Source organism: Chlorocebus sabaeus, chromosome 11 (assembly GCF_047675955.1).
Source record: "Chlorocebus sabaeus isolate Y175 chromosome 11, mChlSab1.0.hap1, whole genome shotgun sequence".
NCBI lineage: Eukaryota > Metazoa > Chordata > Mammalia > Primates > Cercopithecidae > Chlorocebus > Chlorocebus sabaeus.
In genome coordinates, this window is record NC_132914.1 from 47,683,773 (window position 1) to 47,755,154 (window position 71,382).

At 45.1% G+C, this 71,382-nt stretch overlaps 2 protein-coding genes across 6 annotated transcripts; one reads left to right on the top strand and one right to left on the bottom strand.

The window, feature by feature from the left end:
- Positions 1-601: 601 nt before the first annotated feature.
- Positions 602-4,849, top strand: AQP6 (aquaporin 6). The gene is made up of 4 exons (XM_008003191.3): positions 602-1,173; positions 1,979-2,137; positions 2,401-2,481; positions 3,176-4,849. Exons 1-4 carry the CDS (start codon positions 772-774, stop codon positions 3,386-3,388), a joined length of 855 nt encoding a protein of 284 aa, XP_008001382.3. The 5' UTR covers positions 602-771; the 3' UTR covers positions 3,389-4,849.
- Positions 4,850-16,809: 11,960 nt separating this feature from the next.
- Positions 16,810-52,424, bottom strand: RACGAP1 (Rac GTPase activating protein 1). Of its 5 annotated transcripts, none has more exons than XM_008003195.3 (17): positions 52,320-52,424; positions 43,888-43,972; positions 33,748-33,950; positions 32,575-32,711; positions 31,566-31,635; positions 29,885-29,938; positions 28,807-28,887; positions 27,236-27,353; positions 26,765-26,895; positions 24,648-24,812; positions 22,067-22,162; positions 21,784-21,982; positions 20,160-20,265; positions 19,855-19,987; positions 19,603-19,738; positions 18,321-18,429; positions 16,810-17,988 (listed from the first exon to the last, which is right to left on the bottom strand). In XM_008003195.3, the coding sequence occupies exons 2-17, from the start codon at positions 43,970-43,972 to the stop codon at positions 17,913-17,915; spliced, it is 1,899 nt and encodes a 632-aa protein (XP_008001386.2). In that variant the 5' UTR covers positions 52,320-52,424; the 3' UTR covers positions 16,810-17,912. The 5 variants fall into 5 exon arrangements, with proteins under 5 accessions (XP_008001386.2, XP_008001384.2, XP_008001388.2 ...); XM_008003193.3 differs by having other exon boundaries at positions 43,888-43,976; XM_008003197.3 differs by having other exon boundaries at positions 52,250-52,424.
- Between the last annotated feature and the right edge of the window lie 18,958 nt (positions 52,425-71,382).

The following is a 71,382-nucleotide window of genomic DNA, read 5'->3' on the forward strand; positions in this document are numbered from 1 at the left end:
ATGGCCTTGTGATCTGATGTGGTTTGAGTCGCTGTGGAATAAACCCCTTCTCCACCTGCCCCTCTGCAACCCCACAGGCCGCAGTGTCCACAGTGTCCTTGGTAAAGTGGACTCTATTCACATTTGCATTCTGTGAGTGCGGGTATAGGTGGGAGTGGGGGAGAGGATTTACTTTCTGGATTTACAGGCATGGTGTGGTGTCAGCCCATTTGGAAGCAAAGCCTAGATATGGAGGGGGCCAGACGAACAGGACCTGGGAATGCACAGGACCCCCTGAAGCAGGCTGGGGATCTGAGTGATCTTGCTGTATCTAAGCTGACGTTGGAACATAAACAGTCTGAAATCCCATGACCCCCACTGCCCTGAACCTGCGACCCTCAGGCCAGACCTTGGACTGTCTACAACACGAGTCAGGCCCAACCTGCCCTGGAAATTGTCCTAGGAGGTTCCAGCTCAGTGCCCAGAGACAGCCCCCACATCCCACCCCATCAGGTAAGCGCAGGCTAGAGCAGGCATATGAGCAACACCCCTCATTCCACCCCTCTACACACACATAACCCCATCCGCCTGCTCCCTGCCAGTCTGACCAGCCCATTCCTGGGGACAAGAGCGTGGTGGAGGAGCTGCAGGTGGGGGGCAGAGAAGCCTCCACAGAGAGCAAAAGCCAAGGTCAGCCAGAGACAGGAGACCAGAAGAGACAAAGGAGATCAGAGACCAGAGGAAGGACAAGAGGCCTCAGAGCAAAGCAAGGAACAGCCAAGGCACCAGGACATGGAGGCAGTGGATCCAGGGGGCTGTGGCTGGGCCAACGTGTTGGCATGCAGGCTTTGGAAAGCCATCAGCAGGGCGCTGTTTGCAGAGTTCCTGGCCACAGGGCTGTATGTGTTCTTTGGCGTGGGCTCCGTCATGCGCTGGCCCACAGCACTTCCCTCCGTGCTGCAGATTGCCATCGCCTTCAACCTGGTCACCGCCATGGCTGTGCAGGTCACCTGGAAGGCCAGCGGGGCCCACGCCAACCCCGCCGTGACGCTGGCCTTCCTCGTAGGCTCCCACATCTCTCTGCCCCGTGCTGTGGCCTATGTGGCTGCCCAGCTGGTGGGGGCCACGGTGGGAGCTGCTCTGCTTTATGGAGTCATGCCGGGAGACATCCGAGAGACCCTTGGGATCAACGTGGTAGGTGCAGGGAGGGGCACCTGGAGGGCCAGGAGGTGGGAATGTGCACAGGTGGTGCAGGCAGAGGCAGGACAGAGGCGAGGGAGCAGAGGAGGCAACAAGTCAGCTGCAGGCTCCACATCCCCCCAGCCTGGGCGCCAGGACCCAGAGGACTGAGACTTTGACCTCAGTCTAGGCAGAATAGAAATGGGATAGTGGCACGAAGAACAGGTGGAGAAGGAAGAAGCCACATTAAGGAGAAGGAATAGAAGGACCAGGCATTTAAGGGTAGACGCGGCCAAGGGAGTGTGGGGACTGTGGGCAGAAAGAAAGCCTGAGAGAAAGCAAAATAAGCTTTCTGCTTCTTCGCCTTGACTTTGGGGAGGACTTTCGAGGGGAGAGAGGACTTCATTTTTCTCCCAGACTCCACCCACGTCCTCTGCTCTCCGATTGCTCCCAAGTTCTTCCCTCCACCTCAAGGCCTGCCTCACTCCCCCCTTCCCCATTTCCTAACCATCTGTGTTCCACCTTCTTCCCTCAAATCTCCTTCCACACCTGCTGCCAGTCTGCTCTCAAGCAAGCCTCCTGAACCACTGGCCCCAACCAACCCACTGGTGGGGTGGGAGGAGTGCCACTCACTTCTACAGGGAGCAAGGGTCCACAGCAGATATGGACTCCTCTGCACAGACCTCCTGAAGTCCTGAAGCTGGGCGGCAGTGAAGTGTCACCCACTTCCAGCTGAGGAGACCAGGCCCAGTGGCAGGGGTTTCTCTGTCTGTCCGTGGGCAGAGCCCACGTCTAGTCCAGAGTAACTCCCTCTGCCCAGGTCCGGAACAGTGTCTCAACTGGCCAGGCGGTGGCAGTGGAGCTGCTTCTGACCCTGCAGCTGGTGCTCTGTGTCTTCGCTTCCACTGACAGCCGTCAGACATCGGGCTCCCCGGCCACCATGATTGGGATCTCCGTGGCACTGGGCCACCTCATTGGGGTAAGGAGCAGAGGGGACACTGTGCACATGCACACACCGGGTCCATCCCTGGGGAAACTGTGGAGCCCTGAAGGCTAGGCAGTGTCCCTCCCTGAGCCCCTTGTGCCTTGGAGCCAAAGTGGTACCCCCTGCACTCTAGGCCCAAGATGTGGCACTACAGAGGCTGTGGCTGCGGCTAAGGCTCTGAGCCAGGACTGAGAAATGGTCCCCTCTCAGGCCTGCCTTAAACCTTCTCCCACCCTGACCCTGTACTTGCTCCCCAGATCCACTTCACTGGCTGCTCCATGAACCCGGCCCGCTCCTTCGGCCCTGCCGTCATCATTGGGAAGTTCACAGTCCACTGGGTGAGCCCCTCTGCCAGCAGCCCTGGGGAAGGGAGAGAGCCTGAGCTGGCGATAGATGGTGGGTTTCACTTGCAGCAGGTCCACACAGACGGGGTGATGGGGGCCCCAGACCTTTCTGAGCCTGAAGTGCAGCCTTCCCTAAGCTCAGAAGGCCAGGGTGAGTGTCCTGGCTGGGACTTCCTTTCTTTTCAGCTTCAGTCGCCTGGGATACCCAGTAGACTGGCAAGAAATGGGCCAGGGCAGGAGCTGCAGCCTTGGCCCAGACTTTTAAGTCCTGGCTGTTTCCTTATTCACTTTCTCCAGCTGGACCAATTTTCAAACTTGGATAAAGATAAAGACAAACAGAAATAGACACACACCAGCAGAGACAGAAACAGCAATAGCCAGGACTCATGGCTAAAATGGGGGAAGCGAGAGGAAAGAGGCGGGGGCGGGTAAGGAGACTGGCCCCAGGCCCCAGCCATGGCTGCAGAGCCTGGGCTCAGCCCCAGGGAGGGCAGGGAGAGCAAGGGGCAAGGTCCCCTTACGTTGTGGGCTTGGGAAGCATGACTTGTGGTTCTCAAATTTAGCACCTTACAGACAGTTGAGGGAGACCTGGGAGATCAAGTTGGCACTAGGGAAGCAGGCAGCGGTCCCAGAGCCACCCTGTGGTCCTGATAGTTCCTGGGTGGGGTGACGACATCCTTCTCCTCAGGTCTTCTGGGTGGGGCCCCTGATGGGAGCCCTCCTGGCCTCACTAATCTACAACTTCATCCTGTTCCCCGACACCAAGACCCTGGCCCAGCGGCTGGCTATCCTCACAGGCACTGCAGAGGTGGGGACAGGGACAGGGACAGGGGCAGGGGCGGAACCCCCGAAGAAGGAATCCCAACCCGGTTCGGGAGCCGTGGAGATGGAGAGTGTGTGAAACAGCCAAGGCCTGGCTGCGCCCTTGGGCTTCCTGCCTTGCAGGGCCTGCATGGAGGTTCTCCCTGGGAGTGGTGGGAGGGGGAGGCTTGACCTCTTGTCCTGACCAGGTGGGCCGGAGGGGACAAGCCCTGTCCCTGGCATTACATTTCTAGGTAGAATCTGGGAGTGAATTTGTCCCATTCCCTCTCCATAGGGCTTCCGTGCCTCTCAGTGGGACAGAGCAGAGGAAGGCAGGGGACTTAGGACCGCCCTCCCCTCCTCTCACCCATTGGACCCTGTGGGAGTCCTGAACCCCCAGATGCTCGAGTCTTGGGGGAGAAAGGAATGGGAGCCCAGACAGCCACTCTGCTTAGACATTGGAGCTATAGGGACCTCAGGGAACCCCAACTTCGTACCCACCCAGGAAACCCTTGGTCCTGAGAGGACAGGCTCTTCTGGAGGAATCAGGCCCTGGGACAGCCTCTGAGCTTCTGGGGGGATTTCTCTGCCCTTGGGTGTGATTTTGAGGGCTATATTTCCTCCTTCACACTGGGGGCTTCCTGAGGACAGAGACTGCTCTACCAATAGATCTTTATTTGTTTTGAGACAGAATCTTGATCTGTCACCCAGGCTGGAGTACAGTGGTGTGATCTCGGCTCACTGCAACCTCTACCTCCCGGGTTCAAGGGATTCTCCTGCCTCAGCCTCCCAAGTAGCTGGGATTACAGGCGCCTGCCACCACGCCCAGCTAATTTTTTGTATTTTTAGTAGACATGGGGTTTCGCCATGTTGGCAGGCTGGTCTTGAACTCCTGACCTCAGGCGATCTGCCCACCTCAGCCTCCCGAAGTGCTGGGATTACAGGCGTGAGCCACCACGCCTGTCTTCTCCCAATAGGTGTTTATTCCTCACTCCTCCAAATGCTCTGGAGAGGGCCCCACCCTTGAGAACAGCTGACACAGAGAACATTTTCTCAGGCTGGTAGAGGGGTGGGATAGAGGAAGGGAGGTTTGAGCCAGGCAGGCCTTTCCCAGGGAAGCCTCCTCCCAGGTGCTTGCCCCAGCTCCCATCCCACAGCCCACTCTCAGGCAGGAACAATCCTTAGAGGGAAGTGCCCATCTAGCCATTGACTCATGACCTGGGTCAAAGAAGCCATCTCCAGCCTCTGTCAGCATTACAGGATCCCCAAAAAGCTGTTGAATAAGCCCTAAGGGTGGTAGGAATCCAGGAGGGACCCAGGAAACAGATTTGAGATTCAGTGCCTCTGAAAGACTACCAAAGTCTCAATTGGTTTAATATTTAAAGGCTGCTATAGATTTATTCTGCCCACAACTTGGGGGTCCTATCTGGATCTCGGCTTCTCCAGCTGTAAAGTGGACACAATCCTCCTCCAGGGACTGCTGTGAAATCAAGAAATTGGAAAATACTTTTTGGAAGTTAAAATGCTAGAAAAACAACCCCAATAAATGATGATGATTGTTACTGTTACTGTAATTATTGGGTTTGAAGACAATTGCTGTTGGTAATGAGAGGGAGGAGGGAAAAAGACAGTAAGATGACTGAGAGGGAAGGAAGAGAGACTGGGTTTTCTCTCACATCATTGGATCTACTTAACCAAGGACCTGTCTCCTCTTCTCTGGGTTTGCTGACCTTGGGTCTTTGTGGGTGTGAGGGGCTGTGGGAGGGCCCTGGAATGAAGAGGCGAGCCAATAAAATCAGTTCTTATCTCTATGACGCCCATCACCACGGTACCCTAAGATACAGCAGCCAAATTCATATAGAAGATGGGGGCCTGGCGGCCAGGCACGGTGGCTCACTCCTGTAATCCCAGCACTTTGGGAGGCTGGGGGGTGAGATCACGAGGTCAGGAGATTGAGACCATCCTGGCCAACATGGTGAAACCCTGTCCCTACTAAAATATAAAAAATTAGCCAGGCATGGTGGCACGTGACTGTAGTCCCAGCTACTTGGGAGGCTGAGACAGAGGAATCACTTGAACCTGGAAGGCAGAGGTTTCAGTGAGCCGAGATCATGCTGCTGCACTCCAGCCTGGTGACAGAACAAGACTCTGTCTCACAAAAAAAAAAAAGATGGGTCCTGGCCTGGTACAGTGGCTCCCACCTGTAATCCTAACACTTTGGGAGGCCAAAGTGGGAGGATCGCTTGAGGCCAGGAGTTCGAGACCCGCCTAGACAACATGGCAAAACCCTGCCTCTACAAAAAATTAAAAACAGCCAGGTGTGGCGGCTCACACCTGTAATCACCAACACGTTGGGTGGCCCAAGCAGGAGGATTGCTTAAAGCCAGGAGTTTGAGACCATCCTGGGCAGCATAGCGAAACTCCATCTCTATTATTTAAAATGAAAAATTAAACTATAATACAAACAAAAGATAGATCCTTTTTAATGATATCTCCTGAGGGTCTGGGGATGGGGAAAAGGCTGCCTAAGTCTTCCAAGGGCCCAGCCTGTGACCAGTGCGGTAGCTGAATCCCTGGTGCTCATGGCCCCCGTAGCTGTGCTCAGCATTCTGTAATATCAATGCAGATGCTACTCATATCTCTCCAAGCTGGGCCCCACTCATCCGTGTTCACAATCTCTCAGAGCCCAAGGCTGCCTATGTCCTTTTATGAGCGGGGAGAGCTGGGCGTCTGTATGTATGCATGTATGAGAGCGTATGTGTACACAGAGGACATGATTGACTTGCTCAAGGTCACCCGGTTCAGGAGCACAAACACTTAAGGTCTCCCCACTCCCAGTTTAGAATCTTCCAAAACAGAGCTCCTGGGGGGCTCATACAAGCTGCAGCCCCAGGAAGGAAGGAAACAGGAACTAGAGGGTTGAAGGGGATGGGGGTGTGGAGCTCCTACTGTAGGCTCTTAAGCTCCTTGACAAATGATCACTGCTTTTTGTCCCCAGAGCCAAGCACACACTGGGTGCTCAATATAAGTTTGATGAATGAATAAGGCTGGGCAGTTGGGGAGGAGGGGAGGCAGTAATAGATCAAGAGGAGAAAATTCCAGGAGTTACAGTTCCAGATAAGCCAGTATGACAGCAGCTGAGAAGCCTATGCTTCCAGGTTTGGGCTGGGGAGAGGGTGCATCGCCAGATATTTGCTGTTCCACCCACAATTTCAGAGCAGGCTTCACAACGTCTGTCCCAGGAACTTACAGGTCAAAATATGAGGGGTTGCCTGAAGAGAAAGTCGAGGGGCTATTTTCATTAACAGTTCTTCAAAGCAGTTCTCTGTCAGGACAGAGCAGGAGGAAACAAGGTTCCTGAGAAGTGGGGAATTAGGTTAGCCTCTGAAGAGCATCCAAGGTTAGATGTGGAAATAAGTAACCAAAGGTTCGCTTCCCCTTCTCTGGAGCCCTTTAATAGGACAGCAGGCCATCTGTTTGAATGAGGGAAGGGCTGGCCTTTGGAGAGCTGAATCACAGTGGCTCCAGCTGGGGGAAGCAGGCTTCATTGGCATAGCCCCTGGGCCTGGGTGGGGGCAGGGGACGTGGGGAGGACAGAGACCCAACCAGGCCAGCCCTTGGTTTGCATTCCCTTCCTCCTGTTTGTCACGGAAGTTTTTAATTAATGGTGTGTAATCTGATCTGACCCTTCTCCCTGCTGAGCACTGCCTTCAATCAGTGGAGCCATCTGCAATTGCAATTCATAATTCTCCCAAAAGGGAGGGGGACTCAGGCCGGGTGCCTTGGTGATTAATACAATTAGCCTTTTATGTTGATGATTGTCTTAGCAGGAGCAGATGATGCTGCGCTGGGAGTCTGGGCGGTCGCGTCCCGATTGGCTGGCGGGAAGCCCCTCTCCACTTCCCACCCCCACTGCTTATCTTCAACCTACTACCTCCAGATATAAAGAGGACAGGCCTCATCTGGGGCCATACTGTGCAAGGGGGAAAAGGCCAGGAACGGGTCAGGCTCTGAGTCACATTTGGTCTCCTAGGACTGAAGGAATAGCAGAGTCACACCATGATCTGGGCGCTTTTACATTCCAAAGAAAATAACTTTCACCTAAAGGATTGTGCAGACCAAAGTTAAAAAAAAAACAAAACTGCATAAACGTAGACTAGGGGTTAACAGAGTTTAAATATAGGCTCAGGTACTTAGCAGCTGTGTGAACTTGGGCAAGTTACTTAAGGATCCTGAGCCTCACTTTCCTCATCTGGAGGATGGAGTACAGTTAAAAGGGAGCTGGAAGAACTACATGAGATATGTGTGTGTTTCGCACCATGCCTGACGTGCAGTCAGATCTCAATCAGTGGTAGCTATTTTTACCACCATCATCATCGCGGTAGATTGCATTCTGTCTACCATAAGTTCAGCTACTTCCCCTGCAGTTTCTAATGAAGCCTGGGCTATTACTAAAGAAGGGATCACATCCTTCCCATAACCCAGGCTTAGCGTGAGCTGAGGGGGGACGAGAGGATAGAGTGTATGTGTGTATTTGGAGGAAAGGGGGAATGACAGAAGAGGGGTCAAGAATTAAAACATCAGAATTAAACACAAGAAAGAGGCCGGGCTCTGTGGTTCACAACTGTAATCCCAGCACTTTGGGAGGCCAAGGTGGGTGGATCACTTGAGGTCAGGAGTTTGAGACCAGCCTGACCAACAAGGTGAAACCCCATCTCTACTAAAAATACAAAAATTAACCGGGCGTGGTGGCGCATGCCTGTAATCCCAGCTACTTGGGAGGCTGAGGCAGGAGAATTGCCTGAACCTTGGAGGCAGAGGTTGCAGTGAGTTGAGATCATACCACTGCACTCCAGCCTGGGCGACAGAGCAAGACTCAGTCTCAAAAAAAAAAAAAAAAAAAGAGGAGAGTGAGAAATAAGGGCCTATCATAACGGAGAAGTGGAGCACTGAAGTGATCACACTGGGAGAGTTGGGAGACTCCGGGAATGGGGGTAAGAAGTCTGGGTCGAGTGGAAAAGAGGTGAAAAGAAGCAGAGCTTTGAAGATTTGGAATTTCACATGAAAGCTAAGTAAACAAAAAGGGAGCTGACATCAGAGTTGAGAGTTAAATGGGTAACACAGACCAAAATCACTGTGATCGATAATGAGGTCAAGTGATCTGAAACAAGCAGATCTGGGTTTTGATGGGAGACTCTACCGGGTCAGGGAAGGGGATCAACTCAGTCCCTCTGGCCCCACAGTGCTGTTTTCTGTGACCCGGAGCAACACCTGGGAGTGCAGGAAACAGACCCAAGGAGAAGAGAGCTCAGTGCTTATACTGAGAGGGATTTTAACCTACAGCTTAGTGCCAGGCCCTCTCAATGTCAGAGAGGAAGATGGGGAGGGAAGAAGGGAGGGAAGAAGTTAAGGGCTAATCAAGATGAAGCATCCGGCCAAGCTGTGACCTCTCTGGGCAGCTGTGGCAGGGGGTCAGCTCAGCCAAGATCTGTAATCACTTCTCAGGGAGAGGCAGCTACACTACAGCGCAGTCACGTATTTAGCAAAAGCTGGGGAGGCAAAGCATGGTTAGTGAATGGGGTTTATGGGAGTGGGGAGTCCAATAGCACTAATTAATAGGCTGCAGTTAATTAGCGGAAAAGGGGGAAGTGAAAAACAATGTTTCAGAGCTCTGATTAAAACCCATAAAGGGGCAGCTATTGCCAGAGCTGCAGGTGGAGGAGGCCAGAGACAGACGCAGGGACAAATAACTCCCGCTCCACCCCCATGGACAGATGAAACAAGCTCCAGCCAGGCCAGGGTGTGGCAGGCCAGGTCTCACTAACGCAGGCCTCCATAACAACTGTTTCGGTACTCACTGAGTGGTTAAATATTAAAAGCTAAGAGAGGCAGTGCCCTTATACAAAGGCTGGGATATAACAAAAGGCCGCCAAGAGTTTTGCCTAGGTTGCTGGGAGTGGTGGCTCACGCCTGTAATCCCAACACTTTGGGAGCCCGAGGTGGGCGGATCACGAGGTCAGGAGATCGAGACCATCCTGGCTAACATGGTGAAACCCCATCTCTACTAAAAATACAAAAAATTAGCCAGGCATGGTGACAAGCGCCTGTAATCCCAGTTACTTGGGAGGCTGAGGCAGGAGACTCGTTTGAACCCGGGAGGCAGAGGTTTCAGTTGGCTGAGATTGCACCACTGCACTCCAGGCTGGGCAACAAGAGCGAAACCCCGTCTCAAAAAGAAAAAAAAAAGAGTTTTGCCTAGGCCTTTCCTAGGCCTTAAAGCATGACAAAATAACAAAGGAATTCTTAACAGGACCTGTTTAGGATTAAACAAGTTCATTGGGGGTCTGAAGGAACTCCCCAAACCTCCATGATTTAGCAGGAAAGAAGGGTAATCACCCCATCACCTGGACCCATTTAGATTAAGTAAATTTACTGAGGTTCCGGAGGAAGGTCTTCAGGACTCAGATCCCAGTTGTAGATTAAAAGAAGTTATGTCTTTAGATGAACGCACACTTGCAGACAAACACCTAGCTTAGAAGGTATATAAGTTGTGGAAAATTTTGTAATTTTGAGTCGGTATGGTGACAATTTCCAGGTGACAATATTTCTCCCCGTAACCGGTTACAGAAAACTCCCTTCTCTCCCAGTTCACCTGTGTCTCATTATTGGGCCACGAAAATAAGCATCCCAACCCTGGGTTTGATCCGGGAACAAGGGCCCAGCCTGTAGTGAGGGAAGGGGCCAGGATGGCAGTTAGGGGCGTTTGGTTCTGAAGCAGCAGGCTGGAGGGGCTTTCTCTGTCTGGAAATACGCTCTGTCCCTCCCTAGCTGCCTGGCACAGCCCGAGTCCTAGCTCTCATGTCAGGACCTTAAAGCTATGTGAGCTCCCCCAGCACTCTGCACCACCTCTATCCCGGCACTGAACACTTGACTTCATAGTTATTCGAACATCTGCCTCTAACAGGAATATCTCATTAAACAAAATGATATGTTTAGTCTACTTCTAATTTCAGGGCAATATATTCCTTATCTTTACTAATCTGTCCTATGAGACAGGCTTCCTTTTTCCCCCAAATCATGGCCTTTCAGTTTCAAAAGAGGAAAGACCTTCCTCTGATATTCTAGACTTGATGAGTAAGATGGTCAAAGGATTGCAGCATACACTCCCCAAACCCAGCCAAAACAGAATGTCTAAAACCTGTCATCTCTCATGTGTTAAAGCAGCCTGGCATCCCCCAGGATGTACTGTTATTTTGGTCAGGTCATCACTGATTCACAGTGGCTTTCCCCTGATGGCTCTGGGGTCATGACTGGGTCCAATCTTGATGCTGCCCCACACATTGCTTGTCTGCTTCTTCATGCTATGTGTCTTGGATTGAGCCTTGGTTTCTCTGCTTTTCCTATACTGTAACTTCCTTTCAGACCAGGGGGAACTTCCTGTTTTAATCTCTCTTTGACCACAGCAAAGTTGCTGTTTTCTTGGCCTGCACAGCTAGTCCATCCAACAGTCTATCTCACGTGAATAGCTAACACTTGCAACCCAAATAACACTGATTACAAGATACACTACTATATCATGAGCTACTGAGAAACACTGCATTATATTAGTAAGATGCCATTGATTATAAGATGTCCCAATTCTCAGAGATATTAACAATATTTTCTAAACTGCATCTTTTCAATCAATGAAATGATCATTTCTTGGCTCTTTTTTTTGAGACAGCATTTCACTCTTGTTGCCGAGGCTGGAGTGCAATGGTGCAATCTTGGCTCACCGCAACCTCTGTCTCCCAGGTTCAAGTGATTCTCCTGCCTCAGCCTCCCAAGTATCTGGGATTACAAGCACATGCCACCACGCCCGGCTGATTTTGTATTTTTGATAGAGACGGGGTTTCTCCATGTTGGTCAGGCTGGTCTTGAACTCCCGATCTCAGGTGATTGGCCTGCCTTGGCCTCCCAAAATGCTGGGATTACAGGTGTGAGCCACTGTGCCCGGCCTAAATCTTGACTCTTTACATCGGGTTTTAATGAAAAGAGGAATGGAAGGCTGAAGTGAGGACCATCTTAGGTGTCTTCCTCCTCCCAGGGGAATGGATACATTGCCCCCATACGCTCTCAACTCTGCACATCTGTTGCTGTACCAGCTTTTAAATACCCAGGCCACCCCTCACAGTGAACGTCTCCTCTCCCTCAGTGCCAGGGAGTCCACTGAAGAGAAGCCAGCCCCCTTTTTTCACAGAGGCAAAACAAACACAAATCACACCAAGCTGGGACCACAGTTTTAAGGAGATAGAGCCTAGCACTCGAACACCATTTATCCAACCACTTCCCACCCCACTGGGTTATTTTCCCCCGAGCCTCCAGAGCAGTGTCATGAGAAGATGCAGAGATTAGTCATTTCCTCCTAATCGGGCTAAGACAGCTCCGCTAAGCTGCCGACTGCAGGCGATTCCCGTTAAAGCAAAGCAGCTGGAAAGGGCTTAGCCCTTTAATGCCAGCAGCTGTATCTTCACAGTGCGGCTGCTCAGCTGAGGGGCTGGACTCTGTCCAGAAGCACCAGGCATTTAGCCCCATTCAATGTATATTAACCTAGGAGGAGAGAGCCAGCTCCCTGGGAGGAAGGGAGGTGGTTCCTTTAAGCACCTCCACCCCCCGGCTTTGCTTTCTAATGAGAAAGAAAAATCCCAGCCCCTTTGAATCTCTCTCTACCAAAATCCGGACAAACTATCATCTCACTGGCAAAAAGAGCTTTCTCTGTGGTGGGAGCAACTCAATTTTAAAAGCTAACCCTAATAACAGATCCACTTGCTAGTTTTGACAACAAAAAGACTTTAGGTCACTAACCATGGAGACTCATTCTCCCTTGAGCTGGTTTTTTCCTTTGAGGTCTAAAGCAGTCTTCAGATCCCAGGTATGCATATGTGTGGACACAGCACACTGACCTCCCCTTCTTGGAGAGCACTGGGCCCTAGGGTTGATGAGGGAGAATGCTGCACAGCCCTCGGAAAGCCCTGGCGCAAAGCAGGCTGTGAAGAGAGATCACTCGAAGACTTCTTACTCAAAGCCAGATGGTGAGCATGAGACAGGGTGAGAGCTAATGCCACTCAGGGGGAAAGCTAGTAAGTTAATCCACTGACACGTTTCTAGAAGCAGGCTGATGGCTTTGGCTGAGACTTGCCTATCTTTGGCTTTGAGCATCAGAGCACACAGGATGCACAAGGGTGGCCTGGAAACAGACTGCCACCAGGAGCAACCTCAAGCACTCACACAGCTCATCTTGCTCCTTCCACACAGAAAACAGCCCTACATCACCAAGCCCAGGTCTTCCACTCTCCCAGACAACCATTAGGAAATTCTGCCCCACATGCCTTCTCCAGCAGTCTGGGCCTCCCTGCTCTTTCTGGGTCATCTGCTGAGAATGCATAATGAGAATGCATACTACATCCACATACATACAGTCCTCAGTGCAATCTGCGGCTCTAGGTTGGGTGTCACTTAAAAAGTTCTTAGGATAATAGGGAGAACTCCTGCAATGTAAATGATCATCTCTTTCTACAGCCTGCTCATTTTATAGTTGCTCATTTTGCAGGACAAGATCCTTCCTTGCATGGAATGTGAGTAACACTGGCTATAAGCAAAGGCCATTTACTAGTACTTAAGAACCTAATACTACACTTACAGGCCCCACAATGCTCTCTGAAGTCTGAAATAGCAAGCAGCAGGGCTAACCTTCAGACTAAGCTGTAACTCCTAGATTCTAACCCCAGGTAAGCTACACATTAGTTGGTAGGAGTTTGGGCCAAATCACCTCTCTGAATTTGTTAACTGGGATAGTATCACCTGTTCTGCCCCACCTCCCATTGAGTGAAGTGAGATTAAGTAAGATGATAAATGAAAGCGCTCTATATATGGTAAATCACCATATTAAATTCCCTAAAGACTTTATGGGGAATCAGTTCCTAATTCCATCTTCAGTGATGACCAGAGAAGATTTAACTGGTGCTTTATTATAAGTCTAAATATCCATTTACATGTGTTTGAGCCTAGCACACAGATGGTACCCAATTGTGTGAGATATGAGAGTAATGCTGCATAAAAACAATGCAGCTAAATGAAGCCTGGCAAGAGTTATAGAGGGAGAAAGGTAGACAAAAGGAAAAATTCCTGCTTCCAACTAGGAGTCCCTGAAAAGTAGCCTCCTTCCCCATCCCACGCAATTGCAGAGGACAAAACTCCCACATGCCACAAGGTTATTCCTGGTGGTGTCAAGCTGTCTTCCACCTGACTTTGTGAACACAAACCATCAACAAATACAGCTCTGAGAACCAGTGTGTAATAAATTACTCAAGTTAGGGACCTCCTGGCCTGGCGCCTTCACTTATTTACAAAATATCCCCACTACAGGGGGCATATAAAAAAATTACCAAGTTCTTAGGTTAAGTGGCCATTCTCCAAACCCTATTTACACTAAAAGCAGAATGGCTAACGTGCCCCAACTCTGCATGCTTGAAAGCGTTTTCCATCAGTGGCTGAAACCTGAGTCATCACCCAGACTATCGTCAAAGCACATTGATCAAGAACCTACTGTGTGAGCTGTGCCACCCTCACTTCTCACATCTGGGTATCCACACCAGCTCTTGCCCTGCCCATGCTGAAAGCCTAAGAAAAGGTGATGCACGATTGAACCCCTTGGCCTGCCAGGCATAGCAGTGGGGCCTCTAAATGCTTTTCCAACAGGAAATCATGTGTAGTGTACGTGCGTGTGTATGTATCTATGTATTATTCCGTTCTCACACTGCTAATAAATACATACCCAAGACTGGGTAATTTTTAAAGGAAAGAGGTTTAATTGACTTGCAGTTCAGCAGGGCTGGGGAGGCCTCAGGAAACTTACAATCATGGCAGAAGGGGAAGCAAACATGTCCTTCTTCAGATGGCAGCAGCAAGAAGTGCAGAGCAAAAGGGGGGAAAGCTCCTTATGAAACCATCAGATCTTGTGAGAACTTGCTATCAAGAGAACACCACGAGGGTAACTGTCCCCATGATTCAATTACCTCCCACTGGGTCCCTACCACGACATGTGAGGATTATGGGAACTACAATTCAAGATGAGATTTGGGTGGTGACACAAACCATATCAATCTATCTGAAGCTAAATAGGTGTGCAGGTAGACCCTACCATAACAAAACAAAAACAGCAAGCCTGATACCTTTGCTCCCTGTACTCACTCAGCTCTCTTTGTCATTTTGTGCTGCCTAATAATTTAAGCATGCAAGAACTGGCTGGGCACAGTGGCTCATGCCTGTAATCCCAGCACTTTTGTTGGGAGGCTGCAGCAGGAGGATCACTTAAGTCCAGGAATTTGAGACTAACCTGGGCAACATAGTGAGACCTCGTCTCTATAAAAAAATTAAAAATTAGCTGGGCATGGTGGGGCATGCCTGTTGTCCCAGCTACTTGGGAGGCATAAAATAAATAATAAAATAAAAAGAACACAAGACCACTTTCAATGCCACCGGTTCAGTTCATAACCAAAAATGACTACTTTTTTCCCCTAGTAAATCAATTGTGCACCCTAAACATCCTCTGAACAAAACTCACATTCCTTCTTCTATCTCTGCAAGCAATGAATTCACCTTCTTAAGGAAGGCTAAGTTGTTAAACACCCAGTAATAAACTCACATTGTTGCGGCTGAATCCAACCATGTAATGCTTGCCCAGTTAGATAAACATCAAATTCGGGAGTCTTGCATAGATCAGGGAGAATAGAGGTAAATGTCACAATTTAAAGATTCTGTTTATTAGCAAGTGTGACAGTAAAATTAAACTGCATTAAAAGAGAGGAACATCAGAAAGGGTTAGGAGTAAGAGATGGAGTGATGCCTACTCCAAAGCACTGGACCCCCTTCCACAGCCCTCACACTGAGGAGGTATAATTTAATTAAGAAGACCCTGGAAAGTCAGACTGTTCCACAGGAAGTACTGTTAAAGAAGTTGAAGGTGGGTATATATTTCCCTTTGCTATCATCAGAATTATTTTCATGGCTAAGGTCTCTTGGCCTAGCCCAAAAACTGAGCAAATGGTTGCCAACATTTGACACACAGGACCATTTCCTTTTTCGTTAATGGACCATTGGTTCCTGCATAGGGTAGCCTTGCCTTCACTAATGTTACACAATCCATTTACTTCCTCTACATTAGTGACTTGAAATGCACCTTGGGGAGATACTACAGAACAGCAAATATGGAACCAGGCCAACGCTAGGATTGCAAAGACACAAGAAAAGAGGTAGCATCTAGGGCAGAGTTTTAAAAAATAAGGCCTAGCCGGCATGTGTGAAAGGGGGTATGGGACCCATCCTCTGTCAATTTGCTGAGGCAGATGGGCCCTGCCGTGAAGCTGCCCCCTCCTGGGAAAAAAGCCAGTAGGTTGCCTCCTCTCTCCACAGTTACATATTAAGCCTGCAACTGTTTACGTTCAATCTCAGATACACTCTGTTCACCAGCTTCAGAGTTCCAAGTGCAGGTGCCCTCAGTTAATCATTCCAGCTCACTCCAGAGTCACTTCCAGCAGTGAAGGATGTTCTAGGCAGTCAGCCAGCCAGAGGCAATTTTTTTTTTATCTGCACCATTCTGGTCCCTAAAGACTTGTTTAAAAAGTTGTTGTTGTTATTTTTTAAGTACAGTCACACACTACGTTTTGATTAACAATGCATCCCACATACAACAGTGGTCACATAAGATTATAATAACCATAGTTTTACTGTACCCTTTCTGTTTAGATATATACTTACCATGTGTTACAACTGCCTACAGTGTTCAGAACAGTCACATGCTGTACAGGTTTGTAGCCTAGGAGCAACAGGCTCTACCATATAGCCTAGGTGTGTAGTAGGTCACACCATCCAGGTTTGTGTAAGGACACTCAGGTTCACACAACAATGAAATCACCTAATGAAGCACCTCTCAATGTATCCCCGTCATTATGCAACTCATGACTGTGGTTTCTTTAAACAACACAACAGGCACAGGACAACTCTACAACTCCAGTTTGGACAAAGAAAGACTGATGAGAAATGAAGAAACAAACTCCCGGTGGTGGTAAGACTGGGGTGGGTCCAGAGAGTGGGAAATGGGGATGAACAACAGAGTCAAGACACGTTGAAGGATGTAATTCTTTCTTTTTTTTTTGAGACAGGGTCTCACACTCTGTCACCCAGGCTGGAGTGCAGTGGCACGATCTCAGCTCACTGCAACCTCCGCCTCCCAGGCTCAATTTTCCTACATCAGCTTCCTGAGTAGCTGGGATCACAGGTGTGTGCCACCATGCCCGGCTAATTTTGTATTTTTTGTAGAGACAGGGTTTGGCCATATCTCAAACTCTTGACCTCAGGTGATCCAACCATCTTGGCCTCCCAAAGTGCTGGGATTATAGGCATGAGTCACCATGCCCAGCCCCAGAAATGATTTTCTAAAAGGCATTGAAAATTACCTTCCAAGACAAGAAAACCAGCCTCATGTTCATTTTGAAAAAGCTATTTACTTTTTTTCCAAATATCCGAAATAGGTGTTTTACAGGTAAAGGTCAATATGAAGTCAAACATTCTATAGAAAAAAATCATTTTTACAGACATTAAGAATAATTTTAACAGAAGAAAAAGCTCACACCTATCTAGATGTGGCTATGTTCCATGGGAAAATTTCAGCATCCAAAGTGCAAAGAAAAAAATGACTGTGGCTTTTCTTACCACATAAAATATTGACAATCTTCCCTTATAGCCTACTCTTTATTGTTAGTTGGGATGCCAAAGGACATATTGACCTTTAGAAGTTGGGCTCCACTGGACAAGGTTGGGGGTATGGGGGTCAAGCATCAGAATGAATTCAATTTTATAAGAAAAACTGGCTTTGACCCCAAATGAACTCAAAGTTCAGCCAGTGGCACATTAGAGATAAATACAAGTTGTACTTTCACATTTACAAGGTTGTGCCACTCAACACTATTAAAGATCTAATCATCCAAATTAAAGCTATGCATACTCCCATCACTCGTTCTGTCCTCAATGTATCCCATTTTTATGAAAGCTCCATATTATAGCTCAGTTCATAATGGGGAATGAGAACTTCCGGTTCTTAGGAGGCATCCTAAATCCTCTGGTCTAATCCTTTATTTGCCCCACCCTCCCACTTCCCACCCTGAGACAAGCCAATCTTATCAGATAAGTAAGGTTTCTGTCATTGTCTCATGGAAATCAGTTCTAAACAAAACTAGAGAAAGATCGTTCATTCTATGAGCAGCATTTGGCTTTAAGCCAAAGGAACAATAACCCCCTTCCCCAAAAAGAATCATAACCAATTCCATACTAACCCTTCTACCCCTGGAAAGATGTCTCATCTAAAAGCTCCCAACAACGACCAGCACAAAGTGCTGATATTATGTGACTTGAGGAGAAGGAAGGGAAGGTATACATAGTTTTAATAAAACGATCATGCACAATTAAACTTGAGTAAAAGCCTGGAGAATGCTAAAAGTAGTAATGAGTACAGGAGGCTGCAGAGCAGAGTACAGGTGTGTCCTTTCTTATAGTCAGTCAATGCTGGGAAGTAACAGGCAGATGTGACTTCACTTGAGCATTGGAGAAGCAAAAAAGTTGCCTTGTCGTCCTAGGTTAGTGGCAGACTTGCTTTTGCTCCCAAATCTACAATAAAAAGAGAATGAACTGGACAAGTATTCTATAAAAAATGGTTGAATAAACAACTATAATATTACTTGATATGACCCACTATAAGTAGGAAACCCTAGACAACTATTTTGCAAGGTACTCTTAGTCACCTACAATGAGGGCAGGGAAATAGTAAAGACTTTCAGAACCTTTTAAAAGAAGGAATCCTTATAGCTCCACGTTCCCTTTTATAAAGTCTAGTTGCTAGCTAAAATCTAATGCAATTTTTCTTTCAATAAGCTTCAATATAATAAGAAGTGTAGGAAAGCAATTGTTTTTTATTTCCTAGGAAGGCCAATTCTGCATACCTGGGAGTGTTCTTGGTGAGGGTGGAACGGACTCTCTGTGACAGGGAACTAGATGAAGGAGTCTTGAGAAGCTGATGTTCAGGAGTGGTCACAGGTCCCAGTAAACTCACTTCAAAGTTCAGATATATTTTTAAGAAAGATGGGAAAAAAGAAGGTATCTTTTTAGATGGCTAGTTTTAAGCTGATTACCCTCTGAAGCACTTAAGAGCAAAGGTTAGACATCTAGCAAAGTCCCAGAAATCATTTTTGTCATCATTCTGTAACACACTAGTGTATCTTTTGAACTCAATGAATAGCTGACACTTCCTGATTTAGGCCATTCTCTAACTCCACACTTCACAAATCTAACATCTAAACATCTGACTTTTAGCTATACTAGAAGAAACAATATGCTTCCTTAGAAGGAACTTGCAATAATGAAAGAATGGGTCTCCAATGACAGTGAGACTGGAGTGAAACCAGCCTATTCATATCAAATTGTTGGTTAGCAATAGAAATTGGAAAAGCCTATAAGAAATTTAAGAAATCAAGTTGGTAAAACATATCAAGATTCGTAAAAATGTTTAAGCCATTTAATTCAGTGATTCCCACTCTTGGGAATTTATCATTAGGGGAAAAGAGGATACATACATATAATATTGACTATAGCATTACTTGTAATTATGAAAAATTATAAAATAATGTTAATACCTACTAGAACATTTAAGCAAATAAGATTATATATGAGAAAAAGTTCTCACAACATGCTAAGTGAAATAAGAATGGATTATATTTAAACTATTATTGTATCTTTTTTTTTTGGAGACGGAGTCTCACTGTTACCAGGCTGGAGTGCAGTGGCGCGATCTGAGCTCACTGCAAATTCCACCTCCTGGGTTCCAGCGATTCTCGTGCCTCAGCAGCCCGGGTAGCTGGGATTACAGGCACGTGCCACCACACCCAGCTAATTTTTGTATTTTTAGTACAGATGGGGTTTCACCATGGCCAGGATGGTCTCAATCCCTTGACCTTGTGATCCGCCTGCCTCGGCTTCCCAAAGTGCTGGGACTACAGGTGTGAGTCACCACGCCCAGCCTATTATATCTATATTTAAAAAACATATATCCATATGGATAAAGAAAGGAGAACATGGAAAAGTGAAAAAAAATTACGATGGTAGAATTATACAAATTTTCCTTTAATGTTAGAATTTTCAAACAGCTCTAGCAAAGGCAGGAAGAGGGCACATGACTAAAACTAAAGAGGGAGCCAAGTCCCTGAAGAAGCACATCTTGGGCCTTACCTTTAATATCTGGTGTCTGTGGTGTTGAAAAGGCATTTGAGTTTTCAATGACATGTAGGGGGTCAATGTTCTCTTGCTCTACCATCATGAACTGACTCCAATACTCCAGGGGCAAGGAAAGCAGGCGCTCAACCACCTAAAAGCCAGCAAATCTGTTAGCAAACTTCCAAAGCCCAGGGCTTCTCGACTTACTTTTATGTTATCACATTACACAAGTTCACACACACACACACACACCCTGCACCTGCCTACCTTGGGTTGACGCTTGATGTCCTGTAACATTGTTACTGGGTCTGGATTGGGCACAGCATGGGCCACTATTGTAGGGCCAAAGACTTTAGCCAGATTGGCAACATCCATTTTAGTATGTGGACTCTGAGCCACTCTAAGCAAAAGAATATTAAATTAGAAGTCTTGCTCCTTGCTTAAATGCAGACCAAAATATAAATTCTGTAAGAAAACAATTCATCCCTTATACTCCCAAACACTCAACTCACATTATCTTCCCCTTGGAAAAAAATTCCCTAACTCCCAGAACAAGTTTCTGCGGTACTCACCTCTGCAAGTGAATCATGAGGAAAGCTAATGTGTCCCTGTTGGCCTGGGGCAGTTCACCAACAGCCTGGTACATGGCAGCTATGCTGTTGTCTTCATCTGTGATTTCTGTAATTGAAAAGAAAGCACCAAGAGGCCTAGACTTCTTTCCCTTGACAGCGGGCTTCCAAGTTATCGACCACAAAGTCTCATCTATACAGTAAGCTTCTGAAACTCCTGATTAGTTCATGACTACATCAGACTCTGGTTTCATTAACAAGCAGGATACTGGCCAACAGCTCAATATTAGAAGTCAGAACTTTAAAAAAATCGGCCTTTGAAGTTAGGGAAAGCAGTTGGCAACTGATGTGCTAGGAAGACAGGCATACAATTGCAGTGACTACAATTACCAAGAAAGTATTCATTCATAAAACATATTTAAGGGCCTACGATGTGCCAGGTACAAGTGCCGAGGATAAAGGAGAAGTAAATAAAGCCCTTACCTTATGTAACCTACATACTATTGGTGGAGTCAGTCAAAAAGCAAATACCTATCAGGTAGAGTGATACATAAATGAAGAAACAAGGCAGGCAAGAAGTTAGAAAGAAATGAGAGCCGTTAATCTAGATAAGGTTGTCAGAAAAGGTGTTTCTGGGGACAAGGTATATGAAGAGAAATATGAAAGAAATAAAGGAGCAAACCATAAAGTATCTAAGGTAAGAGCATTCAGGTTGAGACAACAAATGTGAAGGGCTTACAGTAGGGAGTAAGATTGGTATAGTCTAAGAACTGAAAAAGCTCCAGCCTAACTGGAGAGGAAGGAAAGAAAGGAAGAGCACTGTGCATAATAACGTAATGAGAAAGGAAGAGGACAGGCAAAGGTGACACGCATACAGTTACCCATCCATCAAACTACTTGAGCACCTACTATGTTTCAGGCACTGTACTAGGCAGGAGCTAATAAAAAGAGTAAGGTGGCCAGGAGTGCTGGCTCATGCCTGTAATCCCAGCACTTTGGGAGGCCAAGGTGGGTGGATCACCTGAGGTCAGGAGTTTGAAACCAGCCTGGCTAACATGGTGAAGTCCCGTTTCCACTAAAAATACAAAAAATTACCTGGGCGTGCCTGTAATCTCAGCTACTCAGGAGGTTGAGGCAGGAGAATCTCTTGAACCCAGGAGGCGGAGGTTACAGTGAGCTGAGATAGTACCACTGTACTCCAGCCAGGGCAGCAGAGACACCGTCTTAAACAAACAAACAAACAAACAAACAAAAAAGAGGCCCGGCACGGTAGCTCACGCCTGTAATCGCAGCACTTTGGGAAGCTGAGGCAGGCGAATCACAGGGTCAGGAGATCGAGACCATCCTGGCTAACAGGGTGAAACCCCGTCTCTACTAAAAATACAAAAAATTAGCCGGGCGGGATGTCACACGCCTGTAATCCCAGCTACTCAGGAGGCTGAGGCAGGAGAATCGCTTGAACCTGGGAGACAGAGGTTGCAGTGAGCCTAGATCACGCCACTGACTTCAGCCTGAGCGACAGAGTGAGACTCCGTCTAAAAAAATAAAAAATAAATAAAAAAATAAAAAGAGTAAGAAAACTACTGCCGTGGAGGAATTCATATTCAAATGTTACATCTGCCCTTACCTGCTGCTTCCATAAAGGCTTTGTTTAGGCGAAAGGTCAGAAGAGGTTCTTTGAGGTTTCGAAGAAAGTCTTTTAGAAGGCTACAGACAGCATGGATATCATCCACTTTGCTGAGGAGGGGTACAGTTTTCACTCTGAGGAATTTCTCTTTCAGCTCTTTTACTGTGCGGTCACAGCCGGAGATCCTATACAGGCCTGTCTATTATCAAAATGACATTTTTATTTAAAAACCTCCTAATTAACACAAATAACAAATTCACCATCTCCTACGGTTGACTCTTACCTCAGTCAGACCTCTTTGCTCAATCTCATTTACACAATGCACAACAATGGAGGGGATCATTGGAGAAGTCTGGGACACAAAGTCTACCAGCATTCCCTGGAAAAAAAAGAGTTTTAAATTATTATTTACACCATGTAGACCAACAGATGAAGACGACATGTGAAGAACCACCTCCAATCTTATTCTCTGACTGGGACATCATGTCTACTTTTAAATTCCTATTCCCAAAGCATATATTAAAACAGAGACTATCAAATATTTTTCCTACCTCCATGCCGGGACTGATTTATTATCATATATACCACACTTTTTTTTTTCTCTTTCATATATACCACACTCTTATGTGAACAAGGAATAAGACCACCAGCTATAACTACCTCCTTCTCATCCACTCAAGGACAGCAGAAAAAAGCAATAATGAAGTTACAGGTATAGCCTTTAATATAAAATAATTTATTACTCTAAACAGATTTTTTTTTTCTAACAGAAGAAATCTGGAATAAGAGAAAAATAATTTTTTATACTTTCATTATCCTCAGTAAAAAAAATTACTTAACACATCTTATCACAGTTGATCATGACACAAACCTACCTGTAGGGGAGAACTCCATGGTTCTATATTAGAGTACAGAACATGTGTAAAAAAAAAATGTACAGGTGGCCAGGTGCAGTAGCTCACAGTAGGAGGCCGAGGTGGGCAGATCACCTGAGGTCAGGAGTTCGAGACCAGCCTGACCAACATGGAGAAACCCTGTCTCTACTAAAAATACAAAATTAGCCAGGCGTGGTGGCACATGCCTGTAATCCCAGGGAGGCTGAGGCAGGAGAATCGCTTGAACTCAGGGGGTGGAGGTTGCGGTGAGCTGAGATTGCGCCATTGCACTCCAGCCTGGGCAACAAGAGCAAAACATCCTCTCAAAAAAAAAAAAAAAAAAAAGTACAGGCATGGTAAGAACTTATAGGATTAGGGGAAAATAACATTTGATTTGCTGAAGAGTAGGTAGGAAGGTAGTCATTTTGATTCTTGCTAATGTTGCTTACATAATAAAATTTTTTTTTTTTTCTGAGATAGGGTCTTGCTCTATTCCCCAGGCTGGAGTGCAGTGGTGTAATCATGGCTCACTGCAGTTTCAACCTCCCCACCTTAAGCAATAGTCCAACCTATCTTCCTGAGGAGCTATAAACACAGGCACACACCACTAATCTGGCTAACTTATTTATTTATTCTTTGTAGAGATGGAATCTTGCTTTGTTGTCCAGGCTGGTCTCAAACCCTTAGGTTCAAGTGATTTTCCTTCCTCAGCCTCCCAATGTGCTGAGATTACAGGCATGAGCTACCATGCTCAGCAATAAATAATTTCTTAATGGATTTAATCAGTTTGGATTAAACTGGTTAAATATTTGGAAATAAGCAACTTAATCTTGATACCCTATTATGAAGTATGTCTAACATAAAAGCAAGAATAAAAAGATAATTTTATCACAGATAAAATTATATTATAGCTGAGATTTGCTTCCAAGTAATTCATTGGACAGAGTTAGGAAGAGGCAACGACAGTATTGATAAATCAAGAACAGACATAAAGGCTGGGTGCCGTGGCTCACACCTAGAATCCCAACACTTTAGGAGGCCAAGGCAGGCGGATCACTTGAAGTCAGGAGTTCAAGACCAGCCTGGCCAACATGGCAAAACCCCATCTCTACTAAAAATACGAAAAAATTAGTTGAGCATGGTAGCACACGCCTGCAGTCCCAGCAACTTGGGGGGCTGAGGCATGAGAATCACTTGAGCCCAGGAGACAGAGGCTGCAGTGAGTCAAAGTTGCAATACCGCACTCCAGCCTGGGCAACATGGAAACTCTGTCTCAAAAAAAAGAAACACTAAAAAAAGAATGGACATGGCGGGGGCACGGTGGCTCATGCCTGTAGTCCCAGCACTTTGAGAGGCTGAGGTGGGCGGATCACTTGAAGTCAGGAGCTTGAGACCAGCCTGGCCAACATGGTGAAACCCCGTCTCTACTAAAAATACAACCAAAAAAAAATTAGCCGGGCACGGTGGTGGTACATGCCTGTAATTCCAGCTACTTGGGAGGCTGAGGCAAGAGAATCACTTGAGCCCAAGGGGGCAGAGGTTGCAGTGAGCTGAGATCGTGCCAGTGCACTCCAGCCTAGGCAGCAGAGGAAAAAAAAAAAAAAAAAAAAAAAGAGAATGCACACAAGTTAGTAGTCATGGAAGTTAAGTGATAAGAACCAGGGGTTAGTTACACCAATCTCTTTAGTTTGATATATGTCTGAAATTTTCCAAAATGGGATGAAGGGGAGGAAGGAAGGGAGAAGAGGAGGAAAGGAGAAGCAGGGAAGAGGAAAAAGGAAAAAGGGGAGGGCAAAGAAGTTTGGTTTAGAAAGGTATTAGACAGACAAACCCAAATAGGACTCTTCAAGTAAATATCTTACAATTCTATTCATTGTTTGTGGAAAGAAATATATTTGAGATCATTAATTTTAGAACAAAAACTGATACTAAGCCTTTGAAAGGTGAATAAAGAGGCCGTAAAACAATGATGGCTTGTATAAGTCATACCTCTCCAATCTTGACAGGTGTTCCTATCAGGGTAGGAATGCAGGGAAGGGGACAGCGGTCCCGACATTCTGGATGAGAGACCACACGACAGTCTCGGCACTTCAGAGATAATTTGCCAAATTTTATCCGCTTTCCACATGGAACACAGGATTCAGGTTTAATAACCTGGGATAAAACAGAGCAGAAGAAACAGAGTGATATGAATTAGAAAATTATCATCATAATCACCTTTTTTTTTTTTTTTTTTTTTTTTTTTGAGACTGAGTCTCACTCTGTCACCCGGGCTGGAGTGTAGTGGTGCAATCTCAGCTCACTGCAACCTCCGCCTCCCGGGTTCCAGTGATTCTCCTGCCTCAGCCATTCAAGTAACTGGGATTACAGGTGCCCACCACTACGCCCAGCTAATCTTTTGTATTTTTAGTAGAGATGGGGTTTCACCATGTTGGCCAGGCTGGTCTTGAACTCCTGACCTTGTGATTCACCCACCTTGGCCTCCCAAAGTGCTGGGATTACAGGCGTGAGCCACAGGGCCTGGCCTTTTTCTGTCTTTTTTTGAGACAGAGTTTCACTCTTGTTGCCCAGGCTGGAGTGCAATGGTGTGATGGAGGTTGGCTCACTGCAACCTCCACCTCCCGGGTTCAAGCGATTCTCCTGCCTCAGCCTCCCAAGCAGCTGGGATTACAGGCATGCGCCACCACGCCTGGTTAATTTTTATATTGTTAGTAGAGACAGGGTTTCTCCACGTTGGTCAGGCTGGTCTCGAACTCCTGACCTCAGGTGATCCACCGGCCTCAGTCTCCCTAAGTGCTGGGATTACAGACGTGAGCCACTGCTCCCAGCCATAATCAACTAACATTTATTGAGCGCTTAGTATGTGCCAAAAAATTTTCTAAGCCCTTTACACATATTTACATATATGTAATTCTCACAGTATTCCCATAAGATAGGTTTTGTTTTCTTCATTTTAAGATGAGGAAACAGAAGCAAAAAGAGTTTAAGTAACTCGTTTAAGGTCATCCAGCTGGAAGGCAGCAGTGTGAGGTAGTGGAAAGAACTTGCTTACAAAGAGCAGAAAACCTGGATGTTGGATGTTGGCAAGGCATGGTAGCTCATGCCTGTAATCCCAGCACTTTGGGAGGCTAAGGCAGGAGGATCACCTGAGGTCAGAAGTTCGAGACCAGCCTGGCCAACATGGTAAAATCCCATCTCTACTAAAAGTACAAAAATTTGGCCGGGCATGGTGGCGGGCGCCTGTAATCCCAGCTACTTGGGAGGCTGAGGCAGGAGGATCATTTTAACCCAGGAGGCAGAGGTTGCAGTGAGCCGAAATCACGCCACTGCACTCCAGCCTGGGCAACAGAGTGATACTCCATCTCAAATGAAAAAAAAGAAAAAAAGAAAACCTGGATGTTAAATGTGTCACTTACTATCATGTGGCTCAAAAATGTCAACTCCTCTGAGCCTCAGTTAATTTGCTTGGATTTTCATAAGGAAATCAAATGGTACAAAAGCAAAACATTTTGAAAATCTTAGGTGATATATTCAAGAAAAAATGTAAACATGTGTCACTAAAAAGTACTAACAATCGGCCAAGCACGGTAGCTCATGCCTGTAATCCCAGCACTTGGGGAGCTGAGGCAGGGGGAGCACTTGAGCCCAGGAGTTCGAGACCAGCCTGGGCAACATAGCAAGACCAGGTCTCTACAAAAAATTTAAAAATTAGCCGGGCATGGTGGCACACATCTGTAGCCCAACTACTCAGGAGGCTGAGGCGGGAGGATTGCTTGAGACTGGGAGGTTAAGGCTACAGTGAGCTATGATCACACCACTGCACTCCAGCCTGGGTGACAGACTAAGACTCTGTCTCAAAAAAAAAAAAAAAAAGCACTAACAATTGCTTCAGAAAAGGTTGGTCTCTTTAATTTAGTATTACTCACAGAATGGAAAGAAACTTACCTCTGTAACCAATAGTTACTTCTGGAGAGTAAAATTGGAATGAGGAAAGAAATTTGACATTTAACTTTATAACACTATTTAACTTTATTCCTGGTATTTATTACTTTCACAATTAAAAAATTAAAACATACCTAAAACAAAACGAACAATCACAGACTTACCGTCTTAGAAACAAAGTCATGCAGGCGCATCCCTCCATTACTCTGTGGCGTGCCCACACTGTCTGTCTCAGTTCTTGGCTCCAGCTGCCTGCTGTTCAGGGTGGAGTCACTGTTCCAAGGTTGTAAAGTACCTAGAAAACAAGCAACTTTTAAGCTTTGTTTCTTAAGTATTTTGCTGCTTCTAAATTTTAGCTCCAATTTTAATTGGGAGATAAACAGTAATCTGTCATCATAGCCAAAAGTGAGTACTAATGGCTATGTAAATAGTTTCAAGAAAAACTAAAGTTATGCAAATGGGCTAGCAATTCAAAGGTAAAACATGATACAAGCAGTTATCTGGTCCTCGGTATGCAGCAGTAAGAAACTACCCAATACATCCAATCCCTGCCTCAGGAGGGTTCTAAGAAACCAACTCTCCAAAATTTTCCTAGCTGTTTTACACAGGCCAGTTTAGTCACAAATTCAATGGACCTGTTTTCCTTCGGCTCCTGGTCCAATATGGCACAGTCTCAATAGTGGACACAGCTTCGATGGGCCCACCATCATTGGGAACAGTCACTGTAGTTTTTGCAACTATGGATTCATTCCCCTGCAACAAAAGTAGTAATGAGAGAAAGACAAACAAAGCATCTAATTCACCTTCTACTATAGGGTATTTTGGAGCAGGTTAAAAATTCCTTAAGTCTTAGTCAAGACTTAAGACCCCAGTCTGAAACTCTTTTTTTTTTTTTTAGACAGAGTTTTTCACTCTATCGCCCAGGCTGGTGCACAGTGGCACGATCTCGGCTCACTGCAACCTCCACCTCCCAGGTTCAAGGGATTCTCCTGCCTCAGCCTCCTGAGTAGCTGGGATTACAAGCATGTGCCACCACACCTGACTGATTTTTTTTTTTTTTTTTTTGAGATGGAGTCTCGCTCTATCACCCAGGCTGGAGAACAGTGGCCCAATATCAGCTCACTGCAAACTCCGCCTCCCAGGTTCATGCCATTCTTCTGCCTCAGCCTCCCGAGTAGTTGGGACTACAGGCATCTGCCACCACGCCCAGTTAATTTTTTGTAGTTTTAGTAGAGACAGGGTTTCACCGTGTTAGCCAGGATGGTCTCAATCTCCTGACCTCGTGATCCACCCGCCTCGGCCTCCTAAAGTGCTGGGATTACAGGCGTGAGCCACCGTGCCTGGCCGACTGATTTTTGTATTTTTAGTAGAGACGGGGTTTCGCCATGTTGACCAGGCTGGTCTCGAACTCCTGACCTCAGGTGATCATCCACCTGCCTAGGCCTCCCAAAGTGCACGGATTACAGGTGTGAGCCACCACGCCCGACCTGAAACATTCTTATGTTGAAATCTCATGTTTGGCTGGGTGCAGTGGCTCATGCCTGTAATCCCAGCATTTTGGGAGGCCGAGGTGGGGAACATCACGTGAGCCCAGCAGTTCGAGACCATCCTGGGCAGCAAGGAGAGACTCCCCCTCTACTTTAAAATGTAAAAATAAAGAAATCTCATACTTAAGAAGATAAACATAGGTGATGGGGGCATATATTCAAGCAACTAAGACTCACTCTGACAGTTGCTTACTTGATCAGAGTAATTCCATTCACATGGATAAGGATTCTACTGCATAGAAAAACTTTAACCAAAGCCAGGCGCGGAGGCTCACGCCTGTAATTCCAGCACTTTGGGAGGCTGAGGCGGGCGGATCACCTGAGGTCAGGAGCTCAAGCCCAGCCTGACCAATATGATGAAACCCCTTCTCTACTAAAAACACAAAAATTAGCCAGGCGTGGTGGCATGCGCTTGTTATCCCAGCTACCTGGGAGGCTGAGACAAGAGAATCACTTGAATCTGGGAGGCGGAGGTTACAGTGAGCCAAGATCACGCCATTGCACTCCAGCCTGGGCCACAAGAACAAAACTCTCTCAAAAAACAAACAAAAACTGTAACCAAACATCATCTCTCTCAAAACAATACTGCAATGCTGACTCAGAGGAGTTTTAATGCTTGGGGCCTGTAATCTCTGTTATCTTGGCCTGACTATTCTTACCTGGTCTACTGTGGAGCCAATGGAACGAGTTTTCTTTACAGGTCCAGGGGGACCATCAACAAACTGTCGGCTACTAGAGCGCTAAAAAGGAGACAAAGACCCGTAACTTTAGTGCCAAGCAGAACTGAAGCACAGAAGATAAAATTATTCTGTCAGACAACCTGGATACAGGTCCTAGGGATTAGGGCTACAGTAAATAACAAACAATGTGCTCTCTCTCTCAATCTCTCTCTCCGCCTATTTCCACATGAAGAATAAGCTGTTCCAAAAGAATATGTTGTACAAAAATGCTCTCAGTGCCCTAGAAAAAATGAGCAAGCTGTGGAGAAATTTAGATGACACTACCAGAAAAAGTACAGCTGTAATCCTAACTAAGGACATGAAGTCTTGGAAACACATTAAGTACCCTAAACAAGCATACACAGATAGATCTCTATATATCCCATTATACATGCATTTCATCTGAAGCTTATATTAGAGCACAAAAGTTCTGTGTAAAAATTCATATGACAATTCAAAACAAACTTAAGTTTATCCTTTTCCACTGTACGAATGAATTGAAATGCAGCCTAAACAGTGAAATGGACAGGATCCTGTCCTAAGTTACTACTTCAAAGAGTACCAATACTGGTTGGGAGCAGTGGCTCACGCCTGTAATCCCAGCACTTTGGGAGGTCAAGGCAGGTGGATCACCTGAGGTCAGGAGTTCGAGACCAGCCTGGCCAACACGGTGAAACCCCGTTTCTACTAAAAATACAAAAATTAGCTGGGCGTGGTGGTGGGCACCTGCAATCCTAGCTGCTTGGGAGGCCAAGGCAGGAGAATTGCTTGAACCCAGGAGGCGGAGGTTGCAGTCAGCCGAGATTGCGCCATTGCACTTCAGCCTGGGCAACAAGAGCAAAACTCCATCTCAAAAAAAAGAGAATATCAATACTGTCCCCACAGCAGGAATTCATTTGTACTATGTGCTTAACAATGGCTAGAGCAACAAGTCAGGAATGCAGTATTATGGCAAAATTTGCAAAAATAACTCTATTAATACTATGTTTACAAAAAAGACTAAACAAACCATACATACCCTCTTTTCTCTCTTCTTCAGTTTGAAAGTCTTCACCAAAGAAGAGTCCCAATCCTGTTGACAATTACACTGTATTAATTTCTTTTTTTGGTTAGGCCTTCCCTAAACCCTGTACAAATAAATTTACAGAGAACTTTAAAGGCTTCGTCAGTCAGGCTACCTAATGTACAATTCGGGGAGAGTTAAAGAAAGGAAGGTCTCAAGTGTTTGAGCTATAGAGCTATAGTAAGTTAATGTGCTTTCTTTCAAAAATTGAAGCTATTATTATAAAATCAGGAATCAATACCACAGAGGCAAGAAAAGGTTAAAGAATCAACTTCTGCCGTGATTATTTCCGGTGGCTGATCCTTTATTTCTGATTATTTTTGTAATTAGTTTTAAAACTTACAGAATGTTAGGCACTATACAGATCGTGTTAGATGTGATTCTTGCCCCCAAGGGACTGCCATTGTCTGATTAGATACTCTGCATAATGTGGCCACTTAAAAAGTTCTACAGTTTAGGAACTTGGGCCCGAAAACATGTTCACCACTAAAGAACTATTTGTCTTTTATTGTGGTCACATTTCAATTCACCTATTTTAACTATCTGCATTCATTTTAGTAGTTATCTGTGATTTCCTTACTCCTGATTATCCCTGAAAACATTATCTAGAAATAGTGGTATAGAGCAAATAATAGCTTAGCTAAATAAATTTAACTTCCCCAATTCATGGTCCAGTAATTTAGTTACTGGTTGTTTGATTCAGCTTCAGTTACAACAAATATCATATCATACGTAGGTCTAGCTCAAAAATCAACTGATAATATGATCTAGTTTTATCATATATTCGAGACCTCCACTATATCATTCCCTATTTGAAAAAGATGATGCCTAATATTTTTATCTATAAAATGGCCATATTTTCCCTGGTCAAATACTGAATTTGAACAGAAAACTCCTAGCCATGTAATAAGTAGTTGTCACTTGTTTTGCTATATCAGAAAACCAGTCACCAAAAACATCCTGATTTGTTTTGTTTGCTAGTTTTCAGCTAGCAACAGAAAAGATGCATAAATCAATGAACTATATCAAAGACTGTATCAGGAGATGACCTTTTATGCAGAAGCATCACTATAAGTAAAAAGAAGTGGCCGCCCCATAAAAGCAGGGCAACAAATAGTTTAACATGTTAACCATTGTTGATGAAAGCATTATACAGTGCCTAGAAACTCTAATCACACTTTTCTGGGTGAAATCCCAAAACCTTGGTTTCCTTCTAATTGTGAAGTACGACTATGCTTTCCCCAAGAACCAAACTAATTCAGAAATAAGGCACAAATCTATTTAAGAGCGGCAAATAAACGCTGCCGACATACAGTCTTGCTAATATCTTCATTACTAGCTGGGCTTTAATAAGTCAAAATATAATCAATTAGTACAAGTGGCACACAGAGATCTATTAAATGAACTCAACTCATGCCAAATTCTGAATTCTATATTCTCACTTCAGAAACTAATACAAAAGCCAGTCTCTTATAGCTCAAGTGGATTTACATTTTAAATTGCTAGCTCAGAATCTGTAACACATCAACTAATAAAATAGTAATATAAGATGTTCAGAAGAGAGAACAGGAGAGATATTTCTGGGGAAGCAGAGGTAAGAAAAGTAGGCAATTCTCAGAGATCAAATGTTTATTACCAGTGATTCATCAGTCTTGTCAAAGCTGATATCTGATAAAATGGAACCAGATTCATCAATGGTTGATAGTCTAGATCAGTGAAACAATACAATGTTAGACATAGTAGACTGTGGAATGTAAAATTCACCAACATTCAGAACAAGTCCTACTGGTCAGGTAATCAGTTAATTTCATAGCAAAATCTTCACTATAGAGACAACTACAATCTCAAACCCTGTGGTAGGCTACTTTGTATGGTTTCCACGGAGGAGTATGTGTGCATGAGTACAGGTGCAGCACAGTTGCTTTTTCAGCAAAGACCTTATAACAGCAGTTGAAAGTTAGTCAGGGTTATGGGTGCAATTCTCTATTGAGTTTGTATTACAGGTTACTCAAAATTCACAAAATCAAGGGAATGAAGTTTAATTAGATCCCAACTATGCTAGTTTCTACAAACGAGAGTATTACCCAGCACTGACTTTTTAAGAAATTAAGCCTGTACGTCTTCTTAGTTATAAAGATTCCCCATAAAACAACCAGGCAACAAAACAAATAGCTGACCTTTCCCTACGTATTGTACTGGGGATGTTAAATTCAAAGCCTGGTTGAGACTATTTTAAACAGTGGTGCAGTGGAACCAAAATTATTGTCTCATCTTGGCTCACAGAGGCCTTTCTAAACCAGAAGAGCTATAAGAGCTCTCTGGAGAGTAAACACTGAAAGTATTGCTGAACTGCCACTTTCACCTTTGGGTTTCTTAGCAATGCACAAGATTAGTTATTGATGCACAATTTAGCACCAATATCAAAATTTTATCCATGGCGAAACAACATCCTTAGGAAAGATTTAAAAATAAAATAAATAGGGACGTCCCTGTGCCTTTATTCCCCACCTACTCTTCCCCCCAAAATCTTTTTCTGCCTTTTTAAGCACACATTCTAGAAGCAGTATATTTAAGAATTCAGATAACAAGAATATCTGACAGCTGTGTTGCTTGTGATCGGATAACAACAGATGCAGTTCCTCCACCTTTTGTTCCCAGTATTGCTGCTGGATGGTTGGCCTCTGTTGAGAAAAGCCAGAGCTGATTTTTGCTCCTCGCTTAGTTGAATGCTGCCAGATGTGTCACACATGAGCATCTCTCGAATCAGCTGAATCTGTCGTTCCTACAGACCAAAGCAGAGTAAAGCATCATAACTAGCCAGGGGAGAAAGCTTCACCTCAAATTTATGGGACGGGCAGACCAGAAGACATTAAAATACAGCATTATGCAAATGGGCCTTTAGGAAGGCTGCTACACCAATAGCATATTAATTCACATCAAACCCAGATTGTGTCTCTGATTTCTGACTGGCAAAATGAACTACATCTAGAATAGCGAAGTTTCTGCTACAAGACTTTTGGATTAACCTGCTAATCCAAGAGAAGAATAATGCAAAATGAGAGTCCCAAAATAGATTTCACATAGCAAAAACACTTTAGTGTCATTTTATTAGAACAAATATTGGCTTCTACGGATCAAAGCAGCCACCCACCTCTCTAAGTAGTGGAGCAAAATGCATTAAAATGGATACAAAGTTATAAAGCACTGGAACCAGACAATTTGAGTTTACTGAGGCATCTAACACTGTATACCAAGATGGATTAGTCCCTCTCAGTAAAGGCTTTCTTTTGCACTATGACCCATCCTGACACATAAAAATGGTAGTGTTCTGTGTCAGTCACATTGCTCAACTGGTTGAATACATCTAACCTTTTACTCTGAATTAGAGAGCGGTGATGAAAAGAGTCACAGTTGTTTTGCCTGTATGAATGACAAAGTACCAGCTACTCATATAAGGATGGATATTCCGGGTAGCACTTAAAATAAACAATGAAGGATGGCTAATATCTTGTGACAGATCAAGTACGTTAGGATCTCCCTCCCTTTTCCTCTGATTCTTTAAGTTCTCATTTGAAATCTGTCTGTTAAGTAATAGTTTCAAGTCTAAATGACAAAAACATTTAAATTTCAAATTACGAAGAACAAGATTCCTAGTCTGCAATTTCAGCTCTAATCATGGGCAAGCTGTTAAAGAACAGGTCACTTTCAGTTCTTTAATGTGAAAGAAGAAACTAGGTATATTTGGCAAGTGGAAACTGTCAGACAATGCTTTCCCCATCCCGCATCATCACTGTTCTAGCATGGAAAACAATACACACCAGTTTTTCGCAGTCAGCCTCAGCTCTCTGTCTCCGTTTGATCTCTACATCCACCTGATTACGTGCATGCTTCAGCTTAACGTCCAGAGCACTTCGCTCAGTCTCTGCTTTCATCAAAAGATCCTTGTATTTCCCCAGCTCATGGTCAGTCCTCTGCCACTTTTTACGGAAATCCTCAAAGTCCTTCGCCAACTGGATAAATTCTGAGGAAACAGGGAATCTTTAATAATTCAAGCACCAAACAGTATAATTGCTCTAATAAATGAGTCCTACGGTTAGCTTTATTTGAAATTCATAATTAAGGAACTAGCTGAACTATGGGCAAATCCAGCTGAAAATAACCGGGTGCAGATCTTGGATATATTTATCACTCTGATGAGAACTTTGTGGGTAGCAATTCCTATTTCGATAGGCCACTTACTTTTGGCTTAGCCAGTGGCATCTGCTATGGAATATGTAACTCATTAGTCACCTGGCTCCAGATGTAACACTAACACTGAAAGCTCCTAAACAGAAGGCAATCAAAGGGGGATACCTTTGAGGCAGCTGTCACACACCAGGACAGTTATAGCTATAAAACAAAAACAGCTTCCTTTACAGTCACGCATTGCTGCACCAGAGAGATGTTAAACAGCAAATTCAAATGTAACTGCTGTAATATGCTCCAGTAGATGTAGATTAATATTACAGATGTCTAGACCTACAATTCTGTTTGGCTATATAATTATACAAATATTGATTTGAAAGTAAAAAGCCAATTTGCTTTTGCTGTTTAACACTGCCCTGAAGGGTATGTAAACATTCCAGTTGAAAAAAAAAAAAAGAGGAAGAGAAGATCATACTAGCTTTCAGAACATCCCTGATAGCACAATGTGAAGTCTCTTCAAATGTCTGCAAAGAGAGCATCACTTCCAAGGCAGCATCTCAAAGGAAGAAGATAACCCTGGTGGCATTCATTCTTATCTCCTGCTATTGGCAAAGCTGTTCTTCTGCAATGTATCTGCAAAAGTGCATTACCATTTTCTAGTTAACCTCCATCTATCTCTAAGGATCACTCTCCACCAACATCAAGGAAGAAGGTCTCAAGGTGTACATCTGCTGCTGGTCAAACTAACCCAGTTTACAGCTGAAACTAGGCCAAATTCACACACAGTTAGCAGATTCTTAGGTAGTAAGGGCACTTTTCCCATATGAATTTAACCTAAGAGCACAGAAACAATACATAGTCCTTTTTAAACGATTTTAATAATTTGACCAAATATCGAACTTACAAATTAGGATACCAATTTGTTCCAGAGAAACCAAGTCATTAAGGAAACTTTAGTTTTTAGCAAACAACAAATTTCAGCAAAATAGGTTATTATGACCTAATTATCTTAAACAATGCAAATATCAACAATAAAAAAAAAAGTATGGCTGGGCATGGTGACTCACACCTGTAATCCCAGCACTTTGGGAGGCTGAGGCGGACGGATCACGAGATCAGGAGATCAAGACCATCCTGGCTAACATGGTGAAACCCCGTCTCTACTAAAAATACAAAAAAATTAGCCGGGCATGGTGGCGGGCGCCTGTAGTCCCAGCTACTCGGGAAGCTGAGGCAGGAGAATGGCGTGAACCTGGGAGGCGGAGCTCGAAGAGAGCTGAGATCGTGCAACTGCACTCCAGCCTGGACAATAGAGACTCCGTCTCAAAAATAAATAAATAAAGTATTACAATTCAAATAGTTTTAAGAAATAATACGGGCTGGGCGCGGTGGCTCACGCCTGTAATCCCAGCACTTTGGGAGGCCGAGGCGGGTGGATCACAAGGTCAGGAGATCGAGACCATGGTGAAACCCCGTCTCTACTAAAAAATAGAAAAAAATTAGCCGGGCGCAGTGGCGGGTGCCTGTAGTCCCAGCTACTCGGGAGGCTGAGGTAGGAGAATGGCGTGAACCCGGGAGGTGGAGCTTGCAGTGAGCTGAGATTGCGCCACTGCACTCCAGCCTGGGCTACAGAGCGAGACTCTGTCTCAAAAAAAATAAAAAATAAAAATAAATAAATAAATAAATAAATAAAAGAAATAATATGTTGGGTTAGTCTGGAACATGCTACTTTTTTGTGGGTTTTTTTTTTTTTTAAAGAAAAAACCTATCTGTTTGCAAACTAAATACTGTATACATACACACTCAAAATATTTACCAAACTGAAAAACAATTTTGAAAATCAAAAGATTTTCATCTGACCTAATTTTGCTGGTTTGTTTGTTCTTTAGGATACTCCTTTTACTAAATTACTGCTTCAGTTTAGTTTAAGTCAGACCCAAAGCAGAACATTTACATACCTGATTAATATATTACTTTTTGTATGTGCAAGTGAGAAATGTGGGGGAAAAAAAAAAAAGAAGACATTACTTTTTTTTTTTTTTTTTTGAGACAGTTTCATTCTTGTTGCCCAGGCAGAAGTGCAATGGCACAATCTTGGATCACTGCAATCTCCGCCTCCTGGGTTCAAGCAATTCTCCTGCCTCAGCCTCATGAGTGACTGGGATTACAGGTGTGGGCCACTATGCCCAGCTGATTTTTGTATTTTTAGTAGAGACGGGGTTTCACTATGTTGGCCAGGCTGGTCTCAAACTCCTAACCTCAGGTGATCCACCGGCCTTGGCCTCCAAAAGTGCTAGGATTACAGGCGTGAGGCACTGTGCCCAGCATACTTTTTACTTGAGACAGTCTTCCTCTGTCACCCAGACTGGAGTGCAGTAGCACAATCTCAGCTCATTGCAACCTCCGCCTCCCAGGTTCAAGCAACTATCCTGCCTCAGCCTCTTGAGTAACTGGGACTACAGGCGTACGCCACCATGCCCGGCTAATTTTTGTATTTTAACTAGAGATGGGGTTTTACCATGTTGGCTAGGCTGGTCTCAAACTCCTGACCTCAAGTGATTCACCCGCCTCAGCCTCCCAAAGTGCTAGGATTATACGCATAAGCCACCACGCCCGGCCAAAAGACACTACTTTTATGTACAATTCTGCTATGAGCAAAGTTTGCTAGGATCGGGTCAGAAGGCATTTTGGACTATAGATCAGAAACAATTTTGATGTTGAAGACCAATAATCATGGCACTGTTTTTGGTCAGTTGGTGAATCACAATTCAGCTTGGTACCTGCCTTTCATAAAGTGCACATTAAAAGATTTATAAAATTCAGGTCGGGCATGGTGGCTCTCGCCTGTAATCCCAGCACTTTGGGAGGCTGAGGTGGGCAGATCACTTGAGGCCAGTAGTTTAAGACTAGTCTGGCCAACATGGTGAAACCCTGTCTCTACTTAAACACAAAAATTAGCTGGGCTTAGTGGTATGCGCCTATAATCCCAACTACTCCAGGAGGCAGAGGTCGCAGTGAGCTGAGATTGTGCCACTGCACTCCAGCCTGGGCAACATAGTGAGATGCTGTCTCAAAAAAAAAGACTTATAAAATTCAAATTACAGTACCTCCTTTAAAAAGTTATATATACCCTAAACTATGAAGTGCACCTATGAAAAAGGAGGAAAGAGAAGGGAAATTTCCAAATTGAGGGTTATCTTTGATTTATTTAAAATTTAAAAATCAGGATTTGGTTCATAGCTCAGCAAGCAGATTTAAGTGGGTCCAGAAATCTTGATTTTTTTTTCCGTTTACTCCCCGAGGCCTTTGAACAGGCTCTTCCATTTGTCTTCCCCACTACCCTCTCTAAGTTTCTTAAGGACAAAGACCCTATGTCTCCTTTGCTCTTTTATCTCCAGTGTTGTAACCTGCCTAACACACAGTAGACACTTGAAATATCTGTTGAACAAATGAATGAATGAAAAGCCGCTGTTCAAATTAAATTTACCAGCATCCAAGACCACCTTACCAGTTTAAACAAACTTACCTCCCACCACTATGCAATACCCACCTAGCTAAACCGGTCTGCCCCCGCCCACAGAACAGAGGCCTTCTCACTTGTGACCAAGCTATGTACTTCAAATGGAATGCCCTACCTACTCTTCTTAACATACCCATTTACCAAGTCCCATCTGGTCTGTGAATCTTTTCCTAATCAGTTTGCAACACATTAAATTTTTCTAGATTACCCAAAAGCATGTATTTTGATACTTGTACTATCTTCTGTTTCATGAGAAAAAAAATCCTGTCTCTGAAACTAAAATACCGTAATCTTCTTGAAGACAGGCAATATATCATATATACTTCAGTATTTGATACTGTGCATAGTGTAGTACAAACCTAGTATGTCACTGGCACACAATAAGCACCTGATAAATGTTAAATTATACTTATTCCTAATTTATACACAAATGATATTTTTTTAAAAAGCTCAGGCAGCTTATGACAAATTAAAAATAGAACATAAAAAACTGTGTGGACTGGAGAAAACAAGACAACAAAATATACTATTAAGTCATCTTTTTTAAAATATTAACTTTCATTCTGATCTTCCCGTAACTTGGACTTAGCTCTCTCTCTCTCTTTTTTTTTTTTTTTAAGAGACGGCATCTCACTCTGTTGCCCAGGCTGTAGTACAATGACATGATCTTGGCTGACTGCAACTTCCACCTCCCGGGTTCAAGTGATTCTCATCCCTCAGTCTCCCAAGTAACAGGGATTACAGGTAAACACTACCATGCCTGGCTAACTTTTTGTATTTTTAGTAGAGAAGGGGTTTCACCACGTTGGTCAGGCTGGTCTTGAACTCCTGACCAAGTGATCCGCCCGCCTTGGCCTCCCAAAGTGCTAGGATTACAGGTGTGAGCCGCTTTGCCCGGCTCAGACTTAAGCTTTTTAAAAAACGATACATGCCGAGCATGGTGGCTCACACTTGTAATCCCAGCACTTTGGGAGGCCAGGGCAGGTGGATCACCTGAGGTCGGGAGTTGGAGACCAGCCTGACCGACATGGAGAAACCCCATCTCTACTAAAAATACAAAATTAGCCAGGCGTGGTGGCACACGCCTGTAATTCAGCTACTCGGGAGGCTGAGGCAGGAGAATCACTTGAACCCAGGAGGCGGAGGTTGCGGTGAGCCGAGATTGCACCACTGCACTCCAGCCTGGGCAACAAAGAGTGAAAAACTCTGTCTCAAAAAAAAAAAAAAATCAATACAAAAAAGAGAAAGAGGAATGAAGTTAATGATGAAAGGCAAGAGTAAGGAGTCAAGGGATACTTAGGCATGCGGGGAATTCCTAATGACCTAAGAAGAGTATAGGCCGGGCACAGTGGCTCACGACTGTAATCCCAGCACTTTGCAGGGCCAAGGCAGGTGGATCACTTGAGGTCAGGAGTTCAAGACCAGCCTGGCCAACATGGTGAAACATTGCTACTAAAAATACAAAAACTAGCCAGGCTTGGTGGCATGCACCTATAATCCCAGCTACTTGGGAGGCTGAGGCAGGAGGATCACTTGAACCCAGGAGACGGAGGTTGTAGTGAGCTGAGATCGCACCACTGCACCCCAGCCTGGGCGACAGAATGAGACTGTCTCAAAAAAAAAAAAGAAAAAAAGAAAAAGAAAAAAAGGACAGACACTGGGGTGGATGCACGAAGTTGATTCTAGTGTCTAAAAAACACAGGGCTACTTTAGTTCCTCAAAAGCCAACATTTGCCAGGCGCACTGGCTCACACCTATAATCCCAGCACTTTGGGAGGCTAAGGTAGGAGGATCACCTGAGCCCAGGAGTTCAAGACCAGCCTGGAAAACATGGCAAGACCTTGTCTCTACAAAAAATAGAATTAAAACAAAAGTAGTGCTTACAGTAGTTTGGGAGAAAAAGTAAATAATAAAAATTCAAAATAAAATAATAAAAATAAATATAAAAATTAGCCTGTGTGGGCCAGGCATGGTGGCTCACGCCTGTAATCCTAGTACTTCGGGAGGACGAGGCAGGCAGATCATGAGGTCAGGAGATCGAGACCATCCTGGTTAATACGGTGAAACCCCATCTCTACTAAAAATACAAAAAATTAGCCGGGTGTGGTGGCAGGCGCCTATAGTCCCAGTCACGCAGGAGAATGGCGTGAACCCGTGAGGCGGAGCTTGCAGTGAGCCAAGATTGTGCCACTGCACTCCAGCCTGGACAACAGAGTGAGTTTCCATCTCAAAAAAAAAAAAAAAAAAAAAATAGCCGGTGTGGTAGCACAAACCTATAGTCCCAGCTACTCAGGAGGCTGAGGTAGGAGGATTGCTTGAGCCCAGGAGTTCAATGCTGCAGTAAGCTATGATTGCACCACTGTACTCCAGCCTGGGCAACAGAGCAAGACCTTGTCTCCAAAAAACAAAAACTAGGCCAGGCACGGTGGTTCACGCCTGTAATTCCAGCACTTTGGGAGCCAAGGTGGGTGGATCACCTGAGGTCAGGAGTTCAATACCAGCCTGGCCAACGTGATGAAACCCTTTCTCTACTAAAAATACAAAAATTAGCCAGGTATGGTGGCAGACACCTGTAATCCCAGCTACTCAGGAGGCTGAAGCAGGAAAATTGCTTGAACCTGGGAGGCAGAAGTTGTAGTGAGCCGACATCCTGCCACTGCACTCCAACCTGGGCAACAGAGTGAGACACTGTTTCAAAAATAAATAAATAAATGAGGGCCGGGCGTGGTGGCTCATGCCTGTAATCCCAGCACTTTGGGAGGCCAAGGCAGACGGATCATCTGAGGTCGGCAGTTCGAGACCAGCCTGACCAACATGGAGAAACCCCGTCTCTACCAAAAATACAAAATTAGCCAGGCGTGGTGGCGCATGCCTGTAATCCCAGCTACTTGGGAGACTGAGGCAGGAGAATCTTTTGAACCCAGGAGGCGGAGGTTGCGGTGAGCCGAGATCGTACCATTGCACTCCAGCCTGGGCAATAAGAGTGAAAATCTTGTTTCAAAAAATAAAAATAAAAAATAAAAAAAGCCAACATTCCAAATTAGAGATTTGGAGAAGGAGGTAAAATGTACCTCTATTTTATAAGAGAAATAAATGGGAAGGTAAAAATTTGCTTATATAATAAAATCAGGATTTCTGTAAAAATAAATATATTGGGGGGAGATTTCTGGCATAATCATTTCCCAAAGTATTTTCACAACATCTCAACTTATGCTCAAATCCTCATAGCACCCTCACAAAGAAAATAGAGATGTTTAAATTCCTATTTTATAGGTGGAGAAACAGACACAGAAATAACAGGTAAAAGCCAACACTAGTTATCAACACTCTAAACCACAGTCTTCCCTCTGCCCCCATATTTTATCAGTTGCCTCCTTCTATAGGTCTTATTATCACAATCTCTTCTACCCATTTCTCCCTGCTTCCATCTTCACAACCACCATTCCAGTTAGGGCTGTTATTGCCTCTTTCCTGAGCTATGACAACCATGTCATTCCTAGTCAGTCTCCCAGCATCCACCTGTAATGCAGCCTACACCTCTGCCAGGGTAATCTTCCCAAAGCACAGTTCTGATTATGTCACTCCCCCTTACTCCTATTTCCCTCAAGTCCCACACCTTCTGGCCTCCGCTCAGGCTGTCGCCTGATCTAAAATACCCCCTTTCATCTCTGCCTGTTGGGATTCTACCTTACAGCTAAAGCTCAGCTCAAACCCTTTCCCCCATAACACCATTTAGTCATCCCTTTCCCTCAATTCAAAAATGCTAAGCGCCCTGATAGGTTCTCACAAAATATTTGCTGAATGAACCTGAGTATTAAGATCTCTTATTCCACACTCTAGTCCCCACCACACTCTAAAGTAATCCATCTTCTGAGATGATGTGACCTCAAAGAAAAGCCTAATTAGTATGCCATTGTGGTTACTGAGCTGGTACCAGATGATAGGGTCATGCAGCAGCTATTAGAGACAGAAAATAGAATATTGTTTTGAAAGGCCTGTAAGTGGATAAGAGCTATTAAAAACATCAATCAATTCAAAGAAAATATTGAATGGCATAAGCAAGATACCACAGTAAGTACTATAGAAATAAAAAGTTCAAGACACAGTTCTTACATTACTTTAACACCAGTAAGGCTGACTCGAGAACAACATTTACTAAATTAGGTATTAATGAAAGTCTGAAATAGGAGAGGATGGTAATACAAAGAGAAGCTGGTATAGAATAATTCCCTTAGATCACGTCAGTACCATCAGCCCCATTTTTCTTTCTTGCTAATTTATTTCCCAGACGGTTCCTCTATTAGCACCTCCTTTTTCTCCCCAGTTCGCCACCCCATCTCAATCCTTTATTCTTTCCCCCGGGGAGATGGAGTCTCACTCTGTCACCCAGGCTGGAGTGCAGTGGCACAATCATAGTTCACTGTAGCCTCAAACTCCTGGGCTCAAGCGATCCTTCAGCCTCCTGAGTATCTGGGACCATAGGCGTGTGTCACCACACCCAGCTAATTCTTTTGTTTTGAAATAGGGTCTCACTCTGTCCTAGGTTGGAGTACACGAGTGTGATCTCAGCTCACTGCAACCTCCGCCTTCCCAGCAATCCTCCCACCTCAGCCTCCGAGGTAGCTGGGAGCACAGGAGCATGCCACCACACCAGCTTTTTCATTTTCATTTTCTTTTTTTTTTCTGTAGAGATGGGGTTTTTGTGATCAGGCGCTCAAACCTGTAATCCCAGCACTTTGGGAGGAGGCTGTGGTGGGTGGATCATTTGAGGTCAGGAGTTCAAGACCAGCCCGGCCAACATGACAAAACCCCATCTCTACTAAAAATATAAAAATTAGCTGAGTGTGGTGGCGGACGCTTATAATCCCAGCTACCTGGGAGGCTGAGGCAGGAAAATTGCTTGAGCCCAGAAGGTGGAGGTTGCAGTGAGCCAAGATCACGCCACTGCACTCCAACCTGGGTGACAGAGTGATATTCCATCTCAAAAAAAAATAAAACCAGAGATGGGGTTTTGCCATGTTGCCCAGGCTAGTCTCAAACTCCTGGACTCAATCGATCCACTCATCTCAGCCCTACAAAGTGCTAAGATTATAGGCATGAGCCACTATGCCCGACCGCTAATGTTTTCAGAAACAGTCTTGCTATGTTGCCCAAGCTGGTCTCAAACTCCTGGCATCAAGTGATTCTCCTGCCTCAGCCTCCTGAGTAGCTGGGATTACAGGTGCAAGCTACCAAACTTGGCTCTCAATCATTAATTACTCAGCATCAAATATATGAATTAGGTGAAAGCAGATGCCTAGTATCTCCTTCAAAAAGAAATTGTGGACTGGGCCTGGTGGCTCATGCCTATAATCCCAGCACTTTGGGAGGCAAAAGTGAGAGGATTGCTTGAGGCCAAGAGGTGGACACCAGCCTGGGTGAAATAGGGAGACCTTATCTCTATAAAAAATTTTGAAAAAGTAGCAGGGCATGGTGGTGCAACCTGGGAGACAGAATGACATTCTTTAAAAAAAAAAAAAAAAAAGAAAAAAGAAAGAAGAAATTATGACTTTTTCCCACTTCAACTGAAAATGCTTTTATAGAACACAAAGAAAATCCAGGATAAAATGTATAGCCAACTACCACTCTAAAGAAAAAAGCAATATCCTAGTAAATTTTTCCCAGTTCATGGCACAGAAAATAGTGCCAACTATTCAGCAGAAAAAGAATCTTGATAATAAAAAAGCAGCCGGGCACAGTGGCTGATGCCTGTAATCCCAGCACTTTGGGAGGCCGAGGCAGGCGGATCACCTGAGGTGAGGAGTTTGAGAATAGCCTGGTTAACATGCAAAACCCTGTCTCTACTAAAAATACAAAAAATTAGCCGGGCTTGGTAGCATGTGCCTGTAATCCCCGCTACTCGAGAGGCTGAGACAGGGAATTGCTTGAACCTGGGGAGCAGAGGTTGCAGTGAGCCGCGATGTCGCCACTGCGCTCCAGCCTGGGTGACAGAGAGAGACTCCATCTCAAAAAAATAAATAAAGATAATAAAAAAGCCTGGCTAAAACCTATTAAGAGCAGCTATAGAAAAGAATTTTAGTGACCATTTAGAATGAGTGCCTGTTAGGCTTTGACCACGTAAGTGACCACTGCTTTATTTTTAGGTAACCCAAATGAAAAACAACTTTAAGACTGGAAAATACTTCAGCTTTGTAAAAATCCCAAATTTGAAATCTGTTTTTCCTTTTGGACAGGCCAGCTCAGAATGACTTACGGAGTTCATTTCCTTCACTGAGAATCTCTGCCCGGCGCACAAGCTGCTCAAACAGATTCCGCATATTCAGCATCATAGTATCCATCTTTCTGCCAAGAAATCAAATATACATTAGGGGTCCTGCCTTCTCACCCACGACAGAAGATTCTATAGCAATCCAGCCATCAGTGACCAACATCTGGACTCTTCCATTTATAACTACCATTATAAGAATCTCAAGCTAACAACAGATGTTTTGTGTGATTCTTATTATAAAAACAAACTTGGAATATTTAAGACTCATCTTAAAATTAGAAAACCATTTCAGACCTTTGAATATAACAGCCCCTCCAATCACTTTGTAGCAGAAAACAAATAGGAAAAAGCATGTCAGTTGATTACTAAGTGACTGACCAACAACAAAATGTGGTTCTTCAAGTCAAACCTATTGATTAATATAATACTTTTGCCAGTTTATTCCTTGTGGGCCTTGAAGACCTACAATGTAACTTAAAATATCTATTTTTAATTTCATTTTTAGCTAATGCCCCTGTTGCAACTGCCTTTTAAAATGCAGGACATGGTCAGCACATTTCCTACCAACAGCACAGATGACGTCACACGAATGATTAAGTGGGAAAATCGCCAGCTCAGCAGCACAAGAATTATTTCTGTAATGCAGGGCTCTCTGCTGGGCTGCGTGGAGGAACGACGTCTAACAAATTTATACTAAGTAGAGGCAAAGCATTATGTTGTACCACATTCTGGCATCAGAGAGACAATACACCACCTTCACAGTTCGAAGGGCAAAGCAAAAATCATTTGCTACTGTGTTCTGTATAGTGAATTTCAGGCTTCGTATTTCCCCCCAAAGGCCTGCTGATACTATAGAAAAAACAGTGTCATTACAGGCAGTTATATTCCAAATAGACTTTAACTGGGAACACTTTGAGGAAATAAGATCTTCACTTAACAGTCAAGAAAGAAACACATTAACTGGATGTTATGAAAACTATCAAGGAAATGAAATAAAAAGTCAAATTTCATTAGAAATGTAATGTCCTCAGAAATACCATTAAAGGATTCTTATGTTTCTCTTAACCAATGCTTCAACATTCTAGTCCAGGTCCTTATTTCCTAAATAAAATTTTAAGAACTCTTATGAAGGGTTAGTGATTTTGCAATGTTTATAAGATTGTACCACAAGCTATGAGAGCAAGAAAAAATATATTAAAAAGCACAAAGGACAAAGAATATATGAACATAGGCTGGGCACGGTGGCTCACACCTATAATCCCAGCACTTTGGGAGGCCAAGGTGGGTGGATCACTTGAGGTCAGGAGTTCGAGACCAGCCTGGGCCAACATGGCGAAACCCTGTCTCTAGTAAAAACACAAAAATTAGCTGGGCACAGTGATGTGTGCCTGTAATCCCAGCTACTTGGGAGGCTGAGGCAGGAGGATTGCTTGAACCTGGGAGGCAGAGGTTGCAATGAGCTGAGATGGTGCCACTGCACTCCAGTCTGGGTGCCAGAGCAAAAGAAAAAAAAAAGAATATATAAACGTAAGATATTTTCTATTAAGTGCTGCAGAATTATTCATTTATATTCATATGATAATTGCTATAATAGAAAAAAAGTTTTCAGTTCCAAGCCTGGATGCAATATATACCTGAATCAGGGCCGGAAACCAAGATTTTCAAATGGCAAGTATCTGTTCCAAGCTACATAATCACAGCAAGCTGCTAAGCAACCAGACCAACAAATGTATTACAAAGATCTTTCTGTAAACTAAGAACAAAACTAAAAGGATAGCATTAAAACCGGCAGGAAGAGCTGTGGAATTCATGGAGACTCCATGGATTTAACAATATAACGAAATAAGCAACATACCCTAAGTGCTACAGGACAGAAACGGGCAGGACATTGGGTAGGCAATTCAAATGTTGATTTCCTTTGGCTCTCATGAGGTAAAAATGGAAGACTCTAATCAGTAGTTTTAATATAAGGTATTGCTTTCTATCATCTCGGCACTCACTCACATATTGTGAGACTATAAGACAGTGAGCTCAGTACCACAGCAAAACTTCTAATCTGTCCAAGAATTCAAAAAGGAAAATTTCATGGTGCTAGGATGTTGAAAACTGGTTGTTTAAAAAAAAGCTTTTTTTTTTGGAGGGGGGCGGTTAAGTCTTAAATTACAATATAACCTGTTCTTTTGTTCTTTTTTTTTAAATTTTTTGAGACAGTCTTGCTCTGTCCTCCAGGCCAGAGTACACTGGCGCCACCTCAGCTCACTGCAACCTCTGCCTCCAGGGTTCAAGTGATTCTCTGGCCTCAGCCTCCTTACATTGTTCTACCCTTCCTGTTTATGTACATCAACTATCCTACTCACTGACCTACCCTATCCCACACCCTACTGACTTCCAATTTTGATTTCCCTATTTTTATCATTCTCTCAGTCGCTCAGTTCCAAACTTCAGAATCACCTCTGGTTCCTCCCTTTCCCACAGCATAATCACTAAACCTTGTGTACTCTTCTCTCATGTATCTACCATACCCACCCCCTCATCACTTGCAGGTTGTCACCACTCACTTCAATTGTGCTCCCTGCCTCCAGTCTTTCCCTCACTGCTTCAGGCAGTTGCCACTCAGATACAAACTCTTGGCACTTGAATTAAACTTTACCATATGATTCTGTCCTGTGTCCCAAGTAGACTGTAAATTTGAGGGGAAAACCCTTACATGTGGCACTTCTATATTACACACACAAGCATGTAGTATTTAATACAATGTTCACAAAAAAAAATTGATATATGTTAATTCAGAGAGGAAACACACACAGATATCTGTGATGCTATGGTCAAAAGAATTTCCATTCTTCCTCAACATCAACGTGTAATATAGCTTAAAGCAAAAAGAAGAGTTAAAACGGGGAGAGGGAGCAGAAGTCCTGGGACAAGCTGGGTGTGGTGGTGCGTGCCTGTAGTCCCAGCTACTCAGGAGGCTGAGGCAGGAGGATCACTTGAGTCTAGGAGTTTGAAACCACCCTGATCATCACAAGACTCCCTTCTCTTAAAATAAATAAATAAATAAATAAATAAATAAATAAATAAAGTCCTGGGACAAACCTTTATCTCTTCTATCTACCAGTAGTATAATCTTCAGTAAATCACTTAAATTCCAAGACTCATCTATGAAGTGAAAACAATAACACTTGCTCTATTTACCTCACAGAATACTATATAAGTTGAGAATCTTACTACCAAAATATAAGGTATCTTTTAGTTGGTTTGAAGTGAGTTTCTTTTGTTTAGGTTTGGTTTTGGTCTGATAGTTGTTACTTCCATCCTAAAACAGTGATTCTCAAATCTAGGTGTTTTTTCCCCCTAGGCTGTCTCCAAATAAGGATATCACTAAATTCAGAATTTTAGACCACTTTTTAAAATAGTGCTATACAATTAGAAAGAAAAGTATCCAGTATTTACTAGGTGCTTTGAAATGATTCAGGCACTAAACTAGACACTTCACATATACTTTTTCTTTAAGTGAATTTGACTTCTTTTTGAGATGGAGTCATGCTCCGTCACCCAGGCTGGACTGCAATGGTGCCACCTTGGTTCACTGCAACTTCCGTTTTCAGGGTTCAAGCGATTCTCCTGCCTCAGCCTCCTGAGTAGCTGGGATTAGAGGTGCCTACCACCATGCCCTGCTAATTTTTTTTGTATTTTTAGTAGAGACTGAGTTTCACCATGTTGGCCAGGCTGGTCTCGAACTCCTGACCTCTAGCAATCTGCTTGCCTCTGCCTCCCAAAGTGCTGGGATTACAGGCGTGAGCCACCATGCCTGGCCTCACTAACTTAATTATCTCCATTTTACAGACAATGGGCAACTAAGGCCAGAGACCTTAAATTGACTAATAAATGTCGAGCTCTTATTGAAACCCAGGTCTGAGTCCAAAATCCATATTCTCTCCAACCCAACATATGGAAGAAATGATATGTTACAAAAATATCAATTAGACCATATATGTTGCAGACCTACTCAGAGACCTCCCCCAAGTCATGTCATACAAACAGCAACACATATAAAACATAAATTATAGCTGGAATCCAGACCAAGAAGAATCAAGGAAACAGCAAAATTCGACCAGGTCTGGGCTTTTAAACAAGCTATTCTAGATGAGGTTTGCTGTTTCTGAAGAGTTATTTTTTCCTCTAACATAGATTTACTTAGGGTAATCCAAAAATTGCACTAGCAGAATATAATCCTCTTCTCTTTATATGCTAGGGGACCATATATTTTTATTAACATTCTACAGAAGTGACTCTCAGGAATTATTTATAGATGACAAAAATATCTTTCTATATCAGTACTAACTCTGATATCTCAGCCAAATTGTAACTCAAAAAGCTAAAATTTACTCACCCTATTCAACGTCAATTGAAAATAGTTGTAATTTTCCTGCTGGGTCACATTTTCACCCTCATGAATATTTGTTTATTTCCCCCCATGTATTATTTAGTCCATAGCTAGGAGATACACTAATGTGAAAGGAAACAAAAACAAAGTCATATTGTAGTACATTGCTTTTGCAGCTGTAAAACAGCTGTCACTTTCCACAACAGAGACTGCTGCCTTTCGGGAAAGCTGAAACTATCCCTATGTGCAGCAAGAAAATCAGTTTGTGGAGCACTTTAAACCAAAAGGTGTTAGAGAATCTCAGTTGTTATTGATGGGGAGCCCCAGAGGTGGAGAAGTCACTATGTTACAGATTCCCAATCTGTGAGTATCCCTAAGGGGGCAATTTGGCAACACCATCAAAGAGTCTCAGCTGGATGTGATTGCTTTGAGCCCCCAATTTAATTTCAATCACCCAGCCAAGAGACAGATATCGTCCTTCAGAATAACAGACTATTACAGATCTTACTGCAGGGTATCCTGGGAAAAGTCTCTATCCTCTTCTTCCTCCTCCTTCAAACAACATTATTAAGAGACCTATATATCAGGTTTTTTAGATGCATCAAGGGTGTTAAATATTTTAAGACAAAGCAATGAAAGGCTGTTGGAGTTTTTCAGGAAAGTGTTTTAATGAAAAACTTTCCCACAAACATTGCTAAATCTGGAGATTTCCAAGAAATCAACAATATAGATTCCTTGCTGTCAAGGAAAACCATTCTCAAAGATAATCTCAGTACTTTAAGATCCTGTCACAGGAACATATTTGAGGACAATGTGAAGACAATTCTTTTCCTGAAATGTCCAGCTTCTGCTTCACTGTATCAAAAGTCTCTAATACAACTGGCGGGCAGAAGGATTATCTTGAAACCAAATGTTCTTTATAAGCAAATCACTTGCAGAGAGTTAAACAAAATGTTCTCAATCCAGCATGAATGAAGACTAAGGGAAGATTTGAATTGTGATTTTTCAGAAAATTACTATCAGTTCAGCATACTAAATACCTCTTTTTTTCTCTGTGAATTCTTCCTATTCTGGTCTTCCATCCTTCAAGGTCTAGAATAAGTCTCACCAATTCACTGAAGCCTTCCCTAACCATTTCAGTCCAAAATGATTTCCTTTATTATCTATAACATTCATTTAGCAGATACAAAAATACTGTTTATTATTAATCTTCTATGTTCAAAAAAATTAACAGTAAAACAGGCCAGGTGCAATAACTCACACTTGTAATCGCAGCACTTTGGGAGGCCAAGGCAGGTGGTTCACCTGAGGTTGGGAGTTCGAGACCAGCCTGACCAACATGGAGAAACCCCATCTCTACTAAAAATACAAAATTAGCCGGCTATGGTGGTGCATGCCTGTAATCCCAGCTACTCGGGAGGCTGAGGCAGGAGAATCGCTTGAACCCAGGAGGTGGAGGTTGCGGTGACCCAAGATTACTTCATTGCACTCCAGCCTGGGCAACAAGAGTGAAACTCTGTCTACCAAAAAAAAAAAAAAATTAATAGCAAAACAAAAATCTCACTACCCTAAACAACTATATGTACCACCTGATTTAATCTTTGTCCATTATATACTCATATTTCATGGTGTTACAGTCATACATTACATATAATTTTGTGTTTTGCTTCTTTTTATCATGTTTCCATTAAGTTCTAAAGAGTTGATGAACAACTGTTTAACTATTCTCTTCTTTGGACGTTTAGGTCATTTCCAGTTTTTCACTTACCTCTGCCTGGAATCTCTTGCATGGTCATTCTCTCACCTCAAATATCTTTACTCAAATGCCACTTTCTCAGTGAGGTCTTTCCAATCATCCTATTGTAAATGGCAGCCTTTCTCTAACATTACCCTGCTTTACTTTGTTCCAAAGTACTTCTCTCCATCTAACATATTTACATATTTATTCAGTTTATTGTCTGTTTCCCCTCTAGCTTAAGTTCCAAGAAAGCAGAGATTTGTGTGTTTTCTTCCCTGATGCCTAGAACAGTACCCGACATTTGGTAAATGACTAATAAATATTTGGGGAATAAATGAATTGAGCATTCCTATGGACAATATTTTTCTTCAGGTGACTGTGTTCCTTAGAATAGATTTCCAAGACTAGGATTGCTATATTAGGGTGTAAAAACCATTATATGGCTCCTAATAGTGCCAAAATGTTTTCTAAAAGGGATGTACTAATGTACAGTACTCTCAACAGTGTATATATAGGCTTACTAGACTCACTAGTTATCTAAAGTTCTATTACCCCAAATTAACTGCACATTCTTTAAGACCAAATAAGACTGTCTTCTACTTACACTTTGCACTTAAGAAATACCTATTGAATGAAAGTAAGCAGACCGGGTACGGTGGCTGACACCTCTAATCCCAGCACTTTGGCAGGCCAAGGCAGGCTGATCACATGAGGCCAGGAGTTCAAGACCAGCCTGGCCAACATGGTGAAACCGTATCTCTATTAGAAACAAAAAATTAGCCAGGCATGGTGGTGCACACCTGCAATTCCAGCTACTCCGGAGGCTGAGGCAGGAGAATCACTTGAACCCGGGAGGCAGAGTTTGCAGTAAGCCGAGATCGCACCACTGCACTTCAGCCTGGGCCACAGAGCAAGACTCAGTCTCAAAAAAGAAAAAAGAAAGTAAGCTAGTACAACTTTTATGGAAAACAGTATGGAGATTTCTCAAAGAACTAAAAATAGAACTACCATTGGATCCAGCAATCCCACTAATGGGTATAAGGGTAAGAAATCAGTATATCAAAAAGACCCCTGCACTCATATGTTTATCACAGCAGAATTTACAACAGCAAAGACACAGTATCAACCTAAGTGTTCATCAACGGAGGACTGGATAAAGAAAATGTGATATATAAATAGACAGACATACACCACAGAATACTACTCAGCCATAAAAAAGAATGAAATCACATCTTTTGCAGCAACATGGATAGAACTGGAGGCCATTATCCTCAGTGAAATAACTCAGAATGTCAAATACCGCATGTTCTCACTTATAAGTGGAAGCTAATCAATGGGTACACAGATATAGAGTGGAATAATACACACTGGAGACTACAAAAGATGGGAAGGTGGAAGCGGGAGCTGAGGGTTGAAAAACTACGTATTGGGTACAATGTTCACTATTTGAGTGATGGGGACCCTAAGAACCCAGACCTCACCACGACGCAATATATGCATGTAAGAAATCTGCACCTGTACCCCCTAAATATACAAAAAAAAATTTTTAAATCCCCTCCAAAAAATAAATACCTATTGAATGATTAAGCTACAGGAAAGGCGCCTTCTCTAAACACCTACAATAACTCGGAAAGCTTATTTACCCGACACATTCGAGAGAAAGATAATGCTTAAAAAAAAAAAAAAAAGAAAGAAAGAAAAGAAAAAGGCTTATCTCCCCACCTACCCCCACTTTTCCTACACACACCTTTCGGCCTACGAATGAAATCCTGTGAAGAGAAATATACGTGAAAGTGCACAAGTAAGGCCTCGTTGTCACTGAGGCTAAGAATTAGGATGAGAAGGACAAGATGTCATTGCCTCGGCCTGCATCCCTAGACACACGCGACCCACTGAGGAGAGGGGCTCCACTGCAGGCCACCCGGGTCTCTCAAACACCAGGGCGCTCCCCTTCGAAAAAGATGGGGTGTCATTCCAACCACTCTTAAACTCGTATTTGACTGAGAAACTCTTCTGCGGGATGGCTCCTGCCCCGCTCCAGCCATCACCTCAAAAAGACGCCTCCGGCTTTCCACAAAACCCGGCGCCAAGACAGAAGCCCCCTACCCTCCCAGGCTGCGTCCATTCGGCCTGCCCCGACCCCCGCCCCAGAAAAGCCCGAGTGGACAGGCTGTGGCTGCCGGCCTGTTCCGCTGTCCCGGACCCCCGCGGCGTCCACGGCTCACCACACGAACGCTCTGCTTCCTACCACAATCCAGCGCCAGACGAACTTGGTCTGGCACCCCGACTACTCACTTCAGTCAGCCTGGCCCCACCTGGGCCGCCCTTCACTTCGCTCCGCGCCTCACCCAACGGCAGAGCAGAGCAGAGCAGCGACGCGCCGCCAGCTCCCGTTTGAAATCCTTCACCAACCAATCACAGAGAAATTTATTCCTCCCGCGCCGTCCCTCTACGGTGTGACGTACGCGTCAGGGACACGCAGAGGTGTCGGGAACGGGAATGGGCATGCGCATTCTGAGAAAGCGAAGCCAAAGATGGCCATTTTGACTAATGTCAACGGTTTGGTTTTTTTTTTGCGGTGCCCTTTCCTGAAGTCATTCAGGATGCCATATTGCCTAAGGGCAAGTGGTACTTCTTAAGTGCAAATTATTCTTGGTCTCACTGTCTGCGGGATTAGGGCCCTTGGAAACGATTAATTGAACAATGTTAAGTCTCAGTAGAATCGGAAGAATACCAGGAGTTAGAACAGCAGTTATTTTCAAGCACATTCACTGAGATATATTATCCCTTCCACTGATGTATCCATTCAGACTTTTATTTGACACATATTAAGTGAGCCCACATCATCACAGGCACTCCACTGGGAATCGGAAAAATAAAGATGGTATGGTCTCTGCTGTCCAGTAGCTACGAATGGAGGCGATAGCTCGAGGAAACAAAAATAAATACAAAATGAAAATAAAATACTATAATTCCATTTAATAAACGTTATTTAGAACTTGGCATTGTGCTAGCACAGGAGCTTTCATGCTTTTTTAAAAATCTGGACCCACAGTGAGAAATACATTTTACATTACAACCGGGTAATGAAAACTCTGCTCATCCTTACTATATGCAACGTACTCAGAACTTACTACTTAACAACGTATGGCTCCCCTCAATTTGGAAAAATACTGGCTGGAGCATACAAGAAGCGCTGTGGTTTAAAGGAAAGAGCACTTACTGTCACATTGGTCCTTAAGCTAAAAAAAAAAAAAAAAGAAAGAAAGATCACAGATTTGGAGGAGGGAGATTAGGGAGATATTGGTCAAGAGATATAAAATTTCGGTTAGAGGAAAATTTAGATCTATTGTACAACATGGTGACTGTAGTTAATAACAATGTATAATACATTTGAAAAATTGCTAAGAGTAGATCTTAAATGCTCTAACCACACACCCCAAAAAAGTATGTGAGGTAATGGGTATGTTAATTTGCTTGATTTAGTCATTCCACAGTGTATACATATATCAAAACATCATCATAAATATATAAAATTGTATTTTATCAAAAAACACATCACAAATTTTGTAACCTGAAAACTTGACTCCACTTTTATTTTAGAGACACGGTCTGTCTTACTCTGTCACCCAGGCTGGAGTGCAGTGGCACAATCATAGCTCACTGCAAATACGAACTCCTAGGCTCAAGGGATCCTCCCTCATACCTAGGACTACAGGCACATGCTCAAGGTAATTCTGTTTGCTTGTTTATCTTTTGTAGAGAAGGATCTCACTATATTGTCTAGACTAGTCTTGAGCTCCTGGCCTTAGGTGATCCTTCCACCTGAGCCTCCCAAAGCACTGGGATTACAGGCACTAGCACTCTACCTGGCCTTGAACAATAGCAGGCATTCCACTGACCCACCCATATTATCACTTTTTAATGCTTCTGTACTTCACTACCTTCAAGTATAAAATAGAAATAATAATCCCATCTCTATCTCACAGGTTTATTCCCAGATCAACTGAAACACAGTGTGGTACATTATCGAAGTTTATACTTGGTAAATTGTAATACAGGTTATTATTAATATTATTATGAAAGGGATGAAGAAAGAAAATATGAACTGTAATTTGTTATCCCATTTAATCCTCCTAACAACCTTTCAAGGTCAGGAGCATTCATTGATTGCATTAGCCTGTGCCTCCTTAGATACCTATAATACAATGAAATAAGTACTAGGACAAAGACATGTATAAAGTGCTTTAGGAACACAGACAAGGAAGCAATTAATCCTATCTAGGGAGTGGGAGTGTTAAAAAAGCCTACGGAGACTTGATATCTGAGCTGGGTCTTGAAGTGTGAATAGGAATTTACAGGAGAGAAGGGAGTGGGAAATTACTAGCAATAGGAAGATCACGTGACCTCTGAAGAATGAGGCAAGCATATATTTAATAAATACACAAGGCCAGGCGCGGTGGCTCATGCCTGTAATCCTGGCACTTTGGGAGGCTGAGGCCAGTGGATCACGAGGTCAGGAGTTTGAGACCAGCCTGGCCAACATAGTGAAACCCCATCTCTACTAAAAATACAAAAATTAGCCAGGTGTGGTGGCAGATGCCTGTAATCCCAGCTACTTGGGAGGCTGAGGCAGGAAAATCGTTTGAACCCGGGAGGCAGAGGTTGCAGTGAGCCGAGATTGTGCCATTGCACTTCAGCCAGGGCAACAGGGTGTGACTCTGTCTCAAATCAATCAATCAATCAATCAATCAATACACAAGAAAGCATTTATGAAGGTTTAGGCTGCGAAGGAACATTTACTTCAACTTTCAGGTGATGTTGGGGGTTCAGTGAGTATGATGCTTCTTGAGTAGCTTTGGCCTGATAATGAAAAGGAGAGACTGGCAAAGTAGGATGAGACCACACTAGGAAGGGATTGGACTTGATCCTGTAATAGACACAGTGACAAGACAATGGGACTTAGACTGACTTGACTGATTTGTCTTTGGATAGAACGTACACTAAAATGGCAAGCAGGATTGTCTGGAAAGGGAAAAATGTAAAGGTAGACTATTTAGGCCAGTGGCAGTGGGGATGACAAGGAGGGGACAGGTGGGAAAGATATTTATTAAATCAATCAATGAAATGAAATGGATGTATTAAATGATCGGACCTCAGGGGTGAGAGAGAGAAGCATGGGAGTGTAGAATGCCTCAGCTTTCCCTCTTTCCCTTACACCTCAATTACTGAGTGAAACTCCTAAGTACTGATCTCTTGTGTGTGCCCACTTTTCTCCTTCCCCCTGTCACCACCCTTGCCCAATTTGGTAGTCCAACCCCAATGAAACTGTTCGCCCTCCCTTGCATTTTTTACTCTTCAAGTGATCTTTTAAAAATGCAATTGTGGGCCGGGCGCAGTGGCTCACTCCTGTAATCCCAGCACTTTGGGAGGCCGAGGCGGGCAGATCACGAGGTCAGGAGATCGAGACCATCCTGGCTAACATGGTGAAACCCCGTCTCTACTAAAACTTCAAAAAATGAGCCGGGAGTGGTGGCGGGTGCCTGTAGTCCCAGCTACTAGGGAGGCTGAGGCAGGAGAATGGTGTGAATCCAGGAGGCGGAGCTTACAGTGAGCAGAGATTGCACCACTGCACTCCAGCCTGGGCGACAGAGAGAGACTCTGACTCAAAAAAAAAAAAAAAAAAAAAAAATGCAATTTTGGCGGGGCGAGGTGGCTCACGCCTATAATCCCAGCACTTTGGGAGGCCGAGGCCTGCGGATCTCCTGTGGTCAGGAGTTTGAGACCAGCCTGGCCAACATGGTGAAAACCCATCTCTACTAAAAATACAAAAAAATTAGCCGGGCGTGCTGGCGGGCGCCTGTAATTCCAGCTACTTGGGAGGCTGAGGCAGGAGAATTGGTTGCACCTGGGAGGCAGAGGTCGCAGTGAGCTGAGATCGTGCCATTGCACCCCAGCCTGGGTGACAGAGCAAGACTCTGTCTCAAAAAATAAAAATTAAAATGCAATTATGGCTGGGCACAGTGGCTCACACTTGTAATCTCAGCACTTTGGGAGGCCAGGGCAGGCAGATCACCTGAGGTCAGGAGTTCAAGACCAGCCTGGCCAACATGGCAAAACCCTGTCTCTACTAACAACACAAAAGTTAGGCCGGACACGGTGGCTCATGCTTGTATTCCCAGCAGTTTGGGAGGCCAAGGTGGGTGGATCACGAGGTCAAGAGATTGAGACCATCCTGGCCAACATGGTAAAACCCTGTCTGTACTAAAATACAAAAAATTATCCAGGCATGGCGGCGTGCGCCTGTAGTCCCAGCTACTCGCGAGGCTGAGGCAGAAGAATTGCTTGAACCCGGGTGGCAAAGGTTGCAGTAACCCGAGATCGTGCCACTGCACTCCAGCCTGGGCAACAGAGTGAGACTTCATCTCAAAAAAAAAAAAAAAATTAAAAATTAAAGTGCAATTCTACCACAGAAATGATAATTATGTGAAGTAATGCATAGCTTAATTAATGAGCTAGATTTGGCCAGACATGCTGTGGCTCACGCCTGTAATCCCAGTGCTTTGGGAGGCTGAGATGACAGGATCACTAGAGGCCAGGAGTTCAAGACCATCCTGGGCAATATATTGAGACCTCCTCACTACAAAAAACTGAAAAATTAGGCTCCTGTGCCTATGGAGTAGCCATTCATTTATTCCTTTACTTTCTTAATAAACTCGCTTTCATTTAAAACAAACAAACTAGCTGAATGTAGTGGGCTTGCCTATAGTCCAGCTACTTGGAAGCCTGAGGCAGGAAGATCATTTGAGTCCAGGGGTTCAAGGCTGCAGTGAGCTATGATTATACCACTGCACTTCAGCCTGAGTGACATAGCAAGATCTTGTCTCAAAAAAAAAAAAAAAAAAAAAAAAAAGAAAGAAAGAAAGAAAGAAAGAAAAGGAAAAGAAAAAGAAGCTATATTTAATCATTCCATAATATATATACAGGCCGGGCACACACGGTAGCTCATGCCTGTAATCACTCTGGGAGGTTGAGGAGGGTGGATCACTTAAGGCCAGGAGTTTGAGAACAGCCTGGCCAATATGGTGAAGCCCTGTCTCTACTAAAAATACAAAAATTAGTCAGGCGTGGTGGCACATGCCTATAATCCCAGCTACTCGGGAGGCTGAGGCAGGAGAATTGCTTGAACTCGGAAGGCAGAGGTTGCAGTAACCCGCGATCGCGCCATTGCACTCCAGACTGGGCGACAGAGTGAGACTCTGTCTCAGAAACAAAACAAAACAAAAACCATAATATATACACATTATACTTCAAAACATCATGTTGTACATGATAAATACATACAATTTTATGTCATTTTTTTTTTTTTTTTGAGATGGAGTTTTGCTCTTTCGCCCAGGCTGGAGTGCAATGGCGCGATCTCGGCTCACTGCAACCTCCGCCTCCCAGGTTCAAGAGATTCTCCTGCCTCAGCCTCCAGAGTAGCTGGGATTTCAGGCACCCGCCACCATGCCTGGCTACTTTTTCTATTTTTAGTAGAGACGGGCTTTCGCCACATTGGCCAGGCTGGTCTCAAACTTGGTGACCTCAGGTGATCCATCTGCCTTGGCCTTCCAAAGTGCTAAGATTACAGACGACACTGTGTCCAGCCAATTTTTAAAAATAAACTTGAAAAAAAATGTTTAAAGTAAAAATGTTATTCTAATCATATATCTCCCTTACTTAAAATCCTTAATGACTTCAACTTGCCTTCTAATAAAGACCAAAATTCTGCTGTGCTCAGTGGCTCACGCCTGTGATCCCAACACTTTGGGAGGCTGAGGCGGGCGGATCACTTGAGGTCAGGAGTTCAAGACCAGCCTGGTCAACATGGCGAAACCCCGTCTCTACTAAAACTACAAAAAAATTAACCGGGCATTGTGGTGTGTGCCCATAATCCCAGCTACTCAGGAGGCTGAGGCAGGAGAATTGCTTGAACCTGGGAGGTGGAGGTTGCAGTGAGCCAAGATTGTGCCACCGCACTCCAGCCTGGGCAACAGAGCAAGACTCCATCTCAAAAAAAAAAAAAAAAAAAAATCCTTCACAAGGCCCTCCTGGGCTGCTTTTGCTCGCCCCTCTAGCTGCACTGCCCAACTCTCGTTTGCAGTTCCTCTGCGCACCTGGCTACCATTTCCACCTGGGGCCTTTACCCTTCCCTGTGCCCCAGCACTCTCCCAAACTTCCAGTGCCTCTTCACCAGGATAAATTCTACTCACCCTTTAGACAGCTTAAACTTAAACGCTGATGCCTGGGTCCGTGCCTTTACTATAAACTCCCGCAGCACTGTGTTCTCTCCCTTTCATACTCCTGATTCGTTTAGTCTTCCTGGTTCTTCCAGTCACTGTTACATGGCCTTTTACAAGTCAGCTGTGGCTTGACTCGCTCATCTATAAATGGAAATAATAATAATAATACCGCACTTTGGGAGGCCAAGGAGGGTGAATCAGAAGGTCAAGAGTTCAAGACCAGCCTGGCCAACATGATGAAATCCTATCTCTACTAAAAATACAAAAATTAGCTGGGTGTGGTGGCACGTGACTGTAGTCCCAGCTACTTGGGAGGCTGAGGCAGGACAATTGCTTAACCTGGGAGGCAGAGGTTGCAGTGAGCCAAGATCGTGTCACGGCACTCCAGCCTGGGTGACAGAGCGAGACTCTGTCTCAAAAATAAATAATAACAATAATAATACCTATTTCCTGGGGTTGTCAAGAGAAATAAATGAGTTATCCTTATAAAACATTTAGCACAGTTCCCGGCCCACCCTAAGCACTCTGCAGTGCCTATTTTTCCTACTAGACTATGAACTTCCAGAGAAGAAGGGATGGTACTCCTTCCATGTACTAGTCTTGCTTTTGCAGCTCCAATAAATAGCTGTGTAATGGAGGTGAGTTAAGTTCAGTAGGACGGTGTCCCAAATAATGGATGGGGGTTGGAGACGTTGTCTCTCTTACAGCTCCCTCTCCCCCAAATACCACCCACCCTTCCAATTCCTCTCAATCTCCTTCCCTGCTGCACTTGCCCCAGCGAGAAGGCAGCAAAGGAAAAGGTGAGTGTGTGTGGCATCTGGGGGCGGGGTCGCGGGTTCCTAACTCCCTTTCTTCCCAAACTGTAGCTCCCAGGGTAGGGAGGGATCCTGGGGCTGCACTTGTAACGGAAGAAGCTTGAGAGCTTTGAGAGCTGGTGCCAGAAAGCTTGGGTTCGACTCCCGGCTCTGCCACTTAGGAGAGGTGCACTCTCAGGTTATTTAATCTCTCGCGTCTGGCGAGACCGGCGCTCTGGGTGCTTCCGAGGTGCGGGAGAGGTCAGGCTGGAACGCGCCTGTTATCCCGCGCGGGGACAGCAAGCGGGGGCGCCCCCCTCCCACCTGCTCCCCGGCGCCCTGGCACCAATGATGGGGTTGGTGCTAATAGGTGTTTGCAGGTGACCTCCCGAGGGCGCCAGTGCCCCACCGGCCCCCACCTCCCCAGGGGCGGCCGCCTGATCCGATGTCCTGACTGTCATCGTTGATCCCTGGACGCGGGCGTCCCGGGGCAGGGAGGCTCGGTTTGGTCCCTGGCTGCCACCCGTCTGGCCACAGCCCGATGCGTGTCTTCATTCTCTCGCCTTCGCTGGGTTCCGCCTCCCATGGCCTTCTCACTTGCCTTCTGGAGGTCTGGCTCCCTACCTCCGATCCGGGATTATCGTTCCCCTGTGAATTACACCAAGAAGCTTTGAGCCCTTCTGCTTTCCAGGCTGTGCGCTAAGCCCAGGGGCGGGGATGGGGCGACGGGGAGTGCAAGGCCAGGGCCTGCAGCGCAGAGTGCGGAAGTTGGGACTATGTTCTGGAGGTCCAGGGAGGGCGGGTCCACCTCTGGCTGGGACTCAAGACTGCCAAAGAAGAGACCTCTGAGTTGAGCTTTGAAGGATGAATAGGACCCCAACAGGCAGGAAGCTGGGGACTGAAGTTGGCAGGAAGTGCTGAGAGAAATGGGGAAGTCAGTCCAGCTTGACTGGAGTGAGAGGATCTTTTGGTTGGGGGGCAGGTAAGGCTGGAAGGACTCTTTTTTTTTTTTTTTCAAGACAGAGTCTAGCTCTGTTGCCCAGCCTGGAGTGCAGTGGCGAGATCTCAGTTTTCTGGAACCTCCACCTCCCAGGTTCAAGCAATTTTCCCACCTCAGCCTCCTGAGTAGTTGAGATTACAGGCGCGCACCATCACGCCCAGCTAATTTTTGTATTTTTAGTAGAAATGGACTTTCACCATGTTGACCAGGTTAGTCTCGAACTCCTGACCTCAGGTGATCCTCCCACCTTGGCCTCCCAAAGTGCTGGGATTACAGGCCTGAGCCACCACAGCCCACCAGCTGGAAGGACTTTTGAGAGCAGAGCTGAGGTACCTTGAATGCCAGGCCAGATAAATTCAGTGTAATTCCTGAGGCGCTAGTGAGCCATTGAAGGTTTTCTTCCTATTTCTCTAAGAGAAGCGGTAAGCATAGTGGGTAGACACACAGGTCTGGAGTCATTTTGGCCCTGGGTGAAGGTCTACTTCCACCACTTATGACCTGTGTAGTGGGCAACTTAACTTCTCTGTCCCTCCATTTCCACATCTATTAAATGGGGATGATAATAATAGTGTAAAGCACTGTTGGGAGCAATAAATGAGAGAGTGTTTGCAAAACTCTTAGCATAGTGCCTGCCACATTGTAACTCCATGAGTATTACTTATAATTATTTTGCATCCCTCTGTCTTCCTCTCTGTAGAAAGTAAAAAGTTCCTCTTCAAAGTTTCCCTTCTTGTTAAAAAAATAAATCATAAGTGTTAGAAATAATAGTTTCTTTTAAAGACTAACTTCCTTTAAGCCTCCTTACTTTATGGTAATAACTCTTTGTTGGGCCCTATCCTATCCAATGTAACTGTTAAACATGCTCACAGGCATATAGTACATTCTATGCCCATTCTATGTCCTATGTCCTTGTACTTTAACCAAAATATTTGTGCTGGATGTGCTCACAGGCAGGTACCAGCTCGTAGCCTATGCCCCTTCCCTATTTGGCATAAGCAACTTCCTCTTTTCCTTTATCCTTCCATTACTTTCACCTATTTAGAAAAGTTTTAAACTGTTAGCCAATCAGGTTTTAAATTGTGCAGTCTGGCTCCAGCCAATGGAGACAGGACACAGTAGCAGGAAAAAACTGCGTAAGGAATAAAAATTGCTTCCCTCCTTTGTTCAAATGTGCTCTCGCCATTGTTCCATCTGCGATGAGCACCCTTTCTGCAGAAAGTAAAAATGGCTTTGCTAAGAGACTTAAATTTATGTTTAAGTGCTATTTCTTTGTGGCACCGGGGAACAAGCATTTTATTTCTAAATAAGCATTTACATATAACACTCTCTGTTTCTTTCCTCTTTCTTTTGATGTTCTCTCTCTCTCATCAAAAAAAAAAAAAAAATCAAAAACAATGTTTCCCTGCCCCATGCCTAGGAATCACCCTCTCACACTCAATAAAGTATTGAACTAAATCAAACTGTAATAGACAAAGCAAGACTCTGTTTCAAAAAATACAAAACAAAACAAACCACCGACAAAGCGACAATAACAACAAAACTCTAATACGAACAAATAGAAACAAGTCCCCCTTTAGAAACACACCTGTGTCTCTCCTGGGTGTCCAGGCTCTGGGGAGCCCTGCTTGGAGGAGGGGGTGTAGTTACTGACATGCTGAACTCATCTCTGCTGAAGTCCAACCTCTTTAAGAACAGAGACCGCCGGGAGCGATGGCTTACGCGTGTAGTCCCAACAATTTATGAGGCCGAGGCAGGTGGATCACCTGAGGTCGGGAGTTTGAGACCAGCCTGACCAACATGGAGAAACCCTGTCTCCACTAAAAATACAAAATTAGCTGGGGGTGGTGGTGCATGCCTGTAATCCCAGCTACTCAAGAGGCTGAGGCAGGAGAATCGCTTGCACCCAGGAGGCAGAGGTTGCGGTGAGCTGAGACTGCGCCATTGCACTCCAGCCTGAGCAGCAAGAGCAAAACTCCATCTCAAAAGAGAAAATAAAATAAAATAACAAAAATAGAGACCATAGGCCAGGCATGGTGGCTCACACCTGTTATTTCAGCACTTTGGGAGGCCGAGGTGGGCAGATTACCTGAGGTCAGGAGCTCGAGACCAGCCTGGCCAACATGGCGAAACTCCGTCTCTACTAAAAACACAAAGATTAACTGGGCATGGTGGCATAAGCCTGTAATCCTAGCTACTCAGGAGGCTGAGGCAGAAAAATCGCTTGAACCTGGGGGGCGGAGGTTGCAGTGAGCCGAGATCCCCCACTGCACTTCAGCCTGGATGACAGAGCAAGACTCTGTCTCAAAAAAAAAAAAAAAAAAAAAAAACAGAGACGGTAGCTTATTCACCCCAGCCTCTCCCCTGCCTAACAATGTGTCTGATTCACAGTAAGTCCCTGTTCTACACCAGTGCTTCTCAAACCTTAGCATGCATCAGAATCCCCTGGAGAGCTTGGTAACATACAGATTGCTGGGGCCCATCATGGAGTTCCTCATTCCATATGTCTTCCATGGGCCCCTAGGTATTTCAAACGCATTCCTAGATGATGCTGATGTTGCAGATCTGGGAACCACATTTGGAACCACCGCTCTATAACAACAGGTTGAATTGCTGTATCTAAGACGGTAAAGTGGCCTCACCGACCCCTTCCCAAACTCAGCTGGTCATCAGCATTGAAAATACAGGTCCAAAGCTGAGAATCACAAGGTGTAGGACTAAGGGATTTTCCAAAAATCATCTTCCCAGGTGTTGTGTGCAAATAGGTTTGGCATTCTACTGCCACACACAGTCCTGTACTCTGCCCACCTCAGCTAACTCCTGCCTCAAGCAAAGGCCACTGCCTGTCTGCACTTTATTCAGGACACACCTTGCTGCTCTGGGTTCAAGATGGCTGGAACTATAGAGGAATGGGCAGCCAAGAGTGACAGGAAAGTAGCTGGTTCTAAAAAGCAGACCAGAGATTTATATAAATTGTAACAAGTGCCACTTCTAACTGTTAACTCTGAAAGACAAGCTAGGAGTTTGTTCTCCCCAGTCTGACCTGGAGTCAAATTCAGCTCTCTTCCTATTCAACTTCTCTCCGTTTCTGTTACACTCTGCTTCTCTTACCTCCAGTGTGAAATGAAAATAACATAACCTACTTCACAGGGTTGAGCTGAAGATTACATAAGAGGTTATGGGGCCAGGCACGGTGGCTCACGCCTATAATCCCAGCACTTTGGGAGGCCAAGGCAGGCAGATCACCTGAGGTCGGGGGTTCGAGACCAGCCTGACCAACATGAAGAACTCCTGTCTCGACTAAAAATACAAAATTAGCCAGGCATGGTAGCACATTCCTGTAATCCCAGCTACTCAGGAGACTGAGGCAGGAGAATCACTTGAACCCATGAGGCTGAGGTTGCGGTAAGCTGAGATCATGGCACTGCACTCAGGAGAATTGCTTGAGCCTGGGAGGCAGAGGTTGCAGTGAGCTGAGATTGCGCCACTGCCCTCCAGCTTGGGTGACAGAGCGAGACTCCATCTCAAATAAATAAATAAATAAATAAACAAATAAAAAATAGCAAAGTGACTGGGGAAAGGAACTTGGTATCCATAACCTTTTTTTTCTTTTCTTTTCTTTTTTTTTTTGAGACAGAGTCTTGCTCCATCACCCAGGCTGTGGTGCGATCTCAGCTTACCGCAACCTCCGCCTCCCGGGTTCAAGCGATTCTCCAGCCTCAGCCTATCAAGTAGCTGGGATTACAGGCATGTGCCACCACGCCCAGCTAATTTGTGTAATTTTAGTAGAGATGGGGTTTCATGATGTTGACCAGGCTGGTCTCAAACTCCTGACCTCGTGATTCGCCCGCCTCAGCCTCCCAAAGTGCTGGGATTACAGGCATGAGCCACCACACCCAGCCGTCACTTTGCTATTTACCAAAACTTCCATACATATTTAATTGGGTTTTCACAACAGTCATGAGGAGTAAGAAAGACATTATGATTCACTCTCATTTTGCCCATTGAGAAAGCTGAGTCTCAGACAGGTTAAGTGACTTGCCTAGACGGGTGGATCACCTGAGGTCAGGAGTTCGAGACCAGCCTGACCAACATGGTGAAACTCCGTCTCTACTAAAAATACAAAATTAGCTGGGCATGAGGGCAGGCACCTGTAATCCCAGCTACTTGGGAGGCTGAGGCAAGAGAATCGCTTGAAACTGGGAGGCAGAGTTTGCAGTGAGTCAAGGTCTTGCCACTGCACTCCAGCCTGGGCAACAGAGCAAGACTCTGTCTCAAAAAAAAAAAAAAAAAATTACTTGCCTAGAGGTTAAATGACTCTTTTTTTTTGGACAGAGTCTTACTCTGTTGCTCAGGCTGGAGTGCAGTGGCGCAATCTCAGCTCACTGCAATCTCCGCCTCCTGGGTTCAAGTGATTTTCCTGCCTCAGCCTCTTGAGTAACTGGGATTACAGGCGCCCACCACTACGCCCAGCTAATTTTTTGTATTTTTAGTAGAGATGGGGTTTCACCATGTTGGCCAGGCTTGTCTCAAACTCCTAACCTTGTGATTCGCCCGCCTCAGCCTCCCAAAGTGCTGGCATTACAGCCGTGAGCCACTGCGCCCAGCCGAGGTTAAATAACTCTTAACCTAGAGGTTAAATGACCTGCACAGTCTGGGTATGTAGGGGAAGGGGCTTTAAGCAGAGCTGGTTGCTCCTCTCCACTCATCCCTGTATTTGTTCTTTTGACATCTCCTTCCATAGGTCATTTTTTTATGGGCATATCTTACCTGAATCTAAGTGGTAAGGAAATAAAGTGAGGGTTCCCTGCCCCTTTTGGAGACAGCCCTGTTCTGCTGCCCCCTCCTCCGAGCCCTGTCTGCTTCCTCCCTATTTAAGCCCCTGTGGTCCCTTTGACAAACATCTATCTTGAATTCAAATTCTGGCGCAACTTCTGTAGCTGTGTGAATTTTATCAGGTCTCTTCTTCTTTCTAGGCCTCATCTGTGACATAAGAAGAATATAGATCTGTGGTTCCCAAACTGTAGTAACCTTGAAGTGAACATGAGAGACTCAACCCCTGGCCTCCCCAAAGACTGAGTAGCCCATCTGTGTGTAACTGACTGTGTAACTGTGTGATTGCTGGGAGATGAGATCCAAATGAGCTTTCATGATGCGATCCAGAACTCAATCATTCTATATTTTCTCAGTCAAAAGATAACAAAAGTACAACTATTCCCATATGGTCATGGTCAGGGAAATTTTTTTGGAAATAGCAAGGTTAGACTGGGTTCTGTAAGTTACCTAGAATAATTAAAAATAAAAAATAAATTAAAAATTTAAAAGGTTGGGCCAGGCATGGTGGCTCACGTCTGTAATCTGAGCGCTTTCAGAGGCTGAGGCAGGAGGATTGCTTGAGGCCAGGTGTTCCACGGCAACATAGTGAGACCCCAACACTGCAAAAAAAAAAAAAATTAAAATTATTATTATGAATTATTATTATTGAGACAGAGTCTTGCTCTGTCACCCAGGTTGAAGTGCAATGGCGGGATCTCAGCTCACTGCAACCCCTGCCTCCCGGGTTCAAGTGATTCTCCTGCCTCAGCCTCCTGAGGAGCTCAGATTACAGGCGAGTGCTACCATGCCCAGCAAATTTTGTGTTTTTAGTAGAGATGGGTTTCACCATGTTGACCAAGCTGGTCTGGAACTCCTCAGCTCAAGTGATCCGCCCGCCTCAGCCTCCCAAAGTGCTGGGATTACAGGAGTGAGCCACCGCTCCCCACTTAAGTTAAAAAAAAAAAAAGAATAAAAAGGTTGGAAGCCTCTGGTGTAGATACTCTCTAAAGGCCTTATCAGCCACATGGGGGAAAGGGCCTTGGGCCACCAGGGGGCGCTGCAGCCCTTGTGCAACGTGGAAGCTGAGGCCCATGGTGAGTGAACAGGCTACTCTAAAGGGAGAGAGGGGTGGGGTCAAGGTTCATGGCCCAGGCTGTGTAGACCACAGTTGAGACCTGTTAGACCTAAGCACTCTGTAAGAGAGGTGTCGCTCCAGAGCTGGAGGAGGTAAGGGGCCCCAGGTGGGGTGACCTGTCCTAGGTCCGAAGCACTGGACTCACACCTGCATGGGGGCCCCTGTGGCAGCCGGTGGTCATTCCTGTCTGGTTGAACCTTGGAGGCATAGAAACAGAGAATTTCTCAAATTCCACTTCAGCTGTCCTCAGACAAGAAGGGACTGTGAGGAGGAAAGGTTCCTAACAGGGCAGGATGACCATCCCAAGTAAGTGGCTTCCCATGAACTTCGAAAGTGCAGGGAATGGATGGAGACCTACGGAGTCAGGGAAGCTGTTCTGAAGGTGGAGCTGGGGACAATCAGAGGAGAGAAGGAAGATCATGCCAGGCAGGAAGGTCTGTCTAGAAAGGTAATAATTCTGAGATCTTTGCTGATATGCAGGGCCTGCGTTGCCCAGCAGTAGAAGGCAGCAGCTTACTGCCAGAAGGGAGGACTGGGACACCAGAACGCTCCTTCCATTCCCTTCCCTCCCCTGCTGAACCCTGGGCAGAGCTCCACCCAGCTCTGCTGCTCCAGCCAGGACTTTCTCCCTGGGAGGGGCCAGAGAGCCTCAAAGGGAAAAGGCAGCTCACACCTACCCACTGCCAGAGGCTGAGGCCTTCTCCACTCATAAACCATCAGGATCCAGAAAACTTTCTGGCCCAACCCGAAGATACACTCAGACAGAGGGATGCCCACCATGATGGGGCACAGGGACTCTACCATCCCCTGGGAGAGACAGACAGACAGACACACACACACACACAAACACACACACACACATATACACACGCTCAGGGCTGATTTTAGCAGAACAAATGAAGTAGGATCCAGGGCCTCTGGCCTCCCAGCTTCTCAGGCCAGAGCACTGGATTCTGCCTGCCTCACTCTTCTCTAGAGGTGCCACCCTTCCCCTTCCCAGCCAAGCCCCACTCATCTGCTCTTCCCTTCTCATGGACCCCAGCTGACTCTGAGCTGCTAATTCTTTCCCACAACCCCTCTGCCCTATCTGCCCCTCCACCCCTTGCCTGGGCTCTGGGCACGATCCCTGTCCCTCAGGCTGAGTGCCTCCCAGGACTCTTTCTCCCACCCTCCCACACCTCTGATTCTCCTACAATGCCTGTCTGAGGTTTGCCAAGTGAGTGCTTGTCAGCAGAGAAGGCCAGAAGGAGAGGCAGGCAAAAGAGCAGGGCCATTCATGTTGTCAAGGCTTCCTGGGTGGCAGAGGACAGCAGGACAGGCAGGCAGGCCAGCCACTCTGGAGAGGGTGCACACATACAACCTACCCCCTTCTCAATAGGACAGTCCCCTAAGCTTGGAATTTTGGCTCCAGCATCCACCCCCACACACCCACACACACCCAGCCTCGTCTGTTTCTCCGGGGCCCCAGGGCCTGCTTCCTTACTGCCTACCAAGCTTTTCCCATCTGCTTTCCCTGGGAAACCCTCAGTCAGGGAACGCAGAGGAACTGACTTCCTCCAAATTCAAAGTATCTTCCAGCCTTCTAGAGACAGGCCATATGAAACCTGGTGCGGCTGCCCCATTTACAGCCCGAGCCCTGCTCCTCCCTCCTATCTCATTCCTCCTGCTCCTCCGTGCCTCCCTCCTGCCTCTGTGAAGCCTTCAAGGCTGGGAGGGAGGTCAGAATGGAGCCCCTCCTGGCAAAATGAGAAAAGATTAGAGCAATACATTTGCTGTCAATGGCAATAAGCCTGCCTGAACAGGGGAGGAGGAATATTTGATTTCAGACTCTCCGGGGGTCTTGATGGAAGAGCACTGGCAGCCTGCAGCCCCAAGCCTGACAGAGTGAGGAGGGCTGGTCCCAGGCCCTGCCACCTGGGGACCCTGGTGTCCCAACCCTCCCATTTCTATATCGACCCCATCCTCCGCAGTCACCAGCAGGACCCAAGCTCCCTCCTCCTCCCCTCCCCTCCCCTCCTTTCTCCCTCTCGACTGCCTGCCGCACTTGTTTCCCCGCAGCAGTTTTTCTAGCCAGCGCAGGGTGATGGAGCAGAAGGAACACTGCTCTGGGGGCTGGAGAGGAGGCCTGGGTTCTAACCCCCCTACCACTTCCAAGTGCAGGGATTTCGTGCAAGTCACTGAGGCTCTCTAAGCCTTGGGTCAGTGCTGGCGAGGGACAGAACAAGGGCATTCAGCATCCCTAGACCCTAGTGGATGTTCAGCCACTCGCTGCTTCACTGGTCTTGGGCAACATCATTTAACCTCTCTGAGCTCTGGTGTATTCATCTATAAAATGTGGGTGACTCAAATATAAGGCCTGTGTCCTAAGGTGATAGTGAGTATCAACAAAACCGGAGATAGGAAAGTTGTAAACAATTGTGCCGAAAGCGTTGTCCTGTTACAAGACAATGGGATTCCTGGTGTGTTCCCTGGCTGAAGGCTGGGCCTGGACATGGCTCCACAGGGTTCCTTCTTGTCTTAAGATCCCAGTTCTGGGCCCTGCCCTCCCAAAGTGGGTTGAGGGCACAGTCTGTCTAGGAAAGGAGATAAGGCAATTTCTTGGACAAACAATCCTGAACTGAGAGGAGTAGCTGTCAACTCTCCTCAGACCAATGCGGAACGACATTCTGGAAGGGGAGGTTTGAGAGGTAGTTGGTCAATAGTATCTCCCTCCTAACTCCTCCTACCCTCATGTGCCCCTGTGAATGGTGCAGGGTGGCAGGCCTGCCTGGATGCAGAACGAGACAACTTCCACCCAGCCTCCAGTGAGTAGACATCTCCATCAGGGAGAGGAGACAGTGGAGGGAGGCTAGGGGATGGATTAATATTTATTACCAGGCTGCCATGTGCCAAGCGCCATGCAGATATAGGAAGTGTTTTCATATATCTGGCCCATACTACAGCCTGAGAAGTAGGTATAGTTGATGTGGCCATTGAATAATTGCCCGTTGTTACCAGCTGGAAGGAACTGAGACACAGGTTGGATGGATCCCATCACTCCACATTGCCTCCTATTGGAGCAGAGGGTTGGAGGCCTCAGCCCCAGGCCTGTCTCCCCATGCCTGAGCTAGAAACTGGACAGATCTTTAAATTGCTCTAAACCACAGTTTTCTCATCTGTTAAAGAGGATGGCACAGAGAATGCTCTGGAAAGTATAGAGTCATGCACAAACTTACAATGCATTATACCTTCATATGCTTCTTTTCTGGTTCCAACCTCATCTCTCACTGCTCTCCTGCTTGGCCTTCCCTTTGGCTAGATCTCCTCACTTCATTTTTCACATGAACCGTCAGGCTGACTCATGTCTTCCCCTTCCTCGTCTGCCTACCCAGATCTCTTTGATTCCCTGGATTTGAGGTCCCTTCCTCCATGAAGCCTTCCCTCCCACTCTGACACACAGTGGCAGTAAGCATAGGCTTTCTTGACTTACCATTCACTTTCTTTTCTTTTTTTTTTTTTTTTGAGACAGAGTCTCGCTCTGTTGCCCAGGCTGGAGTGCAGTGGCATGATCTCGGCTCACTGCAGCCTCCACCTCCCGGTTTCAAGTGATTTTCCTGTCTCAGCCTTCCAAGTAGCTGGGATTACAGGCACCTGCCACCATGCCTGGCTAATTTTTTTGTATTTTTAGTAGACACGGTTTTCACCACGTTGTCCAGGCTGGTATCAAACTCCTGACTTTAAGTGATCTGCCTGCCTTGGCCTCCCAAAGTGCTGGGATCATAGGCATGAGCCACTTTTCATGAATGTGTTTTAATCTCTTAACTAGAGTCCCCAGCTGATTCTCTGAGGGCACAGACTATGTCTTTTGCCTCTTCATAACCTTGGGGCTTACATAACTGGCACCTATTGGATACTAGGATGAAGTTTGCAGCTAGTGATGATGATTGTGGTCATGATGCTCATGATAGAATCCATATTTGAGTATGAAGTAGTGGTGGTGATGGCTGTGATGGCAGTTTTGTTGGTGAGTTTGAGAGCATGGTAGTGTTGGGAGTGGTGATGGTGATACTGATGATGTGAATTTGAAGATAGCCGTGGTGATGGTGGCTGTATTAGTTACCTATTGCTGCATAACAAATTACCCCCAAAACTTAGGAGCTCAAAACAACATATATTTATTGCCTCACAGTTCACATAGGTTAGAAATTGGAGCATGGCTTAGGGCTGGGTGCCTCTGGCTCAGGGGCTCTCACAAAGCTGCTACCAAGGTGTCAGCAGGGGCTGCAGCCGCATCTGTTGTCTCAACTGGAAGCAGCCTTCTTCCAAGTTCACACACATGATTATTGGCAGGATTCAGTTCATTTGAGGCTCTTGGACCTTGATGAGTGTTGGCCTGGGGTCTTCCTCAGTTCCTTGCCATGTGGGCTTCTCCATGGGGTAGCTGACAACATGGCAGCTGACTTTCCTCAGTGCAAGTGAGAGAGTAACCAAGACGGAAGCCACAGTGTTTTTGTAGCCTAATCATGAAGTGACATCCCATCACCTCTGCTGAAGTCTATTCACTAGAAGTGAGTCATTAAATACAACCCACACTCAAAGGGATAGGATTGCATGAATACAATGCAATGAAGGGCATGAATGCCAGGAGGCAGGGGTCACTGGGAGCCATCTTAGAGGCTGCCTACCACAATGGCGATGGTGGTGATAACGACAGTAGAGAAGTTGGAGAGTGGTGATTAGATCAGGGATGCTAGGGTATTTGAGAGTGAAAGCATTGGTGGCCTATTAGAATTGAAAAGTGGTTCCTTCACACTGGATCTGAGCAGGGTATTCAGTTGGCCCGAGCCAGATGTACGAGACCCACTTTCCCCCACAATGTTCTAGTCCCATTCTAGGTCCAGGCCCACATCCATTCCCCTAGAGTCCTCGCTACCCATTGCTTTCTCTGCCAACCACTCTCACTCCAGGCTGCTCTTCTCCTTTACACAATTAATCAGCTAAGTAATGGCCAAATGGAGAGCAATTATCTCCAGTAGTCCAAGGGGGGATGGGGAAAGAGTGGTCAGAGGCCCAGAGGGGATGAAGAGGTGCTGCCAGTTTTGGGGCTGGACTGTGGTTCTTTCAACTTGGATAAAGCCATCTACCTTATTCTATACTGAACCCCATGTCCTTGGTCTACCACAACGCTGTAGACACCACCCACCCCACCATCACTTTATCTTCCCTCTCTCAGTCCTTCACATGGGGTTTAGATCAGAGCTTCCCTGAGCCCAAGGGAGCCCATCCACTGTAGCCCCAGCCTCTATCTCTTACCTCTAATCTCTCCCTACTTCTGATTATCTACTATTTCTTG

What these genes read in the sequence shown, in the direction of transcription:
- AQP6 (XM_008003191.3), top strand. Translation starts at nt 772, where the DNA reads ATGGAGGCAGTGGATCCAGGGGGCTGTGGCTGGGCCAACGTGTTGGCA. An exon ending in AGACCCTTGGGATCAACGTG is followed by an intron (nt 1,174 to 1,978) that starts GTAGGTGCAGGG and finishes CCCTCTGCCCAG; the next exon opens with GTCCGGAACAGTGTCTCAAC. An exon ending in GGAAGTTCACAGTCCACTGG is followed by an intron (nt 2,482 to 3,175) that starts GTGAGCCCCTCT and finishes CCTTCTCCTCAG; the next exon opens with GTCTTCTGGGTGGGGCCCCT.
- RACGAP1 (XM_008003195.3), bottom strand. Translation starts at nt 43,972, where the DNA reads ATGGATACTATGATGCTGAATATGCGGAATCTGTTTGAGCAGCTTGTG. An exon ending in ACAAGACTGATGAATCACTG is followed by an intron (nt 29,939 to 31,565) that starts GTAATAAACATT and finishes AATTGTCAACAG; the next exon opens with GATTGGGACTCTTCTTTGGT. An exon ending in TGAAGAAGAGAGAAAAGAGG is followed by an intron (nt 28,888 to 29,884) that starts GTATGTATGGTT and finishes TCTCCTTTTTAG; the next exon opens with CGCTCTAGTAGCCGACAGTT.